At 42.9% G+C, this 72,089-nt stretch overlaps 1 protein-coding gene across 1 annotated transcript; it reads right to left on the bottom strand.

Annotated features, from left to right (window-relative positions):
- Positions 1-40,354: 40,354 nt before the first annotated feature.
- LOC124016472 (heparan sulfate glucosamine 3-O-sulfotransferase 2-like) lies at positions 40,355-56,924 on the bottom strand. The gene is made up of 2 exons (XM_046332046.1): positions 56,406-56,924; positions 40,355-41,321 (listed from the first exon to the last, which is right to left on the bottom strand). The coding sequence occupies exons 1-2, from the start codon at positions 56,804-56,806 to the stop codon at positions 40,703-40,705; spliced, it is 1,020 nt and encodes a 339-aa protein (XP_046188002.1). The 5' UTR covers positions 56,807-56,924; the 3' UTR covers positions 40,355-40,702.
- Between the last annotated feature and the right edge of the window lie 15,165 nt (positions 56,925-72,089).

The raw sequence follows: 72,089 nt of genomic DNA, 5'->3' as shown, positions 1-72,089 counted from the left end.
TGTGTGTGTGTGTGTCTGTGGGTGCGTGCGTGCGTAGAGGGGGTTATAAAGACTGTTCAACTTTTGGTTAACTTTAGAACATTCTCATGAATAAAGAACCAACCTTTTTGCAGAATTCTGGGACTTTGCCTAATTCTTATTAACCCTAGCTTCATAACCTAGGGTGAATTGGTCAAAGCTATATTGATTGTTATCATCATTGGGATTGAAAATTCTCGTGACACTTACTTACAAGCTCTTAACCAACAATGGCGTTTTAAGACAAGTAAGTAGTAAAGTATTTACTAAAATAAACTAAAGTAAAAAAAAATAATAATAATAATTAAACAATAAACAATAAAATAACAGTAACGAGGCTATATACAGGGGGTACCGGTACAGATTCATTGTGCAGGGGCACAGGTTAGTCAAGGTAATTGAGGTAATACATATAGGTAGAGGTAAAGTGACTATGCATAGATAATAAACAGAGAGTAGCAGCAAATGGCTGTTCAGCAGTGTTATGGCTTGAGGGTAGAAACTGTTAAGAAGCCTTTTGGACCTAGACTTTGCACTCCGGTACCGCTTGCAGTGCAGTAGCAGAGAGATCAGTATATGAATAGGATGGCCGGAGTCTTTGCCAATTTTTAGGGCCTTCCTCTGACACCGCCTGGTATAGAGGTCCTGGATGGCAGGAAGCTTGACCCCAGTGATGTACTGGGCCGTACGCACTACCCTCTGTAGTGCCTTGAGGTTGAAGGCCGAGCAGTTGCCATACCAGGCGGTGATGCAACCAGTCAGGCAGGATGCTCTCAATGGTGCAGCTGTACAACTTTTCATGTATCATTCATACTGATGCTCAGCCCGGGCCTAGCCTACTCTAGTCTCTACACAGCAGACACAGCGAGGGGAACTTAGCTTCTCGTGTTGGTGGGATACTCTCAAATGTACAGCCACTTAAAAGGTGAGATAGATCGTCAGCCAAGAACAGGGAAAGAGAGATTGAGAGGGAGTAAGAATACATAGAACCTTGCTGGCAGAGACGAGGGTCAAATAAATATTCATATGCCATGTCTCTTGCATCTTAATCCTATGCACTACATTAATATACATCAGGGACATTACCTGTAAAATATTGGACTTTTGTCCTTTTGAACATTTTATCCTTTTTGTTCCTTTCATATATCACACTCGCTCTCTCTTAACGGCTGAGTTACAGTTACATTTCAACCTGAGGCACCTGGCTATTCATTGGTAGAAAAGGAGAATAGATGACAATTGTTTGTTACCTAGCTACACTCTTAGAAAAAAGGGTTCTAAAACGGTTATTCGCCTCTTCCCATAAGAGAACACTTTTTGGTTCCAGGGAGAACCCTTTTGGGTTCCATGTAGAACCCTCGGTGGAAAGGGTTCTACCTGGAGACAAAAAGGGTTATTCAAAGGCTAATAACACGGGGACTGTCGAAGAACCCTTAAAGGTTCTAGATAGCACCTTTCCTCATCCCTATTGTACCATAAGGAGCGATTGGTGGCATGATGTGAGATGGGCATACATGTTGATTGGCTTATAGACTCTGATAAAGTGGGGCTCGCTTCTCTCTTACTGAACACAGTGAACGTAAAGCTTTATGAAACGGTGGGATTTCACTGTGTTTATCACACTGCATGTTTTAGCATTCCTTTCTCCTGCTCATGCCGTGGGACATTTAAATGCTTGACTTTTAATCTTTTGTGTATGGATTCTGTAGAGCGGATTTAAATCAATAAATGTCTGCAATTAAACTTAAGCACTAGTTCCAGTCGATTTTGCTCTTCCCGCTCAGGGCAATATTTCATGCCACATTCATTCCATTTGGGTTTAATGTTGGCAACAACAGTAAATACCTTCCGCTTCCAGTCTTGGTTGTAATGCTGTCTGCAACACATTGACTAACAGCAGGCCTTACCACTTTACATCAATACATATTCCATGTCTGAAACATTGTGGGCTTGTAATTCATTTTCCAATATTTATGGGTATTCACAAAAATGTGATTACAATTTGCATGAGCTATTATATGCCATAAAAACTGAAAAGCTTACACATACTAAGTGACACAAGCATCTGTTATCTTATGGAAAATCCAATTTGGAACCCCTTCAGTCAGGACTATGGAAGCCTGGCAGATAAGATTCTGTGTGGGTTCTGAAACTCATATTTCTTTCAACACTACAACATCCTTCATGGGGAATACATCATGACCATATTGTGGTTGTGGTCTTTTTATTGGCAATAAAGATCTGAACCATGCCGAACCATGCATTTATTACCAATAACCAGCATCATCTCATGACGGAGATGTGTCACACATCATACGCAATAGAGTGGTAGTCCTTCTCTAACAAGGTGGTTGGTGTGTTTCATGAGGCTAAACTTATCACAGTGACTAACTCATCTCTTCAACAGATCTGCCACAATGGGAAGACACAGCCTTTGACAATAGCAAACATAACATAAGTCTCGTGAATAACCATGACAGTCCTCAGGTGTCATGATTATTTAAGCAATGCATTGTCACCATACACCTTAAAATCACAAACATCACGCCATTGCGGCTTTGTGATATGTAATTTCCCCTGCCCTCATTCCTCATCCTGTGTGCAAAAATATCAGGTTGATGACACAAATTCCCAGCTTGCCTGCCCGGGAGCACTGCTGTCCTTCCGCAGTCCCTTTTTCCTCAGAGAGGAGAGAGACTATACAGCACAGGTCCAACGTGTGTCTGAAGCCCTGCTAGTCCCAACACATCTCAGGCTGACCCTGATAGACCCATATAGACTCCATTTCAACAATACAACAACATTTCATCTCTATCCACTGTCCCCTTGCCATTAATTACACATCAGGCAAATCTATGGCGCTCTAGAGTTACCGGCTCCGGAAATTGGAGTTCCAGAAACTGGAGCCCGGAGGTACTCTGTCACAGTTAGCCCAGCAGCTTTTTAGATTGCCAGCAGCCACCGGATTGACAGTCCACCAGCTATACTTCATGCTTCATACTAAGTACCGATATACCAATTTGCAACATCAATGCTGACTTTACTCAGCCAACAAATAAGCATCTTCAACTTGGAAGGTGGAAAAAACCAAGCCACTTCACAGCACATTAGAGAGGGATAACTTGACATAATGAAAGCTGATTCCAGGCATACAGATGTAGGATCTTAATTTGAGGTGGTTTGCTACAGCAGGAAAATAATCCTACAGCAATAAGAAATGTGAATTATTTTGTGGATTATAATTAATGGACATTTTCTTACGGGTTGATAAAAAATGCATTGCAGGAATGTTTTCTGGCAATAGTGTGATCAAGTAAAAATCCGACATCTGTAGTGCACTGTAGTTAATGGTGAAAAGGCAGCAGATTGGCCCTTTGATTCCTGTTGCTGTGCGTCTCCTCTCAGCCACTACAGCTCCCCTCTCTCCCACTGAGAGAGAGAATACTCATGGGTTGCCAGGCTAGCCAGGGGTGTAGTGGACCTTTTCTACGCTTATCTCAATAGATCCACATCAACAAGTGGCTGGGCAAAATATGGGTGGCAAATTACATTCCTACATGAGCCAACTTGTTTTGCCAGTGTAATATCTGGAGGTTGAGTTGCAGCATAATTACAGTTTTTTACAATCACTTTGGCACTAATTTCAGAACCTTGTGGTCATTTTTCAAAACTCTAAACTCAAAACAGTCATCACTTGTAACACACTGTCCAATGTTCAAAAGATTACATTGTGCCTTCATATCTTTAAAGAAACTTTGCACTTGCAGAATCCTTGTTTCAAATAACAAATTTATCACGAAATACCATAGGAACATTCATTTAGATCACCCACACACAAAATACCGATAGTTTCACTGATTCAAAGAAACCTATGTTGTGATTTTATTGTATTTCATCAATAAATTTCATATTTCGTTCAATGTAGTTGTTCGTACGATCATTAAATATTTTAGTACAAAATATGTGACGTGACACATGCTTCATTATCCTACTACATGTAAATCATCACTGTAAAAGGACTAGTAGAGAGAATACTACAGACACAGTGGAATCATTGAACAAAATATGACATTTATTGATGAAATACAATAAAATCACAACATAGGTTTCTTTGAATCAAAGCAAAATAAATAGCTACAAATAAACAAAAAAAGAACTACAGTAAAACGTCAACTGCAGTGTTCCTCACCTGGCTTACTGTAAAAAGCAAAACAAAGGATTGATTACTGTACTTTTTCATTTCCCTAAACCCGGACTTGTGGATTTGGCCACAGGTTCTCATCCACATCACAATGGATGTTTTCATTAGTCAAACATCTTGGGAAGAATCTTCGGGCATGGCGAATCCAGGCCTGACACTGGTCTGCTGTGATGTCATTGCAAGCGTCATCCATGGCCTGGAGAAGGGTGGCTTGTTCGTGAGGGCGCTATTCATATACCTTTCACCTCCATGTGGAGAAAAATACCTCAATCGTGTTAAGGAAAGGAGATTAGGGGGTAACTAAAGGGTGGTAAATTGTGGTTGGGCCTGAAACCATGCTTGCACCATTTGAGCATGGTGGAACCTGACATTATCCCACAAAATGACATAGGTCATGTCATCAGCTCTACAGACCTGATTTAGGTCATCAAGGAAGGTTACATTCGAACAGCGATTCATGTGGCTGCCTGAAACTCAATATATAGAGTACATAGAGTAAAGAGCTTTAGATGTTGTTCGACCAAGCATTAGAACGGGCAAGATGCGTAATCTAAGGAACTTTATTGATGCCACACATGGTGATTCCAGCATCTCAGAAACAGCTTCCTTCCTGGGATTTTTACGCACTACAGTCTCTAGAGTTTACAGAGAATGGTGCGATAAACAAAACACATTCAGTGAGCGGCATTTCTGTGGGCAAAAGCACCTTGTCAATTAGAGAGGTCAGAAGAGAATGTCCAGACTCATTCAAGCTAACAGAAAGGTCACAAATGCTCAAATAGTCACACCATGGCCATAGAGAGGCTTTTTATTCTCTATTTTGGTTAGGCCAGGGTGTGACTAGGGTGGGCGTTCTATGTTCTTTTTTTCTATGTTTTTGTAATTTCTTTGTTTTTGGCCGGGTATGGTTCTCAATCAGGGACAGCTGTCTGTCATGGTTCTCAATCAGAGACAACACTTAGGCAGCCTGTTTTCCCACTATGGGTAGTTGGGTAGTTGTTTTGTGTATTGCACCTTGCATAACTGTTCGTTTGTCGTTTTTGTTGTTGTTGTTGTTGTTGTTGTTCAAGTATTCATATTGATTTAAAGGTATTATGAATACTTTCCACGCTGCACCTTGGTCTTCTCCTTCTCCCGACAACAGACGTTACACAAATAACAGCTGTTTAAACAGTGGTGTGCAGAATGGCATCTCTTAACGTAAAACACCATGAATAATTCAGGCTGTTGTGGAGGCATAAGGGGGTCCTACCCGGTACTAGATAGGTGTACCTAATGAAGTGGTCGGTGAGTGTACAGTAATGTCAAATCTGAAAACATGGTCTGAAAAAGTGGTACATGGGACCATAGAAACAGTGTCTGATAAAGATTGATGAGGAAACATTACACCCATAGAACATGTAGTCCAATTGGTTCATGTTCCACGGTAATTGGTGTCAATGGATCTCGTTATCCTGAAACTTTCATGATCTAAACATGGAACATTGTTTGTCAGTTGCCATAACACTATGGAGTAAGAGTAATGCAACAGTTACTTATCATTTTGAGCAGTCGTATCAATTGATAGTTAGATAATTGTAATGAAATGAATAGACAGCCATCTCAGATGTAATGTGTGAATTGCATTTTGAAATGGTAATACTTTGATGTTAAGTTGTGTCATTTTGAACAGGTGATTTTAGTTCAATGAACAAATGATCTTAGCTTTATGTGTATTGTATCCAAGCAATTGGAAAAAGTGTTAGTTTTGAATAATTTGCATTTTTATCATTGGTTGTGAGTTTTGTGTCATTGGTTGTGAGTTTTGTGTCATTGGTTGTGAGTTTTGTGTCATTGGTTGTGAGTTTTGAATAATGACATCAAGGTTCCGAAATTAATGCTAAAGTGATTGTAAAAAAAACTGTAATAAGTTCCAACAAAACAATACATAGTTAGTCACTTATGTGACGTCTTACTTGTATGTTGCATATGTGATGTATTAGAGGAAAGGAGATACCTAGACAGTTGCACAACTGAACGCATTCAACCAAAATGTGTCCTCCGCATTTAACCCAAATCATCAGAATCAGAGAGGTGCGGGGAGCTGCCTTAATCGATATCCATGTCATCAGTGTCCGGGGAGCAGTTGTTGTTGGGGGTTAACTGCCTTGCTCAAGGGCAAAACAGCAGATTTGAACGAACAACCTTTTGGTTACTGGCCCAACACTCTTAATTGCTAGGCTACCTGCCAAGGAACAGAAACAGAACATGGAACGAAAGTAATCCATACTGTTCCGGAACAGAACCGTTATTTTAAAAGAATGGGAACCGGTTAATAATGTTTTAGGCATTTCTTTCTGTCCCACAAAAAAACTCAACAAAGTGCCTATGCAAAGCCCTCACTCGGTCACTCAGAAAACTTATTCCAGTGTCTGCCTGCCAGCTGAGAATCTGTACCAGTGTGTGTTTAGGCTATTTGCCCCTCTACTCTCCGAAGCACAGGGTACCGTACTGACGTTACAACTAGCTACCACTGGCTACCGTACTGACGTTACCACAGGCCTCCGTACTGACGTTACCACGGGCTACCGTACTGACGCTACCACGGGCTACCGTACTGACGTTACCACGGGCTACTGTACTGACGCTACCATGGGCTACCGTACTGACGTTACCACGGGCTACCGTACTGACGTTACCACAGGCTACTGCACTGACGTTACCACATGCTACTGTACTGGCTTTACAATCGTGATTCAGAAGATAGGGAGAGAGATTTTGAATTAGCTAGAGAAGAATGGATAAGCTTGTTCAATTCTAGTTAAGGATACTATAGGCCTACTAAATGTCAGTCACATCTTGCGCCATAGGCTACACTTGTCTGTCCATCATAATTTAATGATAAGCTACATGTAAAAAACTGTTGATTTCCCAGGTTAAAAAATTAACAGAAAGGAATGATATAACTGGTTCAGAACTTTATTTTGCTGGTTGGAAACAGTGTAATGGAATGAAAAAAAGAATGTGGTTCTGTTCTGAACGAAATTGGAAAATAATTTTGGTACCAACCCCTGCTTATTACATAGAAAAACACCCTTCTATAGCATATCCTTTGTCCTTTCCCTGAATGTCAGAGTGAACCTGTCTAAGAGACAAGAGTATGAGGTGATTAAATTCCTCCCTTCAGCCAAACAGCCTCAACACACAGGGGAGATCACAAGTCAAGGTCACCACACACACACTCCAAAGCCAGCTCTGCTATGCTCTAGGGTACGTTTGTGCGTGTGTGTGTGTGTGTGTGCATGTGTGTGTGTGTGTGTGTGTGTTTATCTCATGGTCTTCTGTAACCGCAATATGAAGTTTGACAGGTGGTGGTGGGAAAAGAAAGGAGAAGGAAGGATAGGTTGGAGAACATCAGCATGTCAGCCCGTAATCTATTTCAATGACACTCGGTAGGATGAAAAGCAATGAGCTGCTGACTGCTTAATAAACTGAGAGCTTACACTGCAGTATGGTCTAAACTATGATTCATTACTGTCTCTGGGATCCTCTAGGAAAATAAAAGAGGAGCCTAAGGAGGAGTCTGCTGGATTCCAGCCCTGCTGAATTGCTGTAAATTGCCCCTGCATTACACGTCAAGACTTTGTGTGGAGTTCACTTTCTGTCTGTCTTTTTTTTATACTACCAATTAAAAATATATAAAATGAAGAACCTTATAATCGTCCTGGGTAACTACGGTTTCCAAGTTAACATATCGGCGATATAGGCTGATTTGATGAATTAGTTTGTTTATTTTCTTCACAAACATAATTAGGAAGGTAGATATCAATGGCTTATCTCAAAGTCACGGTAGGTAAATCTCATTTTATGACGCACCCGACGGTGAAAATGTTCTCTTCGTCTGGAAGACTACACATGCAAAGATTTGATAAAGGAGTCAATGGAACGTCCAGATTGGGCACATTCAACAAATCTGATCTAACAAAGTGGATATTCCTCATATCCTTAATGATTTATGCATTGTCTCTTTTTTCACTGCATAACATGTAGAAGTTCAGAAGAAGTGAATGCTAAATGCTCACAACCATCCGTATTAGCTGGGTAGCACAGCTAGCGTCCAGAAATCGGTGGTAGTAGTCAAATGAGTTTTTAACTGTAACGCAGTTGATTGGTAACGATGACATGTGTTGGGGTTGACATCCATACAATGATTATACTCCATTTTATAGCTCTACATAGTGTGAAATACACGCATAAACCATACCCTAAATCAGGGATGAGCAACTCCAGTTTCCAGGGACCTGATTGGTGTCACACTTTTGATCCAAGCTGAGCTAACAAACCAGACTCCAATTATCAACTAATCATGATCTTCAGTTTAGAATGCAACTATACTGAACAAAAATATAAACTCAGCATGTAACAATTTCAAAGAGCTGATTGTTACAGTTCATGTGGAAATCAGTCAATTGAAATAAATTCATTAGGCCCTAATCTATCGATTTCATGAGACTGGGAATACAGATATGCATCTGTTGGTCACAGATACCTTAAAAAAATGGGCCTCACAATAGGCCTCAGGATCTCGTTGCGATATTTGTGTGCATTCAAATTGACAATCGATAAAATGCAATTATGTTCGTTGTGCGTAGCTTATGCCTGCCCATACCATAACCCCACTGCCACCATGGGGCACTCTGTTCACAATGCACACCGCTTGTCCACATGACACCATACACATGATCTGCGGTTGTGAGGCTGGTCTGCCAAATTCTCTAAAATGACATTGGGGGCGGCTTATGGTAGAGAAATTAACAATTAATTCTCTGCCAACAGCTCTGGTGGATATTCCTGCAGTCATCTGTGGCATTGTGTCCTGTAACAATACTGCACATTTAGAGAGGCCATTTATTGTCCCCAGAACAAGGTGCACCTGTGTAAAGCTGTTCAATCAGCTTCTTGATATACCACACCAGTCAGGTGGATGGATTTCCTTGGCAAAGGAGAAATGCTCACTAACAAGGATATTAACAACATTTGAGAGAAATAAGCTTTTTGTGCATATGGAAAATCTCTGGGATCTTTTATTTCAGCTCATGAAACATGGGACCAACACTTTACATGTTGCATTTATATTTTTGTTCAGTGTAGTTTAATCAGCAAGGGATTCGGAGAAAGTGTGACACTACTCCGGCCCCCAAGGAATGGAGTTTCCCCATCCCTGGCCTAAGAACCCATAATATCACACGCCATTTGATTGCTGAGAGCCTTTATGAGCCACGTATCCATGGCATCTTCTGGAATGTCTCAAGCATTTCTAATTATCGCATAGAGGAAGTTGGCGCTATATTTGCTCTTTAATTGGTAACATTAAAAAGCAAAGGGCGGTGCATGTCAACCGAGAAAAGCCAGCTGGGGAGGCCAGCTGGGGAATTGTGAGGAGATTGAAGGAGAAAGCTTGATAGATACAGGACATACTACACTACTGCACCATGATTAGGGCATTGGGGCGGGAATAATTCGGGAGGAATTGTTGGGTAACTCCTTGTCTTACAGTAGTGTGTCCCTTCATTACACCCTATTAGATCAGAGGTAAATGCTCACAGAAACGGACCTCGTAATAAAGCTCTCACATTATTCCTCTGAGTATATATGAGATGATCTGTTATTCATTCTGCTCGCTGGCCTGAATATTATTCTCATTCGTGTTAGCTAAAGGAGCAGAACAGAGTCTGGGGGTAGTGATAGGGCTTCCTCTCACTGTTAATTAGTGAGGGAAGGTGGGAGGGGAGGAGGGATATTTAACTTGTCACGGACATGCCACAAGGCCATCATATAGATGACGAGAAAACATGACTTCCGTGTTATGTCGATATAGGACTCGTTTTCCTGTGGATATAGATACATTTGTACCTGTTTCCTCCTGCATCTTCACAAGGTCCTTTGTTCTGGGGTTGATTTGCACTTCGCACCAAAGTACGTTCATCTCCAGGAGACAGAACGCATCTCCTTCCTGAGTGGTATGATGGCTGCGTGGTCCCATGCTGTTTATACTTGCGTACTATTGTTTGTACAGATGAACGTGGTACCTTCAGGTGTTTGGAAATTGCTCCCAAGGATGAACCAGACTTGTGGAGGTCTCCAATAATTTTTCTGAGGTCTTGGCTGATTTCTTTATATTTTCCCATGACGTCAAACAAAGAGGCACTGAGTTTGGAGGTAGGCCTTGAAGTAGATCCACAGGTACACCTCCAATTGACTCAAATTATTAGCCTATCAAAAGCTTCTAAAGCCATGGCATCGTTTTCTGGAATTTTCCAAACTGTCAACTTAGTGTATGTAAACTTCTCACCCACTGGAATTGTGATACAGTAAATTATAAGTGAAATAATCTGTCTGTAAACAATTGTTGGAAAAAATTACTTGTGTCATGCACACAGTAGATGTCCTAACCGACTTGCCAAAACTATAGTTTGTTAACAAAACATTTGTGGAGTGGTTGAAAAGCAAGTTTTAATGACTCCAACCTAAGTGTATGTAAACTTCTGCTTCCAACTCGAAGTATTTCCGATTACACTCTGTTCAAAGTGGCAACAGTCTGTAGCTATAAAGTGGCTTATAAAGTGTAATTGTCCTCCTCACTGGTTTGTGTTGCTGGAGAGAGAATCATATCAGCTTTGACGTGCTTTATGAGAGCAAGATGAGACATTAAACATGGGTTGCCTTTGTTATTTATTGAAACGATGAAGATCATCACGCTCAATAATGAATAAGGAGTGGGGCTCGGACCCATGAGGTTGTGAGATGAATTAGAAGGTGCCTCTAGTCTTTTCATCTGCCCTGGTGAACGAGCCTCGCTCTGCAGTATCATCAAAGTTTTATAACTCTGTTTTATACACTGGCCTATTGTCTAAAATAATGGAAAAGAGCTCTAATTTTCATGAGGCCATTTAGGGCAATGAGCCTAAAGTGTTATTTAGATGGACACCATGCATGGTGATGCACAAGTTAGTTTCAAGCGAAATACTCTTTGATGTCATGATTAATAATATCATATTCATTGATCTCATCAGCCTGATTTAATGAAAGCTACGCATACTGAAACTAACCCTGCTGAAAAGAACAGCATAGACCAGCATGCATTTCAAGCTGGTTCATGCTGGTTTATACTGGTCTATGTTGGTCAGTGCAGGATTGATGCTGGTCTGACAGGATTGATGCTGGTCTGACAAGCATGGTCCAGCTTAGGGATGGGCAACTTTGATGGGGGTGGGGGCCACAAAAAAAGATTAACTCATTATGACAGGCCGCATTGGCTTCTCGACGGCCCTACAAAAGGGCGGGCTGCAAGTTGCCCATCCCTGGTCTAGCTGGTCTGACCAGCATGGATCTGAGTTAAGGACACTGGAGCTTATGCTGGTATTCTGGTGATCAAGCAGGGCCATGCTGGTCTATGCTGGTCCAACGTAGTCTAGCTTGTCAAGCTGGTCTGACCACACCCATCATTATCATTTTTCTTCGCATGCTCTACTGCAGTTGATTTGAAAAGAATAATGTTTGTTTCAATATCTTTCTTGTTTGCTGTGTTGTTGCATGTACATTGATTGATTAATTAATATTATGCTAAATAACATGTATTTCTAATCCAATTTGTCAGTTGGACTTATTGCACCTGTTGTTTTATTCATCTTTCTAACCTTGGCAGTCATTCTGAATTCATATTGTGGAAAAAGAAAAGTCGTAATTGTTGAATATCCCCACTTTGGCTGGATTCCAATAGGAATGAAATGTCACTTTGCAAGCCAGCATTATGTGACTTGATGCTGGTCACCAGTGTCCAAAACGTTGCGAAGGCACCAGCAAAAACACAGCAAATGATGGTCACCAGAAAAAAACAACACCTATGTTGGACCAGCATATGTATCACATTTCAGGGAAGACCCAGATGCAGACAGTGTCGAAGTAACAAAAGTTTATTACTAGAACAGGGGGCAGGCAAAATGACAGGTCAAGGCAGGCAGAGGTCAGTAGTCCAGATTGGAGTCCAAAATGCACAGAATGGCAGGCAGGCAGGCAGGTTCAGGGTCAGGGCAGGCAGAATGGTCAAAACCTGGGAAAACTAGAAAACGTGAACTAGAAACAGACAGGAGCAAGGGGAAAAACAAACAAAATGAACTGGCAACAGACAAACAGAGAACACAGGTATAAATACAATGGGGATAATGAGGAAGATGGGCGACAACTGGAGGGGGGTGTAAACAAGCACAAATTCAGTTTTTTTTCAGCAGGGAAATGGAATATATATATATACTGTGTGTGTGTGTGTGCAGTCCACATGAGCCGTGCTGTAATTATTGAGGTAATCCGGTTTAAGACATTTACTTTAGCTCTTCTCTCTGGATTTATGCTGACACCTAAACAGCCTGCACACTTTGCATGACATGATCCCAGCCAAAAGGGCACTTGGATCACTGGACAGAGCTAGTGTGTGTGTGTGTGAGAGACTGTTTTTGGCAGCCTCTAGCTAGTCTAGCGCAAACAATGTTTCCGTTCCATTTGTCGTACTGAGAGCAACTCCTATCTCCGGCCTCGTAAAAGTTATAGAACACGACCATTACCAGCATCGTCAATCTACCAATTTACAGTCACTAAGACACGTTGTAAATCAATGGTTTGTATCAAGTCCTTCTAAAACCTTGCCACTTACATCCAGTAATTGAACATGTCTCATAGAGACGTGCAGAAATGTTTACATCTCTTAATACACAGCATATGACCTTCTGAGCGTCAAACGAGCATGTCTATTCAGTGTAATAACTGGCGACAATTTACATGACGGTTTCCTTTTTCGAGTTATTTCTTTCATCCAGCCTTCAACAACAAAATTGCGGCATATACTACATCTTCACTTCATTTCCTATTCACCCCACACCATGACTAGATAAACAAATGTACTGCTGGATCACACAGAAAAATATATGGACAGGAAGGGGGGGGCAGCGGCACCCTTACCCAGAGAATATGAAATCCTGGATTTTCAAGTGGGAAACCTTACTGTTTTTTCAGTGTTTGTGAAATCACCAACGTGGAATAGTCTTATTTCACGTCTTTTTACCTCTGCTTTTTGCATGGAGCATCTATTCAATGCCCCACCTGGTTCCTCACTGTACCCTGTGTGACAGAGCGGAGCGGGTGGAGGAGTAGGGTGCATGTTTGAGTTAGTAAGACGTCACTGGCTGCGCCCTTTCACCTGAGGCAGTGCCATGAGAAACACGTTATGTACTGGACTATTACCGACTCTTCAACGCACCATGTAGTGCAGGACTCCCATTGTGTCAGTGACGTGACAGGAACACTACAGTTCTCCCACCAGCACTGCTTCTACAAGTCCTGCACTTCTCACAGGCTGTTATCTTCATCCAGTTCATAACACATTCAGTCATACAGTATTTTGTCCATTCTTAAGCTGCAGGTATAGGCAGTGTAGAAGTGACTGGCCCAACTGTGGTGTATGTCCCCTCTGCCATGAGACTTAGTGGGAGGGAAGGTGGTAATAATTCTTTGCTCAGAATGACATATCTCGTGGCCTAACGATCCCACCTAAATAAGGGCTCTGTGACATGCACAGGAACACCTGAGATTTTTTTGCATTACTGAAATTGGCCCATGTGTCAAGGTTTCATTCCCTGGCCTTGTTTCTGTCTCAACCTTTAATTTTGGGCGCTGAAGTATCATTGGTCAACGAGTCACACACTGCCTGCAGCACAATATCAGTAATTGGGTTTGACCTTTTTTCTGGAATACCAAAACCACAAATGAAATTCAAACGGAGTTTCAATAATGACGTTTTGTAGGTGGGGGCTGGGAGATTGACAATGCCACAGCTGTAACAGTGTCTCAGCGCCCTGGGTAGGAGAATAATAAACATTAATTTAGGTGCCTGTATCACAAATACAACAGGGATAAATGGGACTGCTCCATCTGGGTTCACTTCCACTTTGCTCCCTCTTTTCTATTATCACAATGTTATCACACTTCGGTCTAAGAATATCATGCACTTACAAGAGCAAGAACAAATTTGTCTAAATCATCTTTCCGATAAGAACATGTAATGTGCACATACAGAGTGCTTATGCTTTGAGACATGAAGCACTATGATATCTAAGAGTAACTGTGAACATTAACACATGAATAAGAATGTCACATCCATGCATGAGTGACAGTGGATGCTTTGGGCTAAAAGATTCAGATGAAGACAGAATGAGCAATATGTTGTGGTTAGCTGTACTGCATTATTCATAGTCGTTTTAGAAGACATTCGTATCAGTCAATATGATTTAGATCTGCAGTATTTACAGATTGCTGTGTTGTGCATATTCTCAAATGAATCTAGTAGAAAAACAATCGATGCACTTGCATTTCTGTGTGAAATAGTTTAGATTCTCACAGAGAATCAAATAGTTTGTACAAAAGCATGAATAAGGGTTTTTAGTCTTGATTGAAAAGTGTTCTACTAACATGTCTTTTACATCCATCCTAACATAAATCCGTCCTGCAATCTATCCTTGAAGGTTATCATATTTCTCTTGACATGTTGAGTGTAGAGTGCGTTTGCTGGTCATGTTACAGTGGTGTGTAGACGGCTGTTTGATGGATGTCTCAATAGGAGTGAATAAGGGGAAAGTTAACATGATATTTATTAGTCCCGTTGTGCTTGGGATACAGTTGGTAAAGGTTATAAATGTGTCACTGGGAGTCATGTGCCTGCTTGATTGAGTTCAGTCAGTCACTGGTGACATAGATTTCACAGGGAAGTAAAGCACTCCCTTCCAGCTCCAAACGTTTAGTGGTATGACATTGTTGCAATACATTTTAAGTAGGTTAAATCTAAGTTAGGTAATATTTCCCCCAAAGCACTTTCTCTTGATGATATGAAAAAGGGACCCTGAATGTAACCGATGAACCTTGTACAATGAAAAAGTCTGTAAATTGTTGCAACATTTCTTTGCCCAGTACTTCCACTCCAATGTCGACGATGAGGATACATTGAACTCAATTTTCATCATCATCCTCACAATCTACAGCAACCATTGCAAGAAACAGATGCTTACAGTATTAAGCATCAGCACGTCCCACATCTTAACAAAAGGCACGATTGATCAATAACCTGCCTGAGATCCATGATACTGGAGGGCATGTACAGTATACTGCATACAATAGTGGTTTGACACCTCTGTACCTAACCTCTGCATGGTGCCTATTCTACTCTGTCTGTGCTGTGCATGGTGCGGCAGCCCGGGAGCTCTCCATGGTGCTGAATCTCCACCATGAAAGCCTTGCTGTAGCCTTCAACTACATAGTCTCTCACTCACATCACATCCTATGAAGGGCCAAGGACAGACGATTCAGGTTTGAAAGGTAGATAATGAGAAATTTAGTGAGTGCATTATATTTCTATCCTCCATTCGTCTCTCGAGGTTTAGAATAAGCTGTTAAGACAGGTATTTTGCCCCCCAGACAATGACCTTAGCCAGTTATCTAACGTTCTATCTCTGGAACAGTTATCTATCGCTGGAATGATCAACCCTCATTAGATGTCGTATACATACAGACTTCATTACGAACATTGGATCCTTATCTGTTGATTGTGGCAGTGAATGCTTACCACAGGAGGGCGATAGAGAGCTTCAGAGGCATTGGCGGTGGACAGTATGTTTGAGATCTTTTGAATGGCCCCTATTGATTAGTAAACAGTATTTAATATCCTATCACATGCATTCAGTGATGCTGAATTTTCTCTTAATATAATAGTATTTAACCATATTTTCTCTCTTAATAGAAAATAGCATATGGTAACCCAATTACCAATATGACATTCTGGATGCTAACTTTAAGACAACATAATTGACCCCTCTCTATTCCCTAAAAAAGCTACAATGTATTTTCCTTTAAATGCCTGACTACATGGCATTATAATCATGCAATACATCCATAAAACCACAAAGTACATGATGCACTGGTCTATCAGTGAAGTGTGGTGGCAGACAGATAGGGAGAATCTACATTGTGATGCGAGCGCTGGCTGGCTGCTTTCATTACCTGTCACACAACAGACCAGACGTTGAACCCAAGCGTGAAAATAATTCCACCCAGTCCTGACTCTGCAGGACCCAGGGCTCACATGCTTTGTAAGTGTCTCCCCGCTGGAGATGCTATGCAAAATAGGATGGAGGGCTGAGGGTAGAGAGGCTAGAGCACTGTTACTCGACCCGAGCCCGATGGGCCCTAACATTATACATCGGGTTAGGGCTGGGTAGGGCCTGTTTTTGATCAATGACTAGGGTACGGGTAGGGATTAGGTATCACTGAATGGAGTTTTGCCGTGGTGAAGTTTAGAGTGATGAAAAGTAGTTTAAAAGCTAACTGTTCTCTGTCTCATCATGGAGCAGAACAGCAGAGCAGAGGCATTTCTAGCTATACTCACACAAGCAGAACCATGCACAGAGTGCATGCAGAGTGAGCAGTGCAGGGAGCCAGGGACAGACAGACGAGCTGCTAATGACTTTACTAACGGAGGAAGTTATTTCTGATTTCCAGAAGGGCCGGGCTTTAAATTTGGCAGAAGCAATCGGGCCTGGGTAGGGTAGGGCCTGAATGTCACAGTCATGGGTAGGGCTTAAAATGTATGCCCATGTAGGGCTCTGGGAGGGGCTGGTGCCAGGGGTTGTAGGTCATTGTCACTGGTGGTCTGTGGGTACTGTGACCAAAAGGGACACTGCTGCATGAGGAAAGGTCCCTGAGGTGGCTTCAAAGCACCCTTGGGATGGTCCACCGAAGACACCTCGTCTTTGGGATGGTCCACCGAAGACACCTCATCCTTGGGATGGTCCCCCGAAGACACCTCATCCTTGGGATGGTCCACCGAAGACACCTCATCCTTGGGATGGTCCACCGAAGACACCTCATCCTTGGGATGGTCCACCGAAGACACCTCATCCGTGGGATGGTCCACCGAAGACACCTCATCCTTGGGATGGTCCACCGAAGACACCTCGTCTTTGGAATCTCCATCTTCCCAGACTGCACACCTACTGTATGTAAGTGGTTACTTACAACCCACACTCACTGAAAGGGAAAGTGGAATACGAAACAGTTGGAAAGATAAGGAGCCGTATTCACAACACTGAACTCAATTGTGTGAAGTTACAAAGTAATTACTACACTATTATATAACAGCATGTAAGTATGATCTTGTCTCTACAGTAATTAGTGTTACAGTTACTTGTACAAGGGGAAAGTGTTACCAAACAGGGATAAAACGGAGCAAACCCTGGTACAAATCAAATGTGAATATCTATCAGACCCGTTGCAATTCACATCACTTGTCCACTCAGATGAGTGAAGTGAGTGCTAACGGAAGGGATGGTGTACAGCCGGGTTCTGCTTTCAGAGGGTAACAATGCTATTTTCTATTGTTTTTAGAGGTCTTTCTATTGTTCTGTGTCAGACATGCATATTCAATTACCCCAGATTAGCAGTATTCTTCATTACTTGATTCAGTCCGGAATTTAGAAACAGACCAGGTTTCAGGTATCAATCTTTTCTCAGGTGTAAGTATGCATTTGTTTGCGTGTGCGAGTGTTTGGGTGCGCCTGCGTGTTCACCTGCGCGTGTGTGTTTGTGAGCGCCTGCAAGTGTGTGTGTTTGTGTATGCGGTGGGAGATGGTGAAGTACTAATTCCTCTGATCATAAGCAGCAGTCGTTTCTTGTGAGGATGCAGGCATTGTAAGCTGGGAAGGTTATTACAGAATGGGATTTCACTCCGACATGTGGACACTTTTTTCAATCAAAGCTTTTGAACGTTGCCTGTGGTACAGTTTACCAGTCAGAGGGATAGGTAAGGACTGGGGATAACACAAGGGGAGATAAAAGATCATGTCAAACAAGTGGCAGAAAATGAAGTTGAAAGGCCTAAGGCTTCTTAAAAGTATTCTGCTTTCTAAGAATGAGTTGAACTCATGCTTTGCCTCCATTCACAGTGTTTAGTTAGGATATTATTGATTTAAAGGTGCTATTATTAAAGAGGTAGTAGTATTAAATGTATTGGTGGTGTACACCATAGTTTATGGCAAATTTATATTTGAATGCACTGAGGCCCAAGGGCAAATTAGGTCAAGCGTTCAAATTAGATTCATACGAATTCCCAAATGCATTTCAACAATTCTAATTATCCTGTCCGTTGGATTTGAAGTCAAGTTCAGTCGAAACATAATAAAGATTGTCACGCCCTGGTCAAAGTATTTTGTGTTTTTCTTCATGTATTTGGTCAGGCCAGGGTGTGACATGGGTATGTGGTGTGTAGCTTAGTGGGATTGTAGCTTAGTGGGGTGTTCTAGGAAAGTCTATGGCTGTCTGAAGTGGTTCTCAATCAGAGGCAGATGTTTATCGTTGTCTCTGATTGGGAACCATATTTAGGCAGCCATATTCTTTGGTTGTATTGTGAGTGATTGTCCTGAGTGTCTTGATGTCCTTGTTCGATGCTAGTTGACACAAGTATAGGCTGTTTTCGGTTTTCGTTTAGTTTATTGTTTTGTAGTATTTGTGTTAAGTCGTGTTTACGTTTGTTTAGATAAACATGGATCGCAAACGACACGCTGCAGTTTGGTCCGACTCTCCTTCACCATATGAAAACCGTGACAAAGATTGCATGAGGGTGTTGTTTATCAGATCATGCGGACAAAATTAATTACAAATGACTCGGTCTTTGACAGCAGTGAGCACCATAATAATCACCTCAATTCAAAAAGTTAACACATCTTTCCTCTACATAATTAAATTAATAATATACACTGCTCAAAAAAATAAAGGGAACACTCAAATAACACATCCTAGATCTGAATGAATTAAATATTCTTATTAAATACTTTTTTCTTTACATAGTTGAATGTGCTGACAACAAAATCACACAAATTATCAATGGACATCAAATTTATCAACCCATGGCGGTCTGGATTTGGAGTCACACTCAAAATTAAAGTGGAAAACCACACTACAGGCTGATCCAACTTTGATGTAATGTCCTTAAAACAAGTCAAAATGAGGCTCAGTAGTGTGTGTGGCCTCCAGGTGCCTGTATGACATCCCTACAACGCCTGGGCATGCTCCTGATGAGATGGTGGATGGTCTCCTGAGGGATGTCCTCCCAGACCTGGACTAAAGCATCCGCCAACTCCTGGACAGTCTGTGGTGCAACGTGGCATTGGTGGATGGAGCGAGACATGATGTCCCAGATGTGCTCAATTGGATTCAGGTCTGGGGAATGTGCGGGCCAGTCCATAGCATCAATGCCTTCCTCTTGCAGGAACTGCTGACACACTCCAGCCACATGATGTCTAGCATTGTCTTGCATTAGGAGGAACCCAGGGCCAACAGCACCAGCATATGGTCTCACAAGGGGTCTGAGGATCTCATCTCGGTACCTAATGGCAGTCAGGCTACCTCAGGCGAGCACATGGAGTGCTGTGCGGCCCCCCCAAAGAAATGCCACCCCACACCATGACTGACCCACCGCCAAACCGGTCATGCTGGAGGATGTTGCAGGCAGCAGAACGTTCTCCACGGCGTCTCCAGACTGTCACGTCTGTGACATGTGCTCAGTGTGAACCTGCTTTAATCTGTGAAGAGCACAGGGCGCCAGTGGCGAATTTGCCAATCTTGGTGTTCTCACAACCCCCACCTGTGGACGTCGGGCCCTCATACCACCCTCATGGAGTCTGTTTCTGATCGTTTGAGCAGACACATGCACATTTGTGGCCTGCTGGAGCTCATTTTGCAGGGCTCTGGCAGTGCTCCTTCTGTTCCTCCTTGCACAAAGGCGGAGTTAGCGGTCCTGCTGCTGGGTTGTTGCCCTCCTACGGCCTCCTCCACGTCTCCTGATGTACTGGCCTGTCTCTTGGTAGCACCTCCATTCTCTGGACACTACCCTGACAGACACAGCAAACCTTCTTGCCACAGCTCGCAATGATGTTCCATCCTGGATGAGCTGCTCTACCTGAGCCATTTGTGTGGGTTGTAGACTCTGTCTCATGCTACCACTAGAGTGAAAGCACTGCCAGCATTCAAAGTGACCAAAACATCAGCCAGGAAGCATAGGAACTGAGAAGTGGCATGTGGTCACCACCTGCAGAACCACTCCTTTATTGGGCGTGTCTTGCTAATTGCCTATAATTTCCACCTGTTGTCTATTCCATTTAGCACAACAGCATGTGAAATGTATTGTCAATCAGTGTTGCTTCCTAAGTGGACAGCTTGATTTCACAGAAGTGTGATTGACTTGGAGTTACATTGTGTTGTTTAAGTGTTCCCTTTATGTTTTTGAGCAGTGTATATTTCAGATTCTCAGAACCGCTTATCACTTTCATGGGGACATTGCTGGAGGCAGTCCAATGCATGAATACAAAAAGAGAACTACAAATAGATCTGCCTTTGGATAATCTGTGTATTCGATAAGGATGCCATAGACGCTTAACACATATTTCAGTGTTACGGAGCTCTGATGTTTTAAATACAAAATCAGTTGTTGTTGCATAGACTTTCAATAATTAATTTAGCTACTGGCTTGCAGTGCCTTTAGTAATAACATTAGAGTCCATTATCCTCTGCTACTCTGGTCTGTAGTAAACTTTATTTGTTATCAGTAGAGCTGTAGCCTGAGCTGCATTGCTCAGCAAATATCCTAGGAGGATTTTGTAGCTGGTGATAAACCCTAACATAAATCTCATTAGAGATTGTAAAGTTAATCGTTCCTATCCACCATGACATTGATAACACAATCACACACTCCATGGCAGGCACACTGCGTGGAATGTTCCACAGGAAAGCCTGGAGCAAGGGATGGAGAAAAAAAGACTGGTTAAGCATAAATATTATTTGAAGACCAACGATCAATTGTCTCCAGTGATCAAAAACGACACCGCTGGACTGATTCACTTTGAAGCCGAAGGCCCTTCTGCTGAAGTCTCCTGAATTCGAGCATTGCTGATTCAGTGACACGTTTAACCCTTTAAACTGCATTGGAGTGTCCAATCCATTTTATACTTAGTAGATGACACGTAGAAAACTTTTTGTGGTGTGGCTTGAGACCATCTTTTCTTCTACTGCAGAACTTCAAGTACATCGGGACGTCAGTTGATATTGAGTGACTAAACTGCCCATGGCAAATACTGTTTGGTATTCTTCTCAAATTCTCACAAATGCCAGTAAACAAATGTACATACCAGAGAGAGAATCTCCATAACCCCTTGAGACATTATGTCTGTCTCTGTGTAGATATGAAATACTTGGAGCTGGAGGGTTTTAAATTACACTGTTCATCCCAACTGATGCTGTTTGAGGATAACCTTTTTTATATTCTGCCTGCTTGCAAACTGAGGAATGACAATGTCAGCATTCCAGTATGTGACACCATGCTAAATAACAGCGCTTTGCTTTCAGGTCTTATTTGAGGCCGTGTTGGCAGGCCGGATCAAGCTTACCAAACAGAGATAAATTACTAATACAACATCTTATAGGAAAAAGGCAAGACGCTTCACTGAATAAATCAGACCTCTGCATAGCTGGAAAAGGAAGATTATATTTCTCAACAGTATTCTAGGAACGATCGTCTAGATGACCAGGTGCCCTTCAGTCTTAATGATGGGATGAATATGATGATGTATTTTAATTAGGAAATCTTGATATTGATTATGGCTTTTAGACCAATGATGACGTGATACATACTAACGTGAAACTGCACGTGCACTGTAGCTCTTTTGTACTTTGTATGGTGTATTTTATGATCTCAAGGATGATATCTGTCCGATGGTGTTTAATGTCTGTTTCTATGTTGCGAAGCCAAAGACAAATTTCCATTTCCACATTGCGTGGACAATAAAGTTTTTGTAATTCAAATTCTAATTCAGAATGATCTGAAAACCCAATTTCAAACCTGTATTAAGCTTATTATAGCTTCTCTCTCCTCACCACTGTCTACAGATTCTTGTCAATGCTTCCTTACAGTATGTGTGACCTTTCTGTGATGAAATGTTGGGGACATGAGTTCTGACATGTCGCTTTGTCTTGGGAATCTCTGGCAGCAGAGAAGGTTCAGCCCTCCTCGGTGCAAGGATGCATGACAGAAACCTGGGGTATCCCAAAGGCCACTATCTGTCATTAGTACATTTGCCAGGCATAGCATTTAAAATGAAATGTATTCATAATCTCAAGCACTACCCGAGCATCAGCGTAGTGAAAATGGCACGTTTGAGGAAGAAACGTTTTTCCAATTGCATCATCTGGCATCGTGATGTAAATCCACATGAAATCACAAATCACATGATGCACACCAGATGATGCAGTTGAATTAAAACATAATCATCTCTTCAACACTAAAGCGCCAAGTGAGTGATTTTGACCCAATATGAATTCAAATTTGAAATAGATTTTTAAGTCATGCCCCCCTCAGTCTTTGACATTTCCTAAATAAATGTAATTCACACACATACTGTATGTTAGAATTTCAATAACACAAACATTATTTGGGTTATAAGCAGTTTTATTTAGAGGACACCAAAAAGCGACTATTTCAAATCCTACTATAGAGTCACATGCAGGTAAGACATTTTTATTCATATTTAGTATTAGAAAGAGCAGATTATGAGGTTTCCAAAACACTTTCCATTGGCAAATGACTCTCAAAATAGAACTTTCCCCAAGAATAACCACTGTTCCGTGACTACACATTTCAGCACATGGCAACAGATAGCCGACAGTAACATAAACGAATGAAAATGCTATTGTGTACTAATGGACTGCTACTCAAGACCTTCATAAACACAACTAAAACACCATTTTTCCGATAGTGTTTGGTATATGAAATTTATTAATTCAATTGTTAGACTGTTGGAGTCAAAATGACTCGTTTTGGCCCGAAGGGCGGTCCTTCAAGGCCAGACTTTTGTAGTGTTAAAGGTGTTAAAGTATCTCAAATAGAGAACAAAGGGAAGAACTGTCTTCAAAACTGTTTTGTACCTTCTAATCCACAGCCTCTGGCACCAGGATCAGTGGTGTTCACTCCTGGTCTCATATAGTCACCGTGTCTGATGGTGCACTTTGTTATACACAACATACTGGACGTACTGTTGGTGAGAGAGAGAGAAACACAGCCTGAAACCACTTCAGATCTACCGAGCAGTAAGGGAGACTCATGCTGACTAAGGAAAAACAAAGTAAGACTCACTTCAAAGCCTTACAGGAGAACTTCGTCTATGTCAATGCTCTGCTAAACAACACACACATTCTGAGAATAAAAACACCTACAGGGAATAGAACAAACTCACAACTGCCCTTGACACTCTGAATGTCGTAGTGAAAGTGATAGGACTCAGATTGCCACGGTTCGAACGCTAGAATTCACTTTTAAAGTCCCTCTCCAAACTTTGTGAAGATCCTAGAACTGTCACAGAGATCAGAGGAGACATTGAGACAGGCTGTGAGAATATCAATCATTGACATCCTATAATGTTTAGTGGAGTGCAAGTTCTTGTATCTTCCTCATCACCCTTTCCTTTTTTAAGACACGCACCAACTTCCCCTCTAAATACACCTCTGCTGTCTTCAACCAAGATCTCAGCGATCACTGCCTCATTGCCTGCATCCGAAATGGGTCAGCGGTCAAACGACCTCCACTCATCACTGTAAAATGCTCCCTGAAACACTTCAGCGAGCAGGCCTTTCTAATCGACCTGGCCGGGGTATCCTGGAAGGATATTGATCTCATCCCGTCAGTAGAGGATGCCTGGATATTTTTTTTAAATGCCTTCCTAACCATCTTAAATAAACATGACCCATTCAAGAAATTTAGAACCAGGAACAGATATAGCCCTCGGGTTCTCCCCAGACCTGACTGCCCTTAACCAACACAAAAACATCCTATGGCGTTCTGCATTAGCATCGAACAGCCCCTGTGATATGCAGCTGTTCAGGGAAGCTAGAAACCATTATACACAGGCAGTTAGAAAAGCCAAGGCTAGCTTTTTCAAGCAGAAATTTGCTTCCTGCAACACTAACTCAAAAAAGTTCTGGGACACTGTAAAGTCCATGGAGAATAAGAACACCTCCTCCCAGCTGCCCACTGCACTGAAGATAGGAAACACTGTCACCACTGATAAATCCACCATAATTGAGAATTTCAATAAGCATTTTTCTACGGCTGGCCATGCTTTCCACCTGGCTACTCCTACCCCGGTCAACAGCACTGCACCCCCAACAGCAACTCGCCCAAGCCTTCCCCATTTCTCCTTCTCCCAAATCCATTCAGCTGATGTTCTGAAAGAGCTGCAAAATCTGGACCCCTACAAATCAGCCGGGCTAGACAATCTGGACCCTTTCTTTCTAAAATGATCTGCCGAAATTGTTGCCACCCCTATTACTAGCCTGTTCAACCTCTCTTTCGTGTCGTCTGAGATTCCCAAAGATTGGAAAGCAGCTGCGGTCATCCCCCTCTTCAAAGGGGGGGACACTCTTGACCCAAACTGCTACAGACCTATATCTATCCTACCATGCCTTTCTAAGGTCTTCGAAAGCCAAGTCAACAAACAGATTACCGACCATTTCAAATCCCACCATACCTTCTCTGCTATGCAATCTGGTTTCAGAGCTGGTCATGGGTGCACCTCAGCCACGCTCAAAGTCCTAAACGATATCTTAACCGCCATCGATAAGAAATATTACTGTGCAGCCGTATTCATTGATCTGGCCAAGGCTTTCAACTCTGTCAATCACCACATCCACATCGGCAGACTCGACAGCCTTGGTTTCTCAAATGATTGCCTCGTCTGGTTCACCAACTACTTCTCTGATAGAGTTCAGTGTGTCAAATCGGAGGGTCTGCTGTCCGGACCTCTGGCAGTCTCTATGGGGGTGCCACAGGGTTCAATTCTTGGACCGACTCTCTTCTCTGTATACATCAATGATGTCGCTCTTGCTGCTGGTGAGTCTCTGATTCACCTCTACGCAGACGACACCATTCTGTATACTTCCGCCCTTCGTTGGACACTGTGTTAACAACCCTCCAGGCAAGCTTCAATGCCATACAACTCTCCTTCTGTGGCCTCCAATTGCTCTTAAATACAAATAAAACTAAATGCATGCTATTCATCCGATCGCTACCTGCACCTACCCGACTGTCCAACATCACTACTCTGGACGTCTCTGACTTAGAATACGTGGACAACTACAAATACTTAGGTGTCTGTTTAGACTGTAAACTCACCTTCCAGACCCATATAAAACATCTCCAATCCAAAGTTAAATCTAGAATTGGATTCCTATTTCGCAACAAAGCATCCTTCACTCATGCTACCAAACATACCCTTGTAAAACTGACCATCCTACCAATCCTCGACTTTGGCGATGTAATTTACAAAATAGCCTCCAATACCCTACTCAACAAATTGGATGCAGTCTATCACAGTGCAATCTGTTTTGTCACCAAAGCCCCATATACTACCCACCATTGTGACCTGTCGCTCTCGTTGGCTGGCCCTCGCTTCATACTCATTGCCAAACCCACTGGCTCCATGTCATCTACAAGACCCTGCTAGGTAAAGTCCCCCTGTAATGAATTTCCTCCTCTTGTTCCGAAGAGGAGAGGCGAAACGGATCAGAGGACCAATACGCGGCGTGGTAAGTGTCCATGGTTCTTTTTAATACGTTAATATAATAATAATAATAATATATGCCATTTAGCAGACGCTTTTATCCAAAGCGACTTACAGTCATGTGTGCATACATTCTACGTATGGGTGGTCCCGGGGATCGAACCCACTACCCTGGCGTTACAAGCGCCATGCTCTACCAACTGAGCTACAGAAGGACCACATGAACAACTGACTACAAAAAACAATAAATGTGAAAACTCAAAACAGTCCTATCTGGTGCAATCACAGAGACAGAAACAATCACCCACCAACACACAGTGAAACCCAGGCTACCTAAGTATGATTCTCAATCAGAGACAACTAATGACACCTGTCTCTGATTGAGAACCATACTAGGCCGAAACATAGAAATTCCCAAAACCTAGAAAAACAAACATAGACTGCCCACCCAACTCACGCCCTGACCATACTAACTAAATACAAAACACAGGAAATAAAGGTCAGAACGTGACACCCCCCTTATCTCAGCTCGCTGGTCACCATAGCATCTCCCACCTGTAGCACACGCTCCAGCAGGTATATCTCTCTAGTCACCCCCAAAACCAATTCTTTCTTTGGCTGCCTCTCCTTCCAGTTCTCTGCTGCCAATGACTGGAACGAACTACAAAAATCTCTGAAACTGGAAACACTTATCTCCCTCACTAGCTTTAAGCACCAACTGTCAGAGGAGCTCACAGATTACTGCACCTGTACATAGAACACCTATAATTTAGCCCAAACAACTACCTCTTTCCCAACTGTATTTAATTAATTTATTTATTTTGCTCCTTTGCACCCCATTATTTTTATTTCTACTTTGCACATTTGTCCATTGCAAAACTACCATTCCAGTGTTTTACTTGCTATATTGTATTTAGAGCGTCTGCTAAATGACTTAAATGTAATGTAATGTACTTTGCCACCATGGCCTTTTTTGCCTTTACCTCCCTTCTCACCTCATTTGCTCACATTGTATATAGACTTGTTTATATTGTATTATTGACTGTATGTTTGTTTTACTCCATGTGTAACTCTGTGTCGTTGTATCTGTCGAACTGCTTTGCGTTATCTTGGCCAGGTCGCAATTGTAAATGAGAACTTGTTCTCAACTTGCCTACCTGGTTAAATAAAGGTGAAATAAAAAAAAATAAAAAAACGTCATGTTTTACATATCTCAGTAAGTGTCTGGTATGGGAATGACTCTGCCACTGCTGACTCTGCTTTGAGACCCGATACGGTAAAGCTGACGACATTAACAACGGAGTCTGGGTTTCCCTTGACATAAAATGCAACAAATGAACGGGTGCCCTCTATAGTAATCATGCTGTGACACAATCTGATCTCTATTCAACTTGTGTTGTATTCAAATTGTTGACAGCCCTTTTTAATTACTCACTGCACACAGCGTGGTGTTGAAAGGACAAACACAAAACGCCGGCTGTTCCACCGGAGCCCGAAGTCCCAATTATGTCAACAAATATTCATGTTTAATTTCTTGGCAATATCTGCTTCTCTTTGGAACTTGTTTGGTACTACCTGTCACATATTCTGGATTGAGCCTCTTTGTAATTGCAAACTATTGTGCTTTGCTCACAGCTGAGCTAAAGCCCCCTTGACGAGGAAATGATACAGCATTGTCCTCCACTGTATGTGTGTTCCAGACCTGTGACTGATGAGGTATTACTTACAGGAACTGGTGATGTGGGTCTATAAATAAAGGAGTGGTCCTGACCTTCTGTTGTGCTCAGCGGTGCCGCCTGTGCTACTCAGGCCATTTTTAAGGCCGGTCGCCATGTCTCTCCAGTTATCGACCGTATGCTAGGCTCTTCAGCGCCTGAAAAACAACACAGGCAGGCCGCCTTCTCTCTACAGGAGGTTTGTTTTGAAAAACTATGGACCTGTTATTCAATAAAGTAGTTCCAATGGTAACATCTGAATAGTGATTACTTTACTATACTACTTCTTCCGTTATAAAATGCATTTAAAAAAAAAAATTCATTCCATCACCAATTTTGAAAAACCTATATTATAATGGATTTTAGAATACAACGCAATCAATGGTAATTAAATGGACCAGTTCTCTGGTTGTGTTGCTTTCCTTTCAGAACATGAGGAAACAAACGGATTCTCTCAGAGCTCAATCAGAGTGGAATGGACTAGGATTCATCACGAGGTGAGCAGTTTCCTTCTGTCTTTTTACCGAAGTTGATAATTACTTCATAATTAAATGGTTGTCAATATCAGTGGGGAAAAACTAACAGAAAAGTTACTCAACTTTGAGTCCTTTTATGAATGTATGACTGACGCTATTATTAACTGAGCTTCTCAACAGAATGAGAATAATATATTTTTTGATGCCATGCAGGGAATTAAATGTCACAATGGGAAGTGCTTGGATACGGAATACTAAACCATCAGCAGTGTGAGAACAAAATAGTTTGCTAAATTCTACAATAATTCCACTTCCTGCCAAGTATAATCTATCAGAATGCCTTTGTATTTGGTCTGATTGCAACAAATGGTCTCCTGCTTTCTGGAGTAAAACCATTAGACCCACAATTACAGACAGTTATGCCCCAGAATGATCCATGCATTTTCCCTAACTGCAAACACATTACGGGTCAATGAGACATTACATCAGCAGACCACGTCTCCCCACCCTGTTTATGGCATAGATTAGGCTTTATTCACACCCTCCAAACAGCCATGACAGGTTTATGACTCACTATTATGAGAAATGCCTTTATAAATCTGAGCTTCACACTGCTAATTGCAACTGTACTAGCAGCAAAACAGCAGTACAGTATTTATCTATTGCGAATAACCAAACAGTTGTCAATAGCATTAGCCTTTATTCTTTCCGCTTTCAACAATGTTATTTAAGAACGTTACAACTGTCTTTGTTGGACCAAAGCAATTAGATACTTCGGCCTTGCCAAGGCATAGACAGACCCCCCAAATTACCACTGCAACCTGGTGCAGAGCACCTTAAATAACAGGGTGTTCACACTTCGCCCATGATGTTCTTTTCTTCAGGCTGTGGTGCAGAGCATACACCTTGGATTCTGAATCTAAATCTGTAACCTAAAAGTAGACAGAGCTTTCACTTTGCCAATGAAGGGTTTCACAGTTGTCAGAGACATTTACATCATCATTTGGCAGTCGTCTCCTTATCGTCTGGGGTGTGAGAGAGACAGATAGGGTGGGCAGGAGGCAGAACACAGGTGGTGTGAAGCTATGAAATGTGAGAAAATCATTCTGTACAAGACATTGAAGACTGGTTTGCAAGCTGGTATTTAAAAGTGAGAATCATTTTTGGGGGGGTGAGAGCACCGGTCAGATAAATGGACATTCAAATGAGCATGTCCTTGGCATTGTTACTAGAGTAAATCCCAGGGAATCCCAGCATCAAACAAATAGGCCCGAGGTAGTCATTTTTAAATACAACTGAGAATTTCATGATTATACGTGTGCTTGGAAAGCAATACGTGATTGGAATGATATTGATTAGCATAAATGAAAAGTAGTTATTTAAAGGTCTCCGCAAGAGGAAATCAGAGTAGATAAAAGATGCATCAAATCAATTGTAACCAATATCTGTGAAGCACGTTCGAGAAAGACTAATACAAACAGCTGGAATACCGTCAGAGCATTCAAATATACGGCAATTAAAACTGCTTTGACTATCAGTAATGACGGAAGGATCTGTCCGCATGCAAAACAAGATATGTGAATGGGATCAATATCTACCCAATCATTAAATGTATCTGGCACTGAGCACATCCTAATATCCAGTACAGTACATCCAGTACATACTATACAGCACACTGTCAGTTGAGTTGTATACGATCCTGAGGGGATGCAGAGGGGTATGAGTACAAGAGAATGCAAATGGCTACACATGCATGAATCTGGGACAAGCTGGCCGTGACCTCCAGCGGTCTACCCATGGCTGGTGGTACTGTAGCTATCCAGGGAGCTGGTATCCTCCAACGTTGCAGCTTGTTGCTAATTAGCCACACTGGGCTACTGAAATCCTGTCCTGAGACGGACCTTTCTCCTAGGTGAGGCAGCTTACTTAGAAATGAGACGAGTCAAGGTAGAGCGTTTCCTGTTCGGGTTAAGAGGGGCCACAGTCCAGGGAAAGCCTATTGAGAGACATATCGCAGAAACATTCACCAACAAACATTTGAACTCTGGAATCAACCTGAAAATAGATTCTTATTTACACCGTTAGGTGTGGGGGTCTCTAAAGAATGCAGAGGATCAAAATAGGTTTCACTCTACCATGGTGTGTGTGTATCCATATACGTTTTTGTATTTTCTTCTCTCTGCACGTACAGGGCTTGACAGGATCAAAGGCGATGAGACTTTCTGCAGCAGTTTTAATGGCATTGGTCTTCGTTAGTGTGGCGTTCAGCCTGTCAGGTGGAGAGCACATCAACTATGAAGCCGCAACATCCACACAGCTTCCCTTCCAGACCTCTCAATAACAAATGTGTTATCCACTATCACTCCCGTCTGGGAAATATCTGCATTCATTTTGTACACCTTTTGATTTCAAATATCCCAATATCCCCTTGAGGTAAAGAATAGCAAATATGTGTTCTCAGGGAAGGCCTTGGGGAATTCTAGGGATTCATGCACTATTGATGCACGTAGAGGTTTGCCCACATGCCATCCCCTGCATTTAATGAGAGTTCCTTAGAGAGGGGGTTATTGCTGCCACCATATAAATCATCCATATTGCTTCCTTATTGTACTACGGAGAAAAGAAACATCCTCATTATCCTCTATAGCTTTGCCTTAGGAGGAGAGAGAAGGTGATGTCTCCGATAAAATCATCTATAAATACCACAAGACTATTAACTTTTATACGGAAGAATCCAAGTTGCTGAGGGGGGGGGGGGGGGACTTACATATTTATTAAAATGGTTACATTTCCCTGCAGTGCATTGGTCACCAGTTTTATCGTGCACCCGACAGTGTTACATTCATTTAGAGAACTACATACAATTATGCGACCATGTATATGCTGGATCGTGGAAATCATCAGTATACTTCTTCTAAAGTAAAAGACAGTGAACATTGAATATCAATCCACATACTTTGAATTTCCTGTTTTGAGAAAAAGCTCTGTCTCCAGTTTCTGTATAATTGCTGTCAGAACCAAACCAACACTGAACAAGCTGGCTAATCATTGCCTGCCACAAATATCTAAATATACCTGGCCTGTCATCTGAACTAAGTTCATGTGAATGTGCAGAGAGAAAGATGAGTTGCAACTCATTTGGTATAAGGACTGCAGAAACGGTTAGTTCAGTCCTCAACCGATGCTCCTCTGATCAGCTACAGTAGATGTAAATTGGAACTGAGTAACACTCATATTTTCAAGCTGAAACATCTGGTTTATAAGTGGGAACCTCCCAAATGCTAAAATCATTAGGGATGGTACGCCTCTGGAGTGACCTACTGTGTGGTGAATTCTGACATGACATAATCTACTGTACAGTAGGTTGTATGAAAGGCCAACACCACATAAGTCAAATATTACAAGGCATGATAAAGTTGCCTATAGGACAGCAGACAATCAGCAAAATAAACTGCAAGTCTGTCTAAAAAATAATTCCAAGCTCAGTTGAAGCTTGAACTTCGGATAGAGAATAGGTAAGAGTTCAGGTAATTTTGTCACACCCTGATCAGTATCACCTGTCCTTGTTATTGTCTCCACCCGTCCAGGTGTCGCTTGTTATCCCTGGTGTATATATCCCTGTGTGTCCTGTCTCTCTGTGCCAGTCCGTCTTGTATGTTCCAAGTCAATCAGCGTGTTTTTCCCGTGCGCCTGCCTTTTCTATTCTCTTTTACTAGTCCTCCCGGTTTTTACCATTGCCTGTTTTATGGACTCTGTATCCTCCTGCCTGACCATTCTGCCTGCCCTGACCTCGAGCCTGCCTGCCATACTGTACTTCCTGGACTCTGAACTGGTTTTGACCTTTGCCTGTTCACTACCATTCTCTTGCCTACCCCTTTTGGATGTAATAAATATCAAAGACTCAAACCATCTGCCTCCCGTGTCTGCATCTCGGTCTCGCCGTGTGCCCTTGTAAATTTCCCCATACATTTCCTCCCAGACGTCAGCTAATGGACAACAAAAATATGTCAAAGTTTTATGTATAAGCCTGGCTTTTAAGATGATTTGAACAGGCTTTTTCTCATCTTAGAAGTTTTAGTGCCCGCAACCATTTTTCCATTATTGATGTCTCATGACCAATATCATTTTCAGAGATGAGTATACAGCACCCTGGGACTGTTCAACCCTCTTCACTTCTCTCTTTTACCAGTTGTTTATTTAACACTGCCCGAGAGCAGACATCAATTCTGTAAAGGTCATGAAGTTTCGGGTCCTCCTTGAAATCACAATGGGATTTCCTGTCTGGTAAGGTAAAAGAAGTTTCAGTAAACCGGTATCAACTCTGAAAATAATGACTCCTTAAATGCTTTTTTATTCAAAAGCTGTCCTGACAGTGAAGGTTTTGACGAAATGAAACAATGAATCCATTGGAATGGTTCGCATCATGTACTGCTTGACATTGCCTGGTAAATGCTGTGGCAAAACTTGCCTCAGTCTTTTCAAAGTTCATGACATTTACAACAGCAGCCTGTTTGCTGCTTGGTATTTCTTTTGAAGGTTAGGCTGGCCATTGGAGGTAATTGGACTGTTACTTCTCCCATGATCATGTCCAATCAATACCTGATGTGGAGAGCACAGTAGAGTAGGCCTGGGAAAGATGACATTTTGTGTCATGTTTTGTCATTTATTATCATGTCTTGTCCCTGTGCTCCCCATTCTATTCGTTTCCCTCTGCTGGTCTTATTAGGTTCTTTCCCTCTTTCTATCCCTCTCTCTCCCCCTCCCTCTCTCACTCTCTCGCTCTCTCTTCTCTCTATCGTTCCGTTCCTGCTCCCAGCTGTTCCTATTCCCCTAATCATCATTTAGCCTTCCCACACCTGTTCCCGATCCTTTTCCCTGATTAGAGTCCCTATTTCTCTCCTTGTTATTCGTTTCTGTCCTGTCGGTTCCTTGTCTAGAATTCACCGTGCTGTGTTTGTGTATCGCCCTGTCGTGTCGTGTTTTCCTCAGATGCTGCGTGGTGAGCAGGTGTCTGAGTCTGTCTGGTTCAAGTGCCTTCCCGAGGCAACCTGCTGTTCACCTGCTGTTCAAGATCGAGTCTCCAGTTTGTCCTCGTCATTTCGAGTGAAAGTTGTGTTTTTTTGATTGTATTTACTTTACTGGATTAAAGACTCTGTTTTCGCCAAGTCGCTTTTGGGTCCTCTTTCACCTGCATGACAGAAGGAACCGACCAAGGAATGGACCCAGCGACTTCAGACGCTCGTTACACTGCCGTCGAGATCCAAGGAGCCATGCTCGGCAGACACGAGCAGGAATTGTCTGCTGCTCGCCATGCCGTGGAGAACCTGGCCGCTCAGGTTTCCGACCTCTCTGGACAGTTCCAGAGTCTACGTCTCGTGCCACCTGTTACTTCCTGGCCTGCCGAGCCTCCAGAACCTAGGGTTAATAACCCACCTTGCTACTCCGGGCAGCCCACTGAGTGCCGCTCCTTTCTCACGCAGTGTGAGATTGTGTTCTCTCTCCAACCCAACACATACTCTAGAGAGAGAGCTCGGGTTGCTTACGTCATTTCACTCCTTACTGGCCGGGCTCGAGAATGGGGCACAGCTATCTGGGAGGCAAGGGCTGATTGCTCTAACAAGTTCCAGAACTTTAAAGAGGAGATGATTCGGGTTTTTGACCGTTCAGTTTTTGGTAGGGAGGCTTCTAGGGCCCTGGCTTCCTTATGCCAAGGTGAACGGTCCATAACGGATTATTCTATTGAGTTTCGCACTCTTGCTGCCTCTAGTGAGTGGAACGAGCCGGCGCTGCTCGCTCGTTTTCTGGAGGGACTCCACGCAGTGGTTAAGGATGAGATTCTCTCCCGGGAGGTTCCTTCAGATGTGGACTCTTTGATTGCTCTCGCCATCCGCATAGAACGACGGGTAGATCTTCGTCACCGGGCTCGTGGAAGAGAGCTCGCATCAACGGTGTTTCCCTGCTCCGCATCGCAACCATCTCCCTCCTCTGGCTCAGAGACTGAGCCCATGCAGCTGGGAGGGATTCGCATCTCGACTAAGGAGAGGGAACGGAGGATCACCAACCGCCTGTGCCTCTATTGCGGAGTTGCTGGACATTTTGTTAATTCATGTCCAGTAAAAGCCAGAGCTCATCTGTAAGCGGAGGGCTACAGGTGAGCGCAACTACTCAAGTCTCTCCATCAAAATCCTGTACTACTTTGTCGGTCCAAATACGCTGGACCGGTTCGGGTGCTACATGTAGTGCCTTGATAGACTCTGGGGCTGAGGGTTGTTTCATGGACGAAGCATGGGTTCGGAAACATGACATTCCTTTCAGAGAGTTAGAGAAGCCTACGCCCATGTTCGCCTTAGATGGTAGTCATCTTCCCAGTATCAGATTTGAGACACTACCTTTAACCCTCACAGTATCTGGTAACCACAGTGAGACTATTTCTTTTTTGATTTTCCGTTCACCGTTTACACCTGTTGTTTTGGGTCATCCCTGGCTAGTATGTCATAATCCTTCTATTAATTGGTCTAGTAATTCTATCCTATCCTGGAACGTTTCTTGTCATGTGAAGTGTTTAATGTCTGCCATCCCTCCCGTTTCTTCTGTCCCTACTTCTCAGGAGGAACCTGGCGATTTGACAGGAGTGCCGGAGGAATATCATGATCTGCGCACGGTCTTCAGCCGGTCCCGAGCCAACTCCCTTCCTCCTCACCGGTCGTATGATTGTAGTATTGATCTCCTTCCGGGGACCACTCCTCCTCGGGGTAGACTATACTCTCTGTCGGCTCCCGAACGTAAGGCTCTCGAGGATTATTTGTCTGTGTCTCTTGACGCCGGTACCATAGTGCCTTCTTCCTCTCCGGCCGGGGCGGGGTTCTTTTTGTTAAGAAGAAGGACGGTACTCTGCGCCCCTGCGTGGATTATCGAGGGCTGAATGACATAACGGTTAAGAATCGTTATCCGCTTCCCCTTATGTCATCAGCCTTCGAGATTCTGCAGGGAGCCAGGTGCTTTACTAAGTTGGACCTTCGTAACGCTTACCATCTCGTGCGCATCAGAGAGGGGGACGAGTGGAAAACGGCGTTTAACACTCCGTTAGGGCATTTTGAGTACCGGGTTCTGCCGTTCGGTCTCGCCAATGCGCCAGCTGTTTTTCAGGCATTAGTTAATGATGTTCTGAGAGACATGCTGAACATCTTTGTTTTTGTCTATCTTGACGATATCCTGATTTTTTCTCCGTCACTCGAGATTCATGTTCAGCACGTTCGACGTGTTCTACAGCGCCTTTTAGAGAATTGTCTCTACGTAAAGTCTGAGAAGTGCTCTTTTCATGTCTCCTCCGCGGTTACTTTTCTCGGTTCCGTTATTTCCGCTGAAGGCATTCAGATGGATTCCGCTAAGGTCCAAGCTGTCAGTGATTGGCCCGTTCCAAGGTCACGTGTCGAGTTGCAGCGCTTTTAGGTTTCGCTAATTTCTATCGGCGTTTCATTCGTAATTTCGGTCAAGTTGCTGCCCCTCTCACAGCTCTTACTTCTGTCAAGACGTGTTTTAAGTGGTCCGGTTCCGCCCAGGGAGCTTTTGATCTTCTAAAAGAACGTTTTACGTCCGCTCCTATCCTCGTTACTCCTGACGTCACTAGACAATTCATTGTCGAGGTTGACGCTTCAGAGGTAGGCGTGGGAGCCATTCTATCCCAGCGCTTCCAGGCTGACGATAAGGTTCATCCTTGCGCTTATTTTTCTCATCGCCTGTCGCCATCTGAGCGCAACTATGATGTGGGTAACCGTGAACTGCTCGCCATCCGCTTAGCCCTAGGCGAATGGCGACAGTGGTTGGAGGGGGCGACCGTTCCTTTTGTCGTTTGGACAGACCATAAGAACCTTGAGTACATCCGTTCTGCCAAGCGACTTAATGCCCGTCAAGCTCGTTGGGCGTTGTTTTTCGCTCGTTTCGAGTTTGTGATTTCTTACCGTCCGGGTAGCAAGAACACCAAGCCTGATGCCTTATCCCGTCTGTTTAGTTCTTCTGTGGCTTCTACTGATCCCGAGGGGATTCTTCCTTATGGGCGTGTTGTCGGGTTAACAGTCTGGGGAATTGAAAGACAGGTTAAGCAAGCACTCACGCACACTGCGTCGCCGCGCGCTTGTCCTAGTAACCTCCTTTTCGTTCCTGTTTCCACTCGTCTGGCTGTTCTTCAGTGGGCTCACTCTGCCAAGTTAGCTGGTCATCCCGGTGTTCGAGGCACTCTTGCGTCTATTCGCCAGCGCTTTTGGTGGCCGACTCAGGAGCGTGACACGCGCCGTTTCGTGGCTGCTTGTTCGGACTGCGCGCAGACTAAGTCGGGTAACTCTCCTCCTGCCGGTCGTCTCAGACCGCTCCCCATTCCTTCTCGACCATGGTCTCACATCGCCCTAGACTTCATTACCGGTCTGCCGTTGTCTGCGGGGAAGACTGTGATTCTTACGGTTGTCGATAGGTTCTCTAAGGCGGCACATTTCATTCCCCTCGCTAAACTTCCTTCCGCTAAGGAGACGGCACAAATCATTATCGAGAATGTATTCAGAATTCATGGCCTCCCGTTAGACGCCGTTTCAGACAGAGGCCCGCAATTCACGTCACAGTTTTGGAGGGAGTTCTGTCGTTTGATTGGTGCGTCCGTCAGTCTCTCTTCCGGGTTTCATCCCCAGTCTAACGGTCAAGCAGAGAGGGCCAATCAGACGATTGGTCGCATACTACGCAGCCTTTCTTTCAGAAACCCTGCGTCTTGGGCAGAACAGCTCCCCTGGGCAGAATACGCTCACAATTCGCTTCCTTCGTCTGCTACCGGGTTATCTCCGTTTCAGAGTAGTCTGGGTTACCAGCCTCCTCTGTTCTCATCCCAGCTTGCCGAGTCCAGCGTTCCCTCCGCTCAAGCGTTTGTCCAACGTTGTGAGCGCACCTGGAGGAGGGTGAGGTCTGCACTTTGCCGTTACAGGGCACAGACTGTGAGAGCCGCCAATAAACGCAGGATTAAGAGTCCAAGGTATTGTTGCGGCCAGAGAGTGTGGCTTTCCACTCGCAACCTTCCTCTTACGACAGCTTCTCGTAAGTTGACTCCGCGGTTCATTGGTCCGTTCCGTGTCTCCCAGGTCGTCAATCCTGTCGCTGTGCGACTGCTTCTTCCGCGACATCTTCGTCGCGTCCATCCTGTCTTCCATGTCTCCTGTGTTAAGCCCTTTCTTCGCACCCCCGTTCGTCTTCCCTCCCCCTCCCGTCCTTGTCGAGAGCGCACCTATTTACAAGGTACATAAGATCATGGACATGCGTTCTCGGGGACGGGGTCACCAATACTTAGTGGATTGGGAGGGTTACGGTCCTGAGGAGAGGAGTTGGGTTCCGTCTCGGGACGTGCTGGACCGTTCACTCATTGATGATTTCCTCCGTTGCCGCCAGGATTCCTCCTCGAGTGCGCCAGGAGGCGCTCGGTGAGTGGGGGGTACTGTCATGTTTTGTCATTTATTATCATGTCTTGTCCCTGTGCTCCCCATTCTATTCGTTTCCCTCTGCTGGTCTTATTAGGTTCTTTCCCTCTTTCTATCCCTCTCTCTCCCCCTCCCTCTCTCACTCTCTCGCTCTCTCTTCTCTCTATCGTTCCGTTCCTGCTCCCAGCTGTTCCTATTCCCCTAATCATCATTTAGCCTTCCCACACCTGTTCCCGATCCTTTTCCCTGATTAGAGTCCCTATTTCTCTCCTTGTTATTCGTTTCTGTCCTGTCGGTTCCTTGTCTAGAATTCACCGTGCTGTGTTTGTGTATCGCCCTGTCGTGTCGTGTTTTCCTCAGATGCTGCGTGGTGAGCAGGTGTCTGAGTCTGTCTGGTTCAAGTGCCTTCCCGAGGCAACCTGCTGTTCACCTGCTGTTCAAGATCGAGTCTCCAGTTTGTCCTCGTCATTTCGAGTGAAAGTTGTGTTTTTTTGATTGTATTTACTTTACTGGATTAAAGACTCTGTTTTCGCCAAGTCGCTTTTGGGTCCTCTTTCACCTGCATGACATTTTGCCTATGACCATACCAGTTCACTGTGCTGACTGTAGTGGCTAAAGGACATTTCTGAGGTTCACTGTCAATACATTCTATTTGAATGGCAGGGATGAAATAGCACACACACACACACACACAAACACACACACACACACACACACACACACACACACACACACACACACACACACACACACACACACACACACACACACACACACACACACACACACACACACACACACACACACACACACACACACACACACACACACACACACACACCGCACGCGCGCGCGCACGCACGCACGCACGCACGCACGCACACACACACACACACACACACACACACACACACACACACACACACACACACACACACAAGGGATAATATATGAGCCTCAGGTTTCAGGCTGTAGACAGATTTCTATACATTACCATGGTGATGCATTCTCACACACTCCTCTTTATTGACAACCATCTGAGAATAGTTACCCATAAACATTACGTGAGGTGTGTTTCTTGCATGGCTGCTACAAGTCAGCTATAAATCCCATAAGTCTGTTTTCTTTGTACAGGATGGATCATTATTTCTGTCTGCAGTGCAATCGCACCAAACCGGGAAATAACTTTCTCTCAGATGTTCTGTAGTCAAGCCAAATGCATTCTGGGAGGAAAAAAAGTTGTTATCAACTGTGGTTAGATAAAGTTGAGCTCATTGCTAAACTGCTCAGCGTATCAGTGTGTACGGTGGTGGCTCACAAAGTAGCAGGCAGGGGTAGACAAGCATTGGCAGGTTAATCAAGAATTAATGGAGAGTATCACAAATGACAATTTAAATTAGGGATGGGAAACTTTGATGGGGGTGGGGGCTGCAGTGGCTCGCAGGTCTGCATACCCACATCCATACCCACACATGCAGTCAGAACCGGCCCTAGCCTTTTGGGGGGCCCTAAGCGACATTTCAAATAGAGCTATGGCACGTAGGTCCCCTGAACGCAGCTCACTTTCCAGCTCACACTCTCAAAAACATAGATCCCCTGAACGCAGCTCACTCTCCAGATCCCAGTCACCTGAATTCTAATCACCTGTTCACACACCTGTAGGTCATTATCACACACTATTTAGTTCAGTTCTTTGCACCCCATCACTGTCAGGTATTGTTTGTTTTGTGACACATGTCTTCGGAACGCTGTTCTTCCCGTGATTTACACCTCCCGTGTATGATCATTTTTGCCTGCCTCATTAACGACACCTTTTGCCTATTCCCTGCCTGTACTTTAGCCTATCGGATTTGCTGTTATCAACCTATTTGCCTGATCTCCCGGACGACGTCACTAGCCTTTTCCCTGCCTGTACTGTTGCCTTGTTGGACCCCCTGTGTATGACCTTCTGCCTGCCCCTGGACCCAGCTACCTGCCTCCTCCTGTGGTCCTCTTCAATCATCACCTGCTGCGCCCTGCACTTAAAACCAGCTCTCTGTCTCCCCTCGTGTTCATTACACCAAGGACATGCCGTGGAAGGAACAACACGGTTTTTATGCTGCTGCTATGAATATGTAATACATATGTAAAATATGCATTAGTTCTATGCGTCTATGTTACATGGAGGTGGTTATTTTACAACCCTAATGATTGCAATTAAACTAGGAATACTGGGCATTTATTACATCCCCAAATGTGCAAATGCTTTGTATGGGTTAAATTAGATGTAACGCTCTGTAATTTGTGTACTTCTATGTACTGTTTGGGCAACGATTAATACACAAGTTCTGCCTTAAAACATTTATCCAAGACTGCAGTGCTCAACTTACATTGTTCAATCTGAATCTGCTTGTTTGGGAGCTTCTTAGTTGAGCTTCTTTAATCAAGCCATTCCTAATTTCTCAAAAGGCAGAGTAAAAACATCAGCTGTTTTTCTACATGCTGCCTTGGATGAAGAGCTCACTTTGCTCTGTAGTTCCCCACGTCTTCCTCTATGTCTTTCCATTACACTCTACCTCTTCTCTTGTGTGAAGCTGAAAAGACAAATGCTTCCAATTATCATCATAATGCCCATGATTTGATACGATAATATGCATGAGGGCATCCATTAACTGTTTTTACATTCATTATTGTCTCAATTTGCCAGAATGCCTTTATGATACACATGTTATGCCAAGTTCACATACAATAGTTTGTCATGTCTGTGATCATACTGTAGCATAGGACAGACATGTTACAACAAATCTCAGCTGTCTCTATACTCTTTATTGTTGTCCATTGAGTTGTAACGATTGACATGGCACAGTGTTGTAAAAGTAACAGGCCTTTGTGAAGAAGCACAATTTAGTTGATGACGAATACTAATTGTGAGATGAAATGGCATGGCAGCATATCTTTCTCTTTTATTTGGTTAACAAAACCGGCATGATGTTAAAGTAGCAACTAGGAAATTATACCAAAGGTCTTAACGTTAGTGGCAGATTACACACACCTTGTTAAACTTGCACTGTATTTTCAAACATGAAGAGAAATTGGATTTACTTTAAGGTCTCCTCATTCGAATGACTCCACTGAGGTATCCATTTCAGTAAGCACATATCACCTGGTTATTTTTATAATCAGATTCTCAATCCCACCTAAAGTCTTGCCCCACCATCTCATAGAATTTGATATTGAAAGGCCTATAAAAGTCCCGGAGCTGCTCAATGACCTCCCGGTCGATCTGCACGTGAGTTCTGCCCTTGGACTTGCCCAGGCAGCGGGGCTGGCTGCTGCTCTCTGGCTTCTTCAGGCAAGGGAAGCCTTTGGTTCGGTTAAAGTAGAAGTGCTTGTCTGTGATGATGCGTTTGAGACCCAAGAAGTCCTGGACGCGGCCCAGCTCCCCTGCCGGGTCCGTGATCAGCCGCTCGCCGCTCACAAAGTGGATCTGGGAGAGGCGAAAGTACTGCAGCCAGTTCTCTAGGTGGAGGATGTACATCCCTATGCGGATAGCGTTCCATGAGGTGTCTACCAGACCCTGGCTACGGTTCTGGAAGGCCAGCTCCTCGAAGGTGGGGATGTCCGGCTTCTTGGACAGAGTCTGTGTGTAGTCTGAGATGGCCCTGGTGACTGGGTTACGCACCACCACGATCAGCTTGGTGTTGGGGGACATGCTGGCGATGCGTCTGGGAGCCTCTCTTGTCACAAAGTAGCTGGGGGTTTTCTCCAAGGTGATTTGGCTGTCTAGAGTCCGTGGCATTAGTCCTCTAAATAGGGAAAGACAGAAAGAGAAACATGCTGATTTAACTTTTATGCCTGGAATCCATTGCATTAGTACTCTAGAAGGGGATAGAATAGTAAAGCAATTTAATTGTCTTGCAGAAATTGTTATCCACTTCGACGGCTGTAAAGGTTTCATGAAAACAACTCCTGTTCCCTATCTCCAGGGTGACAGTGATGCTGAGGGCTGGAGGGAAATCATCCAATCACATTTTAGACTGGTGTTCATAAATCACCATCACCTGCATTAAGGACATCCAACAGAAAAAGATGCTTGGGAGAATCTGGGTCACACTAAATAGGTCATCATTTTCATAAAGTTTCTGGGGAAATGCATCTTAAAATGTTTGTAAAGTTTTTCTCATATCTATGGAAAACCATGCATAGCAAAGTAAGGACTAGTGTCCTGATATTTTCCAAGAAAATGTAGAGACTGGCATTGCTCTGGAAATTTCCGTTCATGATTCGAGCAATGGGAGTTAAGAAATGCATCATTCCTGTTTAAAACCTGGGTTATGCAAAAGTTGTATTTAAACATGGAGCCACTAGAGCGCGATGAGCCAAGTAAAGCCCCACCGGCCAAACCCTCCCCTAACCCGAACAACGCTGGGCCAATTGTGCACCGTCCTATGGGACTCCCGGCCACGGTCGGTTGTGGAACAGCCCGGGAATGAACCCGGGTTTGTAGTAGCGTCTCTAGCACTGCAATTCAGTGCCTTAGACCGCTGTACCTCTCGGGAGGCCTGAATAGTTATAAGATACAATTACAATCTACATTTGAATACAACATCATTGTCCATTGGTTAGAACAGAAATGTGTCTTCTGGCTTTCCCAACATGCTTCTGGTCCACCTCTCTAACTTCTAGGCTACTGGGCTTTCCCATTGTGTATCCATAATAAAAGCTCTAGATACAGTAAAATTCTTCTTCCCTCCAGGTCAGGACCTTGATTTCCTGAAACTTCTGACCATTGACATGGATAGATCCCACCTAAAGTGCATCGAGCAGTTTCTCCCAAAACCATTCCTGCGCTTAAACTGATACAGTAAATAAAATAGTAACTTTATGTCTGTGACTGATGATTCTGTGCTTCCGACTTTGTGGCAACAGTTTGGGGAAGGCCCTTTCCTGTTTCAGCATGACAATACAGAAATAGTTTGTCGAGATCTTTGTGGAAGAACTTGACTATCCTGCTCAGATCCCTGACCTCAACCCCATCGAACACCTTTGGGATGAATTGGTACACCGACTGTGAGCCAGGCCTAATCGCCCCAATATCACTGCCGAACTCACCAATGCTCTTGTGGCTGAATGGGAGAAAGTCCCCTCAGCAATGTCCCAACATCTATTGGAAAGCCTCCCCAAAAGAGTGGAGTCTGTTATAGCAGCAAACGGGGGCAACCAACTCCATATTAATGCCTATGATTTTAGAATGAAATGATTGACTTGAAGGTGTCCACATACATTTGGTCATGTAGTGTACCTTAACAGTCCGATAAATATTGATCAGTTTAGCTTGATTTATGAACCATGTGCTGTTCTGCTGGGTGTCTCAGTTAGCCTTACCAGTTTAGGGCCACAGGCAATCATTCATCTTCCATGGGATGGAAGGAACAGAACAGCAGTAGCACCATCCCCAGAAAACAGCTTTACAGTACGCTAAATACACGCTACTACTGTATATCTCAGGTGCTATGTGACGGAATCCCAACTTAGTTATATCATCAACCTTAATCTATAGTATAGCATATTCTTCCTCTTTCTTCACACTTCTATACATGTATTATTGCGTTGATGGAATTTTAGGGACCTATATAATCTCATGGAGAAAACTACAGACATTCCAACACTGTTGGGTTATATCATTTGAAACGCTACCCTTTTCGGTTTCACAATTCTCACCAACACTGTTAAAAGAAATAGCTGCAATTAGGCATATTACATAAACCTTTTTTTTTTAAATCCACACAACCAACACCCAGGATGGTGTTACTGACAGTCTAACACTTCCCCTGGTGCCTGGTGCAGGAGCTGAACGCAGCGTGAACAAGATCTGAAATTCTCACTCTTTTGCTGATGAGAAGGAGTGTTGGTGCTGTACTTAGCTTTTGCAGCCGTGCTTTGTAGCATTTCTCGACTGCCACGAAGAGGTGCATTTCTTGTCGATTAGGAATGAAAGAAAATCCATCACCTCCTATAACTTTATTTAATCCACCAAGGTTTCAGACGAGAACCAGGACACAAAAAGGTTTAGTGCAGCTTTCCATAGAGAAAGCCATAATGGAACATATAATTCAATGGGATTCTCTTACTTCACACAACCAATTATATTTTCCATTTTCCAAGTACAAGACAACACTGATCCACTGCCTAAAGATGAACATGTGCATGTTGGGGAGCACAAGAAACAACATGACATGTTCACATTATCTCCTGGGTTGTCTGAGTCCCGGGATTGGTTGAACAGAAACCTAGCTTGAATTGAACTTTATTTGTTCATGATTGGCGTGATGAGATGCGCATGTACATTTGCTCTTTAGATTATTCCCCCCTCCTCTTTATCATTACACGTTAACAACTTGCCAGGGACAGCCTTGCCACTGTTTCATTAACCTGATTTGAATTACATTGGTGGAATTTGCATTAGCATAATCTGCACTTCCATAGTGTAGGCCTACACGTTGTGCACACATTCTCATTTCAGCAGGGATTTAATCCATGTCATGTATTTGAGAAATGAATTTGCCCTCTCAGATCGAACAAATTACATTGATAAAATAAATGGTCCACCTGCTGTTCTCTGCAGTTTAAAAAAAAAATTATTGAACTAACAATTGTTTTACAGATATTGATTCTTATAAATGAAAGCCCATCCGCGTGATTACAAAACGTTCAATTGACCAGAATATAAACCCGCTTCTCATCAAGAAACATTTCATTAACATTTAACTAAAGTGCCATCTTCCATTTTCCTCTTATGTCAATACCCAAACTGAGGAGAAGAACAGTTATTCATGTGAGCATACTGACTGCGTTACTGAGAACACAACCACCACAGTGGGACATTAGGAATGACTCCATGCAAAGGTCTGATATCCCACCTGAAACCTCCACTAACATCAATTGCCAGTTGCTATTTGCGTTGGTCTCCCTGTATTTAGATGCCTGCATTTTTCAATGGAGGTGCTTGTAGCATAATAGAGGACGGGAGGAGGCTGTAATTGTAATACACCAAGGTTTCTGTGACATGTTGTTAGCCATTCAGCAGCAGTGTATTCTGTGCTGACACCCTATGGTGCTTGAAGAGAACAGCGAGCACCTTCAGTAGTGTAGCTTTCTAAAAGCCTTCATTGTCGCTCGATAGGCCTACTCTCAAAAGGATAGGGTCACCATGATCACTCCAGCTCTCAATTACTGACAAGCTTTTTGGAGCTCTGGGACAAGGTTACAGGTGATATATTGTAAATCATATCAGATAACTCCGTAGAATTAACCATTAGTGAAATATGAATAATGATGTAGAATATAGTTGGAAGGTATATCCACGATGTGGAACTGTACTGCCATTGCACACATTTTGACACATTGAGTACACCCCCACACACACACACATATATCTATAAAGCTGGCAGTAACTGGCATTTTGTGTCATGAATCAAAGTTGTAGAGAGATGGATGGGCTCCCCGCTCTGATCATCATCCGGATCCTGTGAGCTGGAACTAAATTGACTGGAATAATTTACAGCCTTCTCCTGTTCCGGTTATTGGTGAAACTCTGAGAGGAGTCAGGATGCGTTACAAGCTTGGCTGTGACATTTTAATCCCTCTAATGAATCAAGGTGTGGAGGATCTATCCCAACATTGTAAATGTGCCCAGTGCTCACAAGATTGCAAAGAGATAGCAATTCCCCCCTCACCGGTAAAAACACACGTGTGTATTTAATATCCTCCCCCTGACAGATGTGTTGAGACCAGCGCCTAAAAATCATGGATCATCTCCTTCAGCACAATCAATTAACCCAGACCTCGCCAGTGTAACTTCATTGACGTTTCAAATCAAAAGGGAATTGAGTGCATTGTAAGAGTCCTCAGTAAATATTTGCTCGTGAACCACAGTAGTGCGTCTACATTACTCTGGTATGGTCATTAGCAGATCTTCTGATGTGGACGAAATGGAATGTGTGTGACGGCAGATGCACAGAACACCTGTAGCATCTCTAAGGTTGAGCTAAAATGTAGCATAGCATCTTTACATAGATGTGTAGAACACGTGTGGCCTCTCTAAGGTTGAGCTAAAATGTAGCATAGCATCTTTACATAGATGTACAGAACACCTGTAGCATCTCTAAGGTTGAGCTAAAATGTAGCATAGCATCTTTCCATAGATGTGTAGAACACGTGTGACCTCTCTAAGGTTGAGCTAAAATGTAGCATAGCATCTTTACATAGATGTGTAAAACATGTGTGGCCTCTCTAAGGTTGAGCTAAAATGTAGCATAGCATCTTTACATAGATGTGTAAAACATGTGTGGCCTCTCTAAGGTTGAGCTAAAATGTAGCATAGCATCTTTACATAGATGTAGAGAAAATGTGCAGCCTCTCTAAGGTTGAGCTAAAACATAGCATCAGTCAGGTGCTAGTCAGGTATTGATGTGGCTAAGTCAATAACTCAATCATGAAGTATTCTGCTTAATCTTAAACCTATGTGGCACAGGATGTTGGTGGCACCTTAATTGGTGAGGACGGGCTCGCGGTAATGGCTGGAGCAGAATCAGAGGAATGGTTTCAAACACATCAAATATGGTTTGATGCTGTTCCATTTGCTCTGTTCCAGACATTATTATGAGCCGTCCTCCCCTCAGCAGCCTCCACTGCATTGATGATTTTGTTTGCCTTCTTCAGTGTTGTATTCACGTCCTCCACGTTCAAGCTATCATCCACTGTCAGTAGAAAGGCTGTGGAGGTGACACACTGTTTTCAACAGAATTAATCCAGGCCTCATGGTACTAATTACCCAGCTTTATGGTGAGTCGGAGGATTGGACAGTAATGCGAGGGCCAGGCCTGATCTGATTGGGATTTAAATTGGAAACCATCAATCATGACAAGCAGGCAGCGTCCCTGCAACAGACAGACAGACGGAGAGATTTAGAGAGTGGCCCCTATCTCTGGCAGAGCAGGACGTGTCTGTCATCACACAGACTAATAATGAACCCTGCCTATTATACAACACACAGCTTGTGAGTTACTGTCTACTAACCAGGGACAGGGAGCATGGTGACTTCAACGTATCCATTATCTGTGGTGTTGGGATGGCCTCGGCTCGAGCGGGGGTTATTTGGAAAAGCCCCTGATTAAATTATGACAAAGATCTCATGGCTCATCATGGTCACTTCCAAATGATCTGTGGAACGTAAGACGAAGGGAGATCAGTGCAGGGAAAAGCCTGGGATTTAGAGCATGTCTATACTGCTTTCTTGGTGGATGCTCAAGAGCATGTTGTTGAAGTGTCGTGTAATACAGTATTGCATGTGGATTTCAAAGCTTTCTCACATACCTCTATTACCGGGGCCTGAATTCTATTCACATTCACATAGACAGTCATACTCTTATCCATTGGCTTCATTCTGAAGCCTTTCATCTTCCGATTTGTATGACATCTCACAACAATACAGTGAATACTATCTAAGGTTATAGGATGCAGGGACAGGTAATACCAGTATGTGAGAAAGCTTTTAAATCATTATAGTGTATTGCTACAAACCACGGTATGTGTCTATGTTTAAGGTATGGCTACATCACATCTTCAATGACACAAGGAGGGTCCATTTGTACAGACCTTTTTATGTTACGGTTGCAAACAACCCAGATTGCAATCACACAGCTTCATGTCTTCTAATGCACTAAGCTGTAATAAAACCAGAGTCGCTATACAACCGCATCACCAACTGCAGTCTACTCCCCTCGCCTGGTACGAAGGAAATAGCTTCATTCTGTCTCGACTGGAAAATATTATCTTATTAATATTTCACTCACTCCCATTTCTGATGGGATGACGTCCAAACATTAATCACCAGTCAGCAGCGACAGAAGCTGGTCTCAATGGAAGTCAATTAAGGGTTACCGAGCAATGTCCCAGGCAGCAATACTGAAGCCAGGTCAGCTGGTTGGTTAACTAGACCAAGAAATCAGTTATAGTCAACTGCCAAGACAACCAGCAGCAGGTTTTATTCAATTTAAAACAAAGCTCTGATCTGTTCTGTACACACTTTGTCAATATTTTCCAGAGTAAACTATGTTTTTACACCAGGACTGTCCTGTTTGTCTGTATGGGAAACAAATCATTCAGAATCAGAATCAGTCTGACCTCAATGATGTCTGATTTAGTCGTGTTGGCTCTTGCGCCATATTCTAAACCACTGAGGATGTTTTGAGACAATTGCTCTCCTGAAGCGATAAAGCATTGCATTAAGGCGAACCAAATGCTGTTACTGTGTCTGACTTTGATGTGGGAAAGTGTCCAACTATCCAAAAATGAAGACACTCTTCGGAAGACCCCGAAATCCATGGCTGGCAAGCTGCACATCCTTAGATGAGCATTTCAGTTAATTGTGTAAATGTTTCAGATGAATTAACCGCGGCTCAGCTGCCAATTTCAATGAAACACAGTGTAAACAAAACTATTTCAGTGCATGTCAGCCTGTCCTCACATCCTGTTCAGTTTAAACTTGTTTCCTCCTGTCACATTTCCCCCTGCCTGTCTTTGCAAAAAGGCTTTCTACTGAACTGCAGGGAGTAATGGAAAACATTACCAACGCATAATGAGACACTGCAAATATTCATTCAGTCTGTAGTTGAAATGCAAATAGTTCCAAAGACACCTGGAATATAGAGAGATGGGAAATATTGGAATATTCCTGGCAAGGAATCAATTCAAATTCAAATCAAATTGTGTTTGCCACATGCGCCGAACACAACAGGTGTGTAGACCTTACAGTGAAATGCTTACTTTACAAGCCCTTAACCAACAATACTTTAAGAAGTTAATACAAATAAATAAAAAAAAGTGTTAAAAAATAGATAAGTAAAAAATATACATTTTTAAAGTAACAAATAATTAAACAGCAGCAGTAAAATAACAAGAGAGACTATATACAGAGGGTACCGTTACACAGTCAATGTGCGGGGGCACCGGTTAGTGGAGGTAATTGAGGTAGCATGTACACGTAGGCAGAGTTAAAGTGACTTTGCATAGATTATAAACAGAGAGTAGCAGCAGCGTAAAAGAGGGGTCTGGGTAGCCCTTTGATTAGCTGTTCAGGATTCTTTTGGTTCTTTTGGAGGGAAGAAGCAATTAAGAAGCTTTTTGGACCTAGACTTGACGCTCCGATACCGCTTGCTGTGAGGTAGCAGAGAGAGCAGTGTGGCTGGAGTCTGACAATTTTTAGGGTCTTCCTCTGACACAGAGGTTCTGGGTGGCAGGAGGATTTGTTCCAGTGATGTACTGGACAATACACACTACCCTCTGTAAGTGCCTTGCGGTCGGAGGCTGAGCAGTTGCCATACCAGGCAGTTATGCAACCTGTCAGGATGCTCTCGATGGTGCAGCTGCAGAACCTTTTGAGGATCTAAGGACCCATGCTAAATCTTTTCAGTCTCCTGACGGGGAATAGACTTTGTCGTGCGTTTGGACCATGATAGTTTGTTGGCGATGTGGACACCAAGGAACTTGAAGCTCTCAACCTGTTCCACTACAGCCCCATCGATGAGAATGGGGGCGTGCTTGGTCCTCCTTTTCCTGTAGGTTATCTCCTTTGTCTTGATCACGTTGAGGGAGAGGTTGTTGTCCTGGCACCACACGACCAGGTCTCTGACCACCTCTCTATAGGCTGACTCATCATTATAGGTGATCAGGCCTACCACTGTTGTGTCATCGGGACAATTGATGATGGTGTTGGAGTCGTGCCTGTCCATGCAGTCATGATTGAACAGGGAGAACAGGAGACTAAGCACAAACCCCTGAGGGGTCCCCGTGTTGAGGATCAGAGTGGCAGATGTGTTGTTACCTACTCTTACCACCTGGAGGCGGCCTGTCAGGAAGTCCAGGATCCAGTTGCAGAGGGAGTTGTTTAGTCCCAGGGTCCTTAGCTTAGTGATTAGCTTTGAGGGCACTATGGTGTTGAACGCTGAGCTGTAGTCAATAAATAGCATTCTCTCACAGGAGTTCCTTTTGTCCAGGTGAGAAAGGGCAGTGTAGAGTGCAATAGAGATTGCATAATCTGTGGATTTGTTTGGGCAGTATGCAAATTGGAGTGGGTCTAGGGTTTCTGGGATAATGTTGTTGATGCGAGCCATGACCAGCCTTTCAAAGCACTTCATGGCTACAGATGAGAGTGCTACGGGTCAGTAGTCATTTAGGTAGTAGTCATTTAGTGTTCTTGGGTACAGGAACTATGGTGGTCTGCACTTGCCAGTTGGTCAGCACATGCTTGGAGTACATGTCCTGGTAATCCGTCTGGCCCTGCGGTCTTGTGAATGCTGACCTTTTTAAAGGTCTTAATCACATCGGCTACTTAGAGCGTTATCACACAGTCTTCCAGAACAGTTGGTGCTCTCATGCATGTTTCAGTGTTACTTGCCTCGAAGCAAGCATAGAAGTAATTTAGCTCGTCTGGTAGGTCTGTGTCACTGGGCAGCTCGTGGCTGTGCTTCCCTTTGTAGTCTGTAATAGTTTGCAAGCCCTTCCACATCCGAGGAGCGTTGGAGCCGGTGTAGTATGATTCCATCTTTGTATTGACGCTTTGCCTGTTTGATGGTTTGTTGGAGGGCATAGCGGATTTTCTTATAAGCTTCCAGGTTAGAGTCCCACTCTTTGAAAGCGGCAGCTCTACCCTTTAGCTTAGTGCGAATGTTGCCTGTAATCCATGGCTTCTGGTTGGGGTATATACGTACGGTCACTGTGGGGACAACGTCATCAACGCACTTATTGATGAAGCCAGTGACTGATGTGGTGTACTCCTCAATGCCATCGGAAGAATCCCGGAACATATTCCAGTCTGTGCTTGCAAAAACAGTCCTGTAGCTTAGCATCTGCTTCATCTGACCACTTTCTTATTGACCGAGTCACTAGTGCTTCCTGCTTTATTTTTTGCTTGTAAGCAGGAATCAGGAGGATATAATTATGGTCAGATTTGCCAAATAGAAGGTGGGGGAGAGCTTTGTACGTGTCTCTGTGTGTGGAATAAAGGTGGTCTAGAGTTGTTTTCCCTCTGCTGCACATTTAACATGCTGATAGAAATTAGGTAAAACTGATTTGAGTTTCCCTGTATTAAAGTCCCCGGCCACTAGGAGCGCCACCTCTGGATGAGCGTTTTCCTGTTTGCTTATGTCCGTATACAGCTCATTGAGTGCTGTCTTAGTGCCAGCATCAGTCTGCGGCGGTATATAGACAGCTACGAAAAATCTAGATGTATATAATGTGGTCTACAGCTTATCATGAAATACTCTATCTCAGGCGAGCAAAACCCACTTCCTTGGAATTCGTGCACCAGCTGTTGTTTAGAAATATACATAGGCCGCCGCCCCTTGTCTTACCAGAGGCCACTGTTCTATCCTGCTGAAAAAGATTGAAACCCGCCAGCTGTATGTTAATCATGTCGTCGTTCAGCCACGACTCAGTGAAACACAAGATATTACTTTTATAATGTCCCGCTGGTAGGATATACGTGCTCGTAGTTCGTCTATTTTATTGTAGATTGATTGGTAAAGGTAGGTAGATTATCCTCTCCGTGACGGATCCTTACAAGGCACCCGGACAGTCGTCCACGATATCTCTGTCTTTTCCTCCTGCGAATGACAGGGATGAGGGCCTTGTCGGGTGTCTGGAGTAAATTCTTCCCGTCCAACTCGTTGAAGAAGATGAATTCCTCCAGTACGGGGTGAGTAATCGCTGCCCTGATATCAAGAAGCTCTTTTCGGTCAATAGACACGGTGGCAGAAACATTATGTAGAAAATGAGTTACAAATAGCGCAAAAAAACATACACAATAGCACAATTGGTTATGGGATCGTAAAACGGAGGCCATGTCCTTCGGTGCCATTATCATTCCGGAAAATGTTTGAGGCGTGTATACTATGTATTGTACTAACTAGTCTAGACTCCAGGAAAAACTGTTTGAACAGAGTTGTGCATATCCCCATTTAATTCAACTCAATTTACTGCAGTCAAAACTACAGATTTATTTAATCACATTATATATTTATAGGTTTGGTGTCAGCCATGTTAGATTCTGTCTCTCAGAATAATGTCATTGTGTGGCCTTGCCTCCAGGGTGGCCTACCACTCTCAACAGCTCTTAATGTTATGTACAGCTGGGTTACCTACAGTTGGTAAAGGCTCTATCCCTGTCTCTGAGTAGGAAGCTCACAACACCACTACCTCTGTCTCTTGCTGCTGGCAACTCCAGTTAATGACTTATTCAATACAAAATCCTAATACAAAAACCTCACTGTGCCATGGTGTCTTTGGGGGATATTCCCGAGAGGAGTTGTTTTTGTAATTAATGTTAACTGCTACATGTTTCTGAGCTATATCGGGATTAAGACTCCTCATTACTAGTGGAGAGAGATGCCTGGGTCAGTGGAATGTGAAGTTCCCTCCTTTAAATGAGCAGCAGACAACTTTCTGTCCTCGTCAACCTTTCTGACGCTATAGTTCCGGGGCTCAGTATCCTCCCTGAGCCAATTAATGGTGGACCTGGAGAATACTCTTGGCTGAAGCAGATTCTACGAGCCCTCTTGCACAATTTGAACAGGGAATCAGGGAATCTATTTGATGTGCGTCTGACTCCTGTAAAATCAGTAGAGCTGAGATGCCCTTTTAAGTTCTAATGGTGATGGTGTGTAGTGATGCCGATTTGTTAGATGTATTTGATCGTGTGCGAAAATGGAAAAACGCGTCCACGAAGTGTTGCGGAATTGGTTGCAGTATAATGTATGATTCAGCTGCCCCTTATATAGTCACAGGGATGGAGAGACACTCACATCCAATCTAAATGAGGCCAAATGGGTCTTATTCTATTCTGGAGATCAAGTAATGAACACTGCACTATTTCACTGTTGTTGCACAGGTCTGTCACTTACAATGGGGTGAAAATAGTTGGATTATGCAAGTAATGCACAATTAAAAAAGATAAAAAATAGAGGACAGTCTATCACGGTGCCTCATTAGACGATAGGGACAATCGTATTATTTAATGCTGAGACCAGGTCGTATTAGTTCTAGTCTGCATAAAGTTTCAGCCACCATGACTGAGGTGAACTAATACAGCAAACACTCATTACATTTAAATGGATGGTGTCTCATGTCTTGGACTGAAATAAAATGAAAACTAAGACTCTCTAAAGCACATTATTAAAGGTGATTTGTATGGAACTTCTGACGTTAATCAGCCAATTTATCTATCTCATTACTGGCGGCATTTATGTGGCTCTTATTGCAAGATGTCAGTGGCTAAACTAAAATTGCTTTCAGAGGGGATTAGAGACACTGTTGCTAGGTCCTGGCCTCTGTGGCATTTTAATTAATCAGTCCCCAAATAGTACTGATGAATTTAGAGCCTGTTCGTGTGTGTGTGTGTGTGTGTGTGTGTGTGTGTGTGTGTGTGTGTGTGTGTGTGTGTGTGTGTGTGTGTGTGTGTGTGTGTGTGTGTGTGTGTGTGTGTGTGTGTGTGTGTGTGTGTGTGTGTGTGCATGGGGGTGGGTACGTAAGTGTGAGTGTAATTAATAATTAACGTGAAACTAATTATATGAATACAGTATCTGCTATATTGGCACTATATTGGCACAAGCCTACTGCACACTAACTTCCCGCTGTTCTATTAGTCTAATATTAGCATTATTGAAGTTATATTATAGGCCTATTCTTAACCTCCAGAGCTAAGTGTGTGAAAAAGCACTGCTACGTCAAGTCCTCAGCCCTGAACTGAATGCCTCCAGGTAAGGGACCTTATTGATTTAAGCAGCTCCCCATGGTTGAGTCTGACTCAACTGACTTAAACACAGCAGGTATAAATGGCATCACACTGCGATGGGACAGTGAGCACACACCACAACCAACTGGGCTTAGGGAGAGGTGCTGGGTGATTTCACTAGAGTGGCCAGTCTGACAGAACCTCCTACAGAACAGAACACTTTCTAATGGCACATTCTTTGTTTCAGTGGGTTTTCTCTCTCGGGCTAAGTGTAGATGCGACCCATGAGAGTTCCCTGCTCGGGTTCACTCAACAGGCACCATGTTCTGTCAGAGAAGAGAATGTGACACCTGTGTAATGCCTGCTTTTAGGCATGCAGGTACCATCTTCAGCAATGGTCTTACGGCTGCCAAGGGATGAGAGCAGGTAGAGTCACACAACTGAGCCAAGCTGAGCTGAGATTTACTGGATCTGGCCATGCTGGAAAGGATCATGTGAAAGGAAAATATAAAAGCCAGCGCGGTACTGTTGGGTAGGCACAATAATGAGAAAAGGCTATTACTCTTCTATGGACTTCGTTATCCAAGGTCTGACTCGTGGGTACGAGACAGCCCCAGTGTCCTGTCTCATCGACGTACAGTACATTGGAGGGGCATCCCGTTAGAGGGAAGGCAAGAGGAGTCCTACCTTGTCCGAGGTCACTAATCAATATTAGCCATGTTTCTGCTGGAGAGGGTTTCTTAAAAGTCTGCCCCTGAAAATATCTATTACCGTTGATCTGCATGTTTACTTACTGAAATTCGACACTGCAGCTATACTGTGGCATTTCAACCTGGGTATCAAGCCAAAGTAACTTCATCCTGGATTTGGGGCATGATTTACTTGTAATGCTTACGATTCCAATTGTTTCGGTCTGAGTGTTTCTTTTACTCTGGTATTCCAAAATATTTGTATGCCTTGGGAAATCAAATCTTTAGATCAATTATCTCACTAACTACACTATATGGTATGTGGCTCCCCCTTCAAATTAGCAGATTTGACTATTTCAGTCACACCATTGCTGACAAGTGTATAAAATTGAGCACACAGCTGTGCAATCTCCATAGACAAACATTGGCAGCAGAATGGCCTTACTGAAGAGCTCACTGACTTTCAACAAGTCCGTTTGTCAAATTTCTGCCCTGCTACAGCTGCCCCGGTCAACTGCTGTTATTGTGAAGTGGCAACGTCTAGGAGCAACAACGGCTCAGCCGCAAAGTGGTAGGCCACACAAGCTCACAGAACGGGACCACCGAGTGCTGAAGCGCATAGCGAGTAGAAAACATCTGTGTTCGGTTGCAGCACTCACTACTGTGTTCCAAACTGCCTCTGGAAGCAATGTCAGCACAAAAACTGTTTGTCAGGAGCTTTATGAAATGGGTTTCTATGGACGAGCAGCCGCACACAAGCCTAAGATCACCATGCGCAATGCCAAGCTTTGGCTGGAGTGGTGTAAAGCTCGCCACCGTGGAGCAGTGGAAACGGGTTCTCTGGAGTGATGAATCACGCTTCACCAACTGGCAATCCGACGGATGAATCTGGGTTTGGCAGATGGCATGAGAACTCTACCTGCCCCAATGCATAGTGCCAACTGTAAAGTTTGGTGGAGGAGGAATAATAGTCTGGGACTGTTTTTCATGGTTCGGGATAGGCCGCTTAGTTCCAATGAAGGGAAAACGTAACGCTACAGCATACAATGACATTCTAGATCATTCTGTGCTTCCAACTTTTCCTGTTTCAGCATGACAGTGCCCCCATGCACAAAGCGAGGTCCATACAGAAAAGGTTTGTCGAGATCAGTGTTGAAAGAACTTGACTGGCCTGCACAGAGCCCTGACCTCAACCCCATTGAACACTTTAGGGATAAATTGGAACGACGACTCACTAATGCTCTTGTGGCTGAATGGAAGCAAGTCTTACCAAAAGAGTGGTAAAAGGTGGTAAAAGGAGTGGTAAAAGGGGGAACCAACATCCATATTAATACCCATCATTTTGGAATGAGATGTTCGACGAGCAGGTGTCCACATCATTTTTGGTCATGTAGTGTATCTACATTGAGAATACAAAACATGAATAACACCTGCACTTTCCATGAAATAGACTGACCAGGTGAATCCAGGTGAAAGCAATAATCCCTTATTGACGTCACTTGTTAAATCCACTTCAATTACTGTAGACGAAGGGGAGGAAACAGTTAAAGAAGGACATTTAAGCCTTGCGACAATTGAGACATGGATTGTGTGTATATCATTCAGAGGGTGAATGGGCAAGACAAAATATTGAAGTGCCTTTGAGTGACGTATGGTAGTAGGTGCCAGGCACACTGGTTTATGTCAAGAACAGCAACGCTGATGGGTTTTTCACGCTCAACAGTTTCCTGTGTGTATCAACATTTGTCCACCACCCAAAGGACAGCCAGCCAACTTGGTACAACTGTGGGAAGCATTGGAGTCAACATGGGCCAGCATACCTGTGGAACGCTTTCGACACCATGTAGAGTCCATGCCCTGATGAACTGAGGATGCAACTCCATATCAGGAAGGTGTCCCTAATTGTTGTTATACTCTGTGTATCTATGAGTGTTCTCTACTGTATTTTGTTATGAAAAAAGGATATCTAAGTGATCATTATCAACAGTTTCAACAAGAGTGAGAGGAGGGAATATACTGCACAATTATTCCATCCCACAAGGTACATGATTAGCCTAAGGATCATGAAAAACGTTCTGGACTTTCATGAACACAATTCTGGGACAGTCAAGTACACACCCTGGTACACACTTTTTAAGTTGAATAATAATGTCAGAGATACACATTAGAATAGAATGGATATAGATGCAATACACCAAAGCATATCTATATTATCTCATAGGCAGGCCTACATACATTAGGTTGTAAGAAGTTATAAACCTACTTAGCCTAAGCCTACTGTTTTATTGTGATATACATTCCTTTGTAGGGGTCCGTGCACTTGTTCAACAAATAATATATTGAAAATGAAAATATATCATAAACAGACAAATGAGTTTATTATATTTGTAAATCAACGTGACATTTCGTACCTGTACCAGTCCAATCCTCTGTCGTAGTTTCTATCGAAAAAGTGGGGCTCTGTTCCAAGCGCGCGCACATCTGGATGAATTCGAATGAACTCCAGCACCGCCCTGGTGCCGCCCTTCTTCACCCCGACGATTAGTGCGTTGGGTAACTTTTTGTTTCCATATTTCTGTGCAACAGTAATATTATATTCGGATGGGGCAACACTCCGTTTGTGAGTGATGGGCAAGGCAGAATTTCTACTTTGGTTGCGAGCATTACTTGATCCTTGGTGAGTGAGTGCCACGTTTAAAGTCTCATCCAGAGCAGTCCTCCTGTCCGCGGTGCAATCTTTTTGCAGAAGTTTTATGCTTCCTACGTTCTTGTGATGGAGGCACTTTTTCTCCTCATAACTCTGGGTTGGCATGATTGTACCACAACAAAACAGTATGCTGTAGCATAAATATGTGAAGGACAATGAAATGGTGAATAGAAAAATAAATCGTTTGCTCAACCTATTTGAAGATGGCACGATTCGGTTTGACATGAACCTATATGCCATATCTCCATGGGCCAAGGGACTGCATGTTTATCTTCTGTGCTGCGCTTGGACTGCGGTGTCTCCCTGTGGTACCGGACTCTGCCTCTGCCAACATCACAATACGACAGAAAACCAGGTAAATGTTCCTCCAAGAAATCACATGTGCACAATTTGCATCGTTTCCAATTAAACAATTGTTGGATAACTTTGGAGTAAATTGATATCAGCCATTTTCTTGGAAAAGGTAGAATGATTCCGCCTAAATGTGTTCATATAGTTTGAGTGGTAGGATGATTGCATCGGGAATATTAACTAATTGCATAATATTTTGTTGAAACACTTAAACCCCCACGGAGTCGTTATCCTCAATCCCATTCTTCGTTTTCCTCAATCCGTTGTTCTGGGTAAAATATGCCGTCTGTTGGATAATGATGAGTGACTTTGGAAACCTGCCGAAATCCCAAAATCTGCCTCTCTTCCAAAAGGTACGGTGTAATCTGCCATTGACTCTAATCCATGCGAAGCCTCAGCCTCTCGCCTTCACTGGATGTGCGATGTTCAGCTCATGTTTGGCTGCTTTCTCAAAGTTCTCAAGAATGCCGTTGCGGCAGTCAGGGACAGATGATGAATATATAAAGATGCCGTCTGACGTCACTCTTCATATGATCATATTCTCCATGCATGTAACTTTTTAAAGGAATACTCCTGGTAGCCTATTTTATAGAGACATACAGCATATATAGTTGGCAGGTGAAGCATAGTCAATGTGGATACCTGTGTGTGAACATTTCCACATAACTCACATGAACGTGTGTTCTCTAGCCAATTGGAATTCATAGGACAACAAGCATTTTTATTTAGAAATTAAGATTATCTCTAATCTTAAATCTCCAAGCTGTTGCACAGATCTCTGCTTCACTGACATTCTGAACTGAGAGACGTGACTGAATATTGCTAGTCTGAGTCATAAAAGGCTTAGATTTGAACAGGTGAAATCTCCATGATACTGTGCTCTCTCTCACAGATGAGTGTTCTGGGGCCCTGCACTGTAGCTAAGGAGATAAACACGTTGCTTTGTGTCATACCGAAGCACAACCATTGAGCAGATGTTATCCAGTAAAGCCATACAGTCTACCCACCAGACAACATCAAATCAAATCACATTTTATTGGTCACATGCGCCGAATACAACAGGTGTAGGTAGACCTTACAGTGAAATGCTTACTTACAAGCCCTTAACCAACAACGCAGTTTTACGGAAAAGAAGTGTTCTTAGAACTGCATGGTTGGTTAAGGGCTTGTAAGTAAGTAATAGAATTTAAAAAGAATATCCACACACAGAAATACAAACACACATACACACACACACCGTATGTTTGTTATTCCACAATTCCATCACAGCTTTTTATTTCAGTCATTTTAGCATAATTTCTTGAAAAGCAAACAGCAAACGTAATGGCTCACAATACATCATAACATGATTTGAGCATATTTTAATCAGTTTACTCAGCTAATGTGGATGCTCTCCCAGTCTCACAGAGCAGAGAGGAAACGTTGGAGTAGTGAAACACTAGATTTTCCAAATTAGCGAGGCACCAGGGAGTCTGTTTCTCTGTTTCACTCTGTGGCTCTGCCATAGGGCTGAACCTGCTATTAGTGAAATGTGATTTGGGACCACCAATCAATTGGGGCCACAGTCCCCAGTAATATGACATTGATACAGGCGTAGGGGGGTTCATTAACCTTTCCAGTCCAGCTAGAGAGAACCCTGGGGCTTCAAAGTGCAAATGCTTTACAGTCATGTCTAAGGGAGCTCTACAGTATTACCCAACTGTGTTCTGCTCAGTTTGTACCGGTAATGCAGATTCATCATTCTTAGAATGGTGGAGGGCTGTTGTATTGAGGCTATGTTCTGGACTCATGTCCTCTTAGCTCAACCTCCATCTAGCAGAATTGTTAATATTGAAAGAATCCACGGGACAGTGCAAAGGGAATGTTAAAAGCATCGCCTCTCTTGCTGTATTCCTTGCCTCACAGTTAGCTTTTATATTTCATAATGAGTCACAATGTCTAATTTGGAAAAGTAGGCACTGTAGGTCTCTGTATATACACGGATAAAACGCTCAAACTCCTGTCCTTGCATTGGAAAATTAGGTCTAATCATCAGATTCTGAGGGAGTAGTAAGGCTTGGTGGCTGATGGTTAATGTCATATCAGTCTTTGATAATCAATCATTTGAAGGAAGACCTTTTCCCCACAGTATTACTTTGGATGCTGTCCATGGCGCTGAAAATGGTTCACGGTTATAATAATCTGCAGTGTTGTCCATGGTGCTGAAAATGGTTCACAGTTCTAATGCTGCCCATTGTGCTGTCCTTGGTGCTGAAAATGGTTCACAGTTCTAATGCTGCCCGTTGTGCTGTCCATGGTGCTGAATACAGTTCACAGTTACAATAATGTGCATGGTGCTGTCCATGGTGCTGAATATGGTTCACAGTTACAATAATGTACATAGTGCTGTCTATGGTGTTGAAAATGGTTCACATTTACAATAATGTACATGGTGCTGTCTATGGTGTTGAAAATGGTTCACAGTTATAATAATGTACATGGTGCTGTCCATGGTTCTGAAAATGGTTCACAGTTATAATAATGTGCATGATGCTGTCCATGGGGCTTGAAAATGGTTCACAGTTCTAATATACTTCCCATTGTGCTGTCCATGGTGCTGAAAATGGTTCACAGTTCTAATAATGTGCATTGTGCTGTCCATGGTGCTGAAAGTGGCAACTGTTCTCTACTGTATGCTGCTCTGAGCTCTAACTCCTGTACCCCAATGCTGTAAAAAGGACGGATGTCTCAATGCAGTGCATGTAGGGAACTTAAGACTGTTATTATTATGTATGACATTTTACACGTTATTGTAATAATTTTTTACTTGTTGAATACTGTTAATGGGAGATTGTCACACAGTTACAATGAACATTGAGATACACACATGTTCTAGTGCTTTTCCACATTGGGAGATAACTTTAAATGTGTTTGTTTATCCCTTATGGGAGAAACTGCAGTTGAACTGACAACTGTAATGCAATGACACAATATCCCTCACCCGTATATATAGTAAATAAATAAATGTGCTTCCCAAGTTGAAGAAAGAATGATTAGCCAGCTTGTGTTTTATTGAAGTCTGATGTAGTTTGTTGTTGTTGAACAGGGATAAACTACTGCATTCCACCGCCATGATACTGTACAGTATGCAGCATAGCAGGAGGATTTTACATATTTAAGCAAACCACTCCACCAAACTGCTGGCTGCCCTTTCTGCTACCTTTTACATCGAGCTGAGCTGTCCTCACCCTTTACTTTACTGTCCATAGCACATCTGTTCATTTCTTTTAATGTTTTTCCATGCTATCATTCAGCCATGATGAGATCACAGACTTGACTACATGCATCACTTGGAGTCTGAAAGAGAAAATGACTCCACCCACACTAAGGGTGCTACCTAGAGTGGAAAACGTGACATTATGTACTGGAGAATGCATGACATATGCCGCACAATTGTAGATACATTTGAGAAAGAGCCCTATGTGAAGCTGACGCTGAAGAATGTGTTTTCATATGAACCTATTTGATTTCTTCACCGCTAGGCAGTGCTACGTATACATTTATATGGACTTCGTTCATGGAATTCTGAACAATCCACTTCTCAAATTGAGCCAACAACAGTAAAACATTAAACAATGACTTTGTGCAGACCTCTGTGTACTGTATACACATCATTTGGGTGGCAGGTAGCCTAGCGGTTAGAGCATTGGGCCAGTAACTGAAAAGTTGCTGGTTTGATTCCAGAGCCGACAAGGTGAAAAATTGGTCTGTGCACTTGAGCAAGGCACTTAACCCTAATTTACTCCAGGGGTGCTGTACTACTGTGGCTGACAATATATATAAAAAACACATTTCTCTGCACCTGTATGGGGGTTTCATTTATTTGTTTTTTATAAATATCTTGGTTTCTGCTTTCTTATCTATAGAAACAGAATAATAGTCAAGCCAGAACCCAGCTAAAGGCCATTGAACAGCAGGCCATTTCCCTGCCTGCCAGCCACTGACTCAGCTAATTGTTGCTGACATTTTGCCCGTGTTGTTCAAATCAAAACCATTTTCATCTATCGATTTCCTAAGTCTCTCACAAAGGGAGGAACATGGGCTTAGAAATGTCACCCTTTTGGTGATCCGCCGAGCGTCTCAGTGGGAGTGCTTCCTGGAAATGAGTAATTGTCTCATAGACAGTTTATGCTGGAAGTGTTCAGCAGGATCCTCAGTACAGGGACCAGGTCTGATCCTCTCCAATTTGTTCACACTGGGGATCAGGGTCCAAAGTCCAGTGTTTTTGCAAGCACAGGGGAAAAAGATGCCAACCAGCCAAGACTCAGCGCCAACGTCACATTATTCATACCCTCTGCACATAGAGCTGAGACACCGGAGCTTAGAAAGGGGCAGTGAACTCTCTGAGAGGTAGCAGAGACTATATAACTAACTTCTACAGAAGGCTAGACATGCTACTGTGGCAAGATGTAGTATGTGTTCATTAATGCAATCTCAAGCTGGTCTGTTTTGAACTCCTCAAAAAGACTTACTAACATGGATTTTACCCTGAAGGGGTTTGTCGGTCTGATATTAGGTATTTAGTTGATTTGAATATGTTGAATTATTTATCTGTGTTGGAAGTCCAAAGGCTGTAACTTTATGAGGAAATAAAAATGTTATGACTCTGACTGTTATGTGGTCTGACAGTGTATAATGTACATTTTCAATATTATCACCTGTATTATTAGTAATGGTAATTAATAAGCTTTCCTAGTGGCATTTCTTGCTCAGTTCTTGATGGTTTGTCGACAATGACGGAGGTATTGTCAAACACTATCTTTGAAGAATGCAGAATGATACTAAGAACGGCACATGGCATAATTCATCGGAAAGTGTCATCTTTCAAATTGTGGGTCGTTTTTCTAGTGCTGATTGTGTCTCTGCCAGACAGCTGAGGAGGATTTGACTATAAAAATGTTATTAGATGCCATAAAGAGCCCCTCCATACATCTTCTCTGTCCCACCCACACATTTGATATTAAACTCTAGTTTTAATTTGAACACCTATCTTAAGTGGTTTTCTGCTGAGGCGCTAGCATCATTGAGTTCTTAAAAGGTAGGAGACAATCATGGACTTTTGGAAGTTTATGATACTTATAGGTAACACATTTATTTGCATTCATTTTTTCAATAGCGATCAGGTATGGAATGCTATATGTTTAACTATCAGCACAGGCCTTGTCCTGGTGGATGGACTGTGGTTTACAGTGGAAGACACAGAACCAATAACATACTGTAGACGCTGCGTAAATACTGTACCATCTTCTCTGAGTCGACTGTTTTGCTAATTTACATTCCATTCACACCCCGTGTCATGGTTACAGTTTTAGATGCACCAGCATTTTAGGGACAGAGCTGTTCATTAGTGGGGGAAAACATAATTTGGAGACATAGGTGACTGTCTGTCAAATGGTACAGGGCAAAGGAAACAGCATAGCTGAAAATGGGGGCATGTCAGGGTGAGAGATATTGCATATTTAATTTTGATTAAATGATTAAATGAAAAACAAAAATGCTAACAAACCCTTTCACACAAACAGAGTTAATTCCCCCAGTTACTGAATGCAACATATACCATTTTGTATCAGCATATCAGTATCAGCATAGAACAGGTGGCAAATATATATATATTTTGGTATTTCTTGCCAGACAACATTTTGGAAGTTGACTGTATAGCTCAGGATTTCAACAGCAGGAACCAGACCTTTGTCTTTGAAAACTATACTGTCGAACATAATCCAGCCATTTTTCTGCAAACCTCTCAATGAGAGTAGATCGATTGGTGTGATGAGGTTTTCAACGCCTTTTCATTTCCTGCCCCATCTCTTTTAGATTGCATTTCCACATGTTCTTTACAGCATCTGTTTTGCTGACACCCTATGAAATGCATGCAAACAGCGAGCACCTAACCAGAGCGTTATCTATTTTGAGCCCCCAACCAAATGGAATCCAAACAAAATGGCTGAGGAATGAGAGCTGGTCCTCAATGAGGCCATCTATCACAGGTTCTCCTCGGGCTTCCAGACCGGAAATGATTCTGATAATGACACTGAATGTGCTGAATCTCTCCCTGTCCCAATAAACCAAACTTTGCCCTCTCATTAGTAAGGCCAGTGACGACTATTAGTTACTGTCAACGGATTCCTTAGTAATTAGCTGAACACAATTTAAAGGGCAGTCTCTGTTTCTTTTCTGCATCCTTTAGTGATGACAGTATCTGCTTCTTTTCAGTTGGCTCAGACAGTGGCTTTAGATTAGTCTAATAGGAGTTTCAGCTCAACCATAGAAAGGTGTAACACATACGTGTAACACACTGTTCGGTACACACTGATTAAGTCTTGTATTGATAATTTATCAATAGGAGATGAAGGAAGCATTATTGAAAAAATCCAACAAGTGCCTAGCCTATGGCAGACTTGTCTCTGGTAAAAGCTTTTAAATGGATAGGATACTAGGTGAGTGACACATAGTGCTTCTTAAATCTCACCCTATTGTCTATGTAAATCACAGCTGTTTGTGTCACTGACTCCTCCCCAGACAGAGGCACTTGTCTGTGAAATGGGTTGACACAGACCATTGATCCCAGTACTAACAGGTGATTTGCTAGAGGCAAAGATCAAAACACGTCTGCAACGAGGAGGCGAGGAGGGCCTCATGGTCTTCATATGGTGCTTATTTCAGGGAAATGTTTGCAGAGCTACACTCATAGAAAAAAGGGTTCCCAAAGGATTCTGAGTCTGTCCCATAGGAGAACCCTTTTTGGTTTCAGGTAGAACTCTTTTAGGTTCTATGTAGAACCCTCTGTGGAAAGGGTTCTACATGGAACCCAAAAGGGTTCTACTTGGAACCAAAAGGGGTTCTTCAAAGTGTTCTCCTATGGGGATAGCCAAAGAACCCTTTTTGGTTACAGGTAGCACCTTTTTTTTCTTAGAATGTCACCAATGCAACATTCAAACAACGTGAAAAGTAAGTTATACCATTTTTAACCAAGTACATACAAGCAACTCATGACTATACTTTGATGTTAAGTTTCTTAGACGGAGCAGAGCAAATTTCATTCTTCACCATCAATAAGGAAATGTAATATTGAATTCTTATTAGACAAACAGAATACAGATGTTTAGCTTTTCGCTGTCACAAACACCAGTACATAAAATCTCAAATGGATCAGCCAAGCACCAAACCATATGCATAATTCATGTGTGAGGGCTACATTTAAGAGCACTCTGAGATTCAACTGTGTTCATTATTTATGTGTGAATATTACTCAGTCCCCTCTTCATATTCAGAACTAATTTAGTCTCATCCATGCAGACGTGGCACCTTTATCCTCCTAAAATCTAGTCTCAATTAATGTTCTTACTGGGATTTGGGAAGGGATTTAAAGTGGAAAGGCAAGGGGCGCCGACTGTGGAAAAACACTGAGCTGAAACTGTCTGGGGGTTCTTGCACATCCGCTTGTTCTTCTTTAGAATAACTTGTGGCGATAATGCTGCCAGATTCTTTGTTGCTATGTTCGCATCACATTTTGTGTCACAAAGTTCTGAAACAGCCAGAGAGAAGACGTGCTGCACACTACAGTATGTTAATTTCAATCTGAGGAGATCGGGCACCGCCGAGACCATCTAGAGAGGTCTTTATCACGAGGCAGCTTTAGGACGGATACATAAATATTTAATAATAACAAGTTGATTGTGGCAAATACTGATGCTGCTGTTACATGTTCTGCCCAATTGGTCCTGTCTGGATGGAGCCCAGTCAGATAGGCAGTCAGTATCCGCTGGAGGAGAGGTATTGTAGGGGGGGGGGCTGTAGCTAGGTACCTTGTGGTAGAAAAAAAACAGGAGGACAGGAGGAGTAATTTTTTTTTTTATTGCAATCATTGATCATCTCTCCCTGCGCCAATGTCAAGTTGAGGAGGAGAATAAGCATGAACAGAGCAAGATCCAAAAAAACAGGAGAGAACCTTTCTTTGGTCATTTGTCATACGCTGACTGTAGCATCAGAGACTGTATAGCATTACCATTTGATTGTTGGCAGGATATCCTGGAACACAATGTCCAAAGTGTCAGCTGGAGAATGCTGTTGTGTTTTTTTGTTTGTGTGTTTGGTAACACTTTGCATGACACCCAGCGTCATAACCGTGTCATAATACGCTATAACAGCTGACCTAACGTGTCATGACCTGTTACAATAAGGTCATAACACTGTCATGACACACATAATTGTTACCTGTTTTGACATATGTTGAGTACAAAACCTACCACACAAGGCAAAACATCCCATTATTGCCATAGCCTACGTGTCAACAGTATGTTTATGTTATCTGGCTTATGATTATGGTGGTCATAATGCTTCATGACAGTGTCAAAGTGCATTTCCTAAAAGTTATTTTAAATTTGATGTAAAAAACACGACTGTATAGATTTCATTACAACAGCAGCAGCAACAACAACAAAGGATTAAACAAACAAACTTTCAAAGCAAAGGACACGTCTTGGCAGGCAAAAAACTCATTTGAATAAATGTAGGTGTCATAACCAGCCATTAAATAACGCAATATGTCACAGCAGGTGTAGACATATGGGCCATAATAGCGTTATGACATATTAAGACATGGTTATGACGGTGTTTAAGCCTTAAGCCATGGATTGTGTGTGTGGATTGGATTGTGTGTGGACGTGGATTGTGTGTGTGCCAATCAGAGGGTGAATGGGCAAGACAAAACATTGAAGTGCCTTTGAATGGGGTATGGTAGTAGGTGCCATGAGCACCTGTTTGTGTATGTCAAGAACTGCAGCGCTGCTGGGTTTTTCACACTCAACAGTTTCCCGGGTGTATCAAGAATGGTCCACCACCCAAAGGACATCTAGCCACATAACATGTTATGACACTGGGTGTCAAGTAAAGTGTTACCGTTTGGATAATACGTTTAACACCAAATGTAGCCTGTTCATACTTGATTTAATTAAGATGACAAAAATAACTTTTCTGTAGATAATAGGGACGGTAGCCAGCCAGGAATTCCATCCTCATTCAGACCACATTCTCCTACGAGCCTCCCCCTATACAGTCCAGCCATACTAAACACAAGAGTCTAAACAGTAAAACTCCGACCTGATCCCCAGTCAGGTATACTGCTCTTTTGTATTTGTCTAAACTGGTCCACTGGGTCCTGTTACAGATGTTTTGAAGGGCGTGGTGTCCTTCTGTGTATCAGTGCATTGGATTACCTCCCATACTAACACTTATCCAGTCATCTCGAGAGACTTTTTTTGTTGTGGTTGAAGTCTCATCCATTGCTAGTGCGTGACACAAATACACAAATATACTGCAGACACACATATTGCCATATTGCAATACATAGCACAATATATATGATCAGATGCAGGTATCAGCACTCGGAATCTATGTCTGAATGGGAATCATATAATTGTAACGACTAGTCAAGTTGGGTGGAATCAGGCGCAGAGAGCAAATAATGAATAAAGGTTTATTCTCCGGTGAACAATAATAAACACGGACAACCCAAAAATACAACCAGGGTGAAAATAGCCAAAACAGGAAATAACCAGACAAACAGGAGAAATAAAACACAAAACACCAACAGCCGAAACGAAATGTCAAAAACAAACAATCCCGCACAAAACAAGGGCGGGACAACCTACATTATATACAGATACTAATTAACTAACACACAGGTGAAAACAATCAGACAAAACCAACAGATAACCGAAAAGGGATCGGTAGTGGCTAATAGGACGGTGACGACGACCGCCGAGCACAGCCCGAACGGGCAGGAGAGCCAACCTCGGCGGAAGTCGTGACAATAATAACTAAGATACAGACTGTCTGTCTGTCTGTCTGTCTGTCTGTCTGTCTGTCTGTCTGTCTGTCTGTCTGTCTGTCTGTCTGTCTGTCTGTCTGTCTGTCTGTCTGTCTGTCTGTCTGTCTGTCTGTCTGTCTGTCTGTCTGTCTGTCTGTCTGTCTGTCTGTCTGTCTGTCTGTCTGTCTGTCTGTCTGTCTGTCTGTCTGTCTGTCTGTCTGTCTGTCTGTCTGTCTGTCTGTCTGTCTGTCTGTCTCTGTTCCTCTCTTCTCTGAGCAACAACCACATGTTTTTGTTTGCTGTCCATGACTCCTGCATAAGGAACAATTTCCAATTTAGTATACAGCATTGTAGATATACACGACTCTTTCCAGTCAGTGTAGATGAAGGGGAGGAAACAGGTTAACAGATGTTTAAGCCTTGAGAAATGGATTGTGTGTGTGCCAATCAGAGGGTGAATGGGCAAGACAAAACATTTAAGTGCCATTGAATGGGGTATGGTAGTAGGTGCCAGGAGCACCGGTTTGAGTATGTCAAGAACTGCAAATCTGCTGGGTTTTTCACACTCAAGAGTTTCCCGGGTGTATCAAGAATGGTTCACCACCCAAAGGACATCCAGCCACCGGCAGGACAGTTGTCAAAAACGGGTCATTGATGAAAGAGGACAAAGGAGTCTGACACGAATTGTGCAGAGCAACAGACGGGCTACAGTTAGTCGACTGAGAGTCCAGTACAACATTGGTGCCCAAAGACCTATAAAATAATGAACAACTCATTGTACCTTGATACGAATGGGGTATGGCAGCCGACGACCTTACAGAGTTCCACTTCTTTCAGGAAGAAACAATAAACTGCATTTGCAGTGGGCTAAGGAACGAAAACACTGGACACTGGAGAATTAGAAAAACATTGCCTGGTCTGGTGAATCCTGGTTCCTGCTGTTTCAAGCTAACAGGAGGACTAGGGTATGGAGAAAACCACATGAGTACATGCATCCATCATGTCACATGTGTCAACATTGCAGGCTGGTGATGATGGTGTGATGGTGTGGGGTTTGTTGTCATGACTCACATTGGGTCCCTTGATAAAAGTGAAGCAATATTTGAATGCCACAGGATATCTGAACATCATTGCCAATCAGGTGCATCCCTTCATGGCAGCAGTGTATCTATCTGTGAATATATTTTTTCAGCAGGATAAAGCCCCATGCCACAAGGCTAGGATTGTCCAGGAATGGTTCCACGAACATGACTGTGAATTCAGCTTACTGCAGTGGCCTGCCCAGTCACCAGATCTCAATCCAATTGAGCATCTGTGGGATGAGATGGAACGAGATGGAACGAGCTATTCGGAGTAGAGATCCACTGCCAGCCAACTTGATACAACTGGAGTTAACATGGGCCAGCATCCCTGTGCATTGGAGTTAACATGGACCAGCATCCCTGTTGAGCACTTTCAACACCTTGTAGAGTCCATGGCCCGATGAACTGAGGCTGTTCTAACGGCTAAAGGGGGTACAAAACGTCTTCATGTTTTGTACACTCAGTGTAGATCTGAGTGAGAAGCTGACTATTTCTATTTACTTTTAGTCCTTCTCCTAAAGGTGAAAGGTTATGTATTTTGATTCAGCATAAACAACTTTTCTCTGTAATGGTCTAAACGTCTAACATGTAATGAAAATGTTGATTCTTATTGATTGCTTGCGGAGTTGCATTATACCCTACTGATCTCGCCTTAACTGCCCAGAGATAAGAGAATATTACAGATAAGAACTATTCAGGAAAACAAAGATGAAAGTCGAGGTTGTTATTCCAGGAAAAGTATCTGCCAGCAGCAATTACCTTCAACAAATCTTCATCAAGGGCTACAAATACAGCTTCAGATGAAACAATCTCCTAAAATACTCCAGAAAGGAGTGTAGCAACTCAATGCAGCGTCAACGGTTTAAAATGGAAAGACAGAATAACACTCCTGGCCAAGGGAAGCTGAGAGCACTCCCATTTTAAGGAAATTACAGCCCTGAAAGCTTTGCTTGACTTGATACGTCCGTTGAAAGCGTATTATAATGTCCTACCACTGAGGCTTGACAAGCTGCCACACTATCAATTGTACCACTCTGCTATTAAGGGAGGCTGGAGGAACACAGACCACCCAATGAAGATTTGGTGCAAAACGTTGCTCAGCTGTGACCACCAGGCTGAGAGCATGTATACAGACCAACCTGAAGAATATGTTGATATCCCCCAATAAATAAAGGCTGAATACTGTCACACTCTGAAAGATGAACCCTTTAGTTTGGGATGATAGGAAGGATTTTACAGTATATCCCAGCGCAGGTATAGACACCACAAAAGCTATACTGTTACAGTCCAGAGTCCAGTTGGACTATTTTATATGCATTATCCAGTGTTTCGAAGGACAATACTGTATTAAATATCAGTACAGTACAGATACAACTCTTACAACTAAATATGGAAATACTCTATCGGAGTTGCTCTCAAATCATAATCAAATGAACGTTTATTGGTTGCAGGTGTTATAGCAGGTGCAGCAAAATGCTTATGTTACTAGCTCCAACAGTGCAGTAGAATGTCTAGCAAATACAATACAAATACAAATACAAATACAATACAGATACAATACAAATACAATACAAATACAAAAAATACAAAAATATAAACAAGTAATCAAGAAATCAAGAAATGACCGAACGAGTACAATTAAGAATCCAGATTAGATATATTACAGTGAGCATGTGTCAGAATCCAGATTAGATATATTACAGTGACCATGTGTCAGAATCCAGATTAGATATATTACAGTAACCATGTGTCAGAATCCAGATTAGATATATTACAGTGACCATGTGTCGGAATCTAGATTAGATATATTACAGTAACCATGTGTCAGAATCCAGATTAGATATATTACAGTAACCATGTGTCAGAATCCAGATTAGATATATTACAGTAACCATGTGTCAGAATCCAGATTAGATATATTACAGTGAGCATGTGTCAGAATCCAGATTAGATATATTACAGTGAGCATGTGTCAGAATCCAGATTAGATATATTACAGTGAGCATGTGTCGGAATCCAGATTAGATATATTACAGTAACCATGTGTCAGAATCCAGATTAGATATATTACAGTGAGCATGTGTCGGAATCCAGATTAGATATATTACATGGACCATGTGTCAGAATCCAGATTAGATATATGACAGTGAGCATGTGTTGGAATCCAGATTAGATATATTACATGGACCATGTGTCAGAATCCAGATTAGATATATTACAGTGAGCATGTGTTGGAATCCAGATTAGATATTACATGGACCATGTGTCAGAATCCAGATTAGATATATTACAGTGAGCATGTGTCGGAATCCAGATTAGATATTACATGGACCATGTGTCAGAATCCAGATTAGATATATTACAGTGAGCATGTGTCGGAATCCAGATTAGATATATTACATGGACCATGTGTCAGAATCCAGATTAGATATATTACAGTGAGCATGTGTTGGAATCCAGATTAGATATTACATGGACCATGTGTCAGAATCCAGATTAGATATGTTACAGTGAGCATGTGTCGGAATCCAGATTAGATATATTACATGGACCATGTGTCAGAATCCAGATTAGATATATTACAGTGACCATGTGTCAGAATACAGTATATTAATATGTGGTGTCTATAGACAATAGAGAATTACATTTGGAAGGAAAATGGTATGTACAGTAGTGCTGTAGGTTTATTAGGAGAATACAGTATATATAGTGCCTTTAGAAAGTACTCATACCCCTTGACTTATTCCACATTTTGTTGTGTTACAGCCTGAATTAACAATTCATTAAATGTACCTTTTTCCTCACCCATCTACACAAAATACCCCATAATGACAAGTTAAAAACATGTTTTTAGAATTGTTTGTAATTGAAATGTATTGAAAATAAAATACAGAAATATCTAATTTACATACAGTATATTTCAAAAGTTTGGACACACCTACTCATTCCAGGGTTTTTCTTTATGTCTACTATTTTCTCCATTGTAGAATAATAGTGAAGACATCAACACTATGAAATAAGACACACTGAATAATGTAGTAACCAAAAAAGTGTTAAACAAATAAAAAAATATTTTACATTTGAGATTCTTCAAAGTAGCCACCCTTTGCCTTGACATCTTTACAAACTCTTGGCATTCTTGTCATGCAGGTGAAAGAGGACCCAAAAGCGACTTGGCGAAAACAGAGTCTTTAATCCAGTAAAGTAAATACAAACAAAAAACACAACTTTCACTCGAAATGACGAGGACAAACTGGAGACTCGATCTTGAACAGCAGGTGAACAGCAGGTTGCCTCGGGAAGGCACTTGAACCAGACAGACTCAGACACCTGCTCACCACGCAGCATCTGAGGAAAACACGACACGACAGGGCGATACACAAACACAGCACGGTGAATTCTAGACAAGGAACCGACAGGACAGGAACGGAACACAAAGGAAGAAATAGGGACTCTAATCAGGGGAAAGGATCGGGAACAGGTGTGGGAAGACTAAATGATTGATTAGGGAATAGGAACAGCTGGGAGCAGGAACGGAACGATAGAGAGAAGAGAGAGCGAGAGAGTGAGAGAGGGAGGGGGAGAGAGAGGGATAGAAAGAGGGAAAGAACCTAATAAGACCAGCAGAGGGAAACGAATAGAATGGGAAGCACAGGGACAAGACAAGATAATAAATGACAAAACATGACAGTACCCCCCACTCACCGAGCGCCTCCTGGCGCACTCGAGGAGGAATCCTGGCGGCAACGGAGGAAATCATCAATGAGTGAACGGTCCAGCACGTCCCGAGACGGAACCCAACTCCTCTCCTCAGGACCGTAACCCTCCCAATCCACTAAGTATTGGTGACCCCGTCCCCGAGAACGCATGTCCATGATCTTATGTACCTTGTAAATAGGTGCGCTCTCGACAAGGACGGGAGGGGGGAGGGAAGACGAACGGGGGTGCGAAGAAAGGGCTTAACACAGGAGACATGGAAGACAGGATGGACGCGACGAAGATGTCGCGGAAGAAGCAGTCGCACAGCGACAGGATTGACGACCTGGGAGACACGGAACGGACCAATGAACCGCGGAGTCAACTTACGAGAAGCTGTCGTAAGAGGAAG

Source organism: Oncorhynchus gorbuscha, linkage group LG26 (genome assembly GCF_021184085.1).
Source record: "Oncorhynchus gorbuscha isolate QuinsamMale2020 ecotype Even-year linkage group LG26, OgorEven_v1.0, whole genome shotgun sequence".
Taxonomy (NCBI): Eukaryota; Metazoa; Chordata; class Actinopteri; order Salmoniformes; family Salmonidae; genus Oncorhynchus; species Oncorhynchus gorbuscha.
Note: the sequence above shows the minus strand (reverse complement) of the source record. Positions and strands in the feature narration are given on the sequence as shown.

What these genes read in the sequence shown, in the direction of transcription:
- LOC124016472 (XM_046332046.1), bottom strand. Translation starts at nt 56,806, where the DNA reads ATGCCAACCCAGAGTTATGAGGAGAAAAAGTGCCTCCATCACAAGAAC. An exon ending in AGAGGATTGGACTGGTACAG is followed by an intron (nt 41,322 to 56,405) that starts GTACGAAATGTC and finishes TTCCCTATTTAG; the next exon opens with AGGACTAATGCCACGGACTC.